Source organism: Urtica dioica, chromosome 6 (genome assembly GCF_054948205.1).
Source record: "Urtica dioica subsp. dioica isolate 48M chromosome 6, U.dioica_male_clone48M_v1_H2, whole genome shotgun sequence".
NCBI classification, from domain to species: Eukaryota; Viridiplantae; Streptophyta; class Magnoliopsida; order Rosales; family Urticaceae; genus Urtica; species Urtica dioica.
Window position 1 is genome coordinate 39,786,404 of NC_142761.1, and position 72,089 is coordinate 39,858,492.

Consider the following 72,089-nt stretch of genomic DNA (forward strand, 5'->3'; position numbering starts at 1 on the left):
CTATTTAATTTCTTATATGTTTTTCTTATTTGCTTCCTCATATTTTCTAATTTTATTTTATAATCTCATCACTAATACCTTATAATTAATTTCATACTTTAATTTATATTATCTTTCTTCATGTTGTTCAATAAGTACATAAGATATTGCAAGATTCTCATGCTATAAATTTAAGTATGATTATTTTTGGAATTGATTGAAATATGAGTTTCAATCATTCTAATATTAAATTTTATATTTTTTAAAAGTTCTAAACTCGTTTACTTTTTAAATATATTTCATATAAACTTAAATTCAAATCTTAATTAAAAACTGTTAATATCCGCATACACCTATATTTCACAAGAGCACTGCATGTGGGGTCCACCGTGTAGTAGACATCAGCGTTTATCATTTTTTTATGTCACAAAAGATAATTTTGTGCCCAATTCAGTTCATGGATCTGTCAGTAGTTAAAAAAAAAAACAAAAAAATCTTAAAACTCGACGACCTATCAAACAAGCCAAAACAACAAAATTGGAGAAACCGTGTGATATCAATAAAATATCGAAAACGAAATTTCCCTCTCTTTTCTTGTGCATAGAAAAAAGCTAATATTGCTTTGTGCTTCCTCTATATATTAAAAAACTAGTCACATACAAAGTCACAATCAAATTCTTTTTTTCTTCTTCTTTTTCTACTTTCCTTTTACGATCGCCGAGAAAGTCTAATCTGCGCTTAAGGAGGCGATCGAGATATCGCCGATCTTGATAATCGTCTTCTCACAGATCAGATTCTCGGAGGTGTCTGGATGAGCTCAACCATATAGCACGTTGCAAAAAGACCTACAAAGTGGACCCCACAAACATACGGAACCATCTGGGAAGCCACAAAGCTGCGTTTTCATGACATCAAAGGCGCTTCAGATCACTGTGAATTAATACGGCTGGGATTTAGGGTCGAGGTAAATTGTTTTACCTTTACATATTAATCGCTGCAAATTTGTTTTTGTTGATGCAGAAACCTGACGTCGAAATTTTTAAAGTAGAGGAGCAACTGCTTTTTATTACAAGAAAGTAAAACACTACTAAACGCACCTATTAATTTTAGGTTAATTTAGCAAAATAGTCAAATCAAACCTTTAAAACTGTTAAATAGCCAAGGTTTTGTAAATATTAAGTAAATAGCCAGATATCATTTAAGAGACTTATAAATTTACAAAAACGCCTGACAAAACCTTCAAATTTAATACGAATCAACTCACAACCGATATTCACTCTTCGATTAAGAAAAACCAAAAAAAAAAAAAAAATTCTCCCAAAAATATTTTTCAAAAACAGTTCCTCACTCCGACGAACTCCAACCATTTTGGCGCAACCGATTACGGCGAGGGTATCTGCAACAGGTATGCATGTGTGATTTTTTTTCAATTGGAACTCTTATTTACTAATGTTCATCCTCGATTTACATATTACAATATGGATAAAATGTTTATTTTGGTATCGTTTATGAAAATAGGTGGTATTACTTATTCCTCTCCCTATGTGTAATGAATCCGTGGATTATTGATCATTAATCCTAAAATTTTCACAAAACCCTATTCATCGCAATGAAATTTGGGGGATCCGAATATTTTGATTTAAATACAAAATGCATGTGTCATTCAGTGATTTAAATGTTTATTGTAAATCCTTTTGAATGTTTAAATGTTGTTGGTTCGAGTTTGATGTATAAATCTTGATGTGTTATATCTAGATCTTGATGGGTAGTGAAATGAAATAATGTAAATCAGTGTGTTAGTGTATGGGTAATATCATTGTGAATGCGTTTGGAGATTTGGGGTGTTTGGATATTAGAAGAAAATAGGAGTCGACATATTCATCTGCAGTAAATCCGAGTAAATATCGCTCACGTTCAGGTTTTTTGACCAAATCTATATTTACACATATTAACTGCATAATATGTCAATCTTTCAAAGTTTCCGAAATACATTTTTGTTGGACGATTTAATAGTAAACCATATATTAATGTCGATGGTATGAAGATTTTAACAAATATGTACCTATTATTTATGGTTTATTGTAAATCCCTGTTTACTGCTAATAAAAACCATATTTGTTGCAAAGAATGTTGGTGATTCAAGTACAATGTCTAAAACTTGATGTGTAATGTCTATATCATGTTGTGAAGCTATTGAAAACATGTTTGGATGAGTGGTAGTATATGACTAATTCCATGGTAAAAGAGTTTAAAATTGGTGTCTTTGATTTTACAAGAATGTAGGTTTGTAAATAACTGTAGTAAATATATGTAAATATTAAATACTATTGTGTTTGGTTATCTGGAAGTGCTTAGTTACGCATATTTACTGCATAAGTTATCAAACCCTAAACTTAGTTACATATATAATGTCTTAAATTCATTATTGTAAGAAGGTTTCATTACAAGAATATTAAATATTAATATATATGTAAATATGTATTAACAAATATGCACTGATTTCATGGAAACATTAATAGACTAAATCATGTTCACACTTATATCAGGAAATAAAATTCAAAAAATTTCATGAAGTTATATAATCCGAAAATTCAAATAAATTCAAAATTCAAACGCAACAAGGGCAAATTTCGGATATAAAAAACCTATTATTGGGCCACTACATCCGACTGGCTATTTACTTAATATTTACAAACCTTGGCTATATAGCAAATCATAACGTTTGATTTGGCTATTTTGCTAATTTTTTGTTAATTTTATTGTTATAGCAGTAAACTTTAAACTTATATATTCACATTATAAACTAATTACCTTCCATTTAGTTTATAAACAAACTTCACAAAAAGTCACGATCTAATAAGCTTTCCTTTACATTTCTGATAGAAAACTCTTGATATTTTTGAAGGTTGATCACTTATGGCTTCTTCTTCGAGTACCTCTGTCAAAAGATACGACGTATTCATCAACTTTCGAGGCACGGACACACGATGGGGCTTTATCAGCTTTCTTTACGATACTTTGTGTGACAAAGGAATAAAAGTGTTCATAGACTCGGAGGAGCTCAAGAAAGGAGACGAGATCTCGCCTGTGCTTCTAGAAGCAATCAAGGCATCGGCGATCTCGATAATCGTCTTCTCAGAGAACTATGCCCAATCTCGGTGGTGTCTGGATGAGCTCAACCACATCGTCCGTTGCATGAAAGAAGATAAACAGCGTGTTATACCCGTGTTCTACAAGGTGGAGCCCAGGAATATACGCCACCAAAAGAGAAGCTTCGAAGTTGCATTCTCAGAACTCGAAACACGCTTTGGACATGACTCGGAAAAGGTGAAGATGTGGCGGGAATCTCTAAGAACCATTGCGGATTTATCCGGATTTAATTCGGCAGACGCGAGGTAAATTGTTAGTTATCCGGATTTAACTATATTTGATAAATGGTTTTAGTTGACATAAACCTTAAGTCCCGCTTTTAAATGTTTCTCAATAGTTTTAACAACTTTCTATTCATTAATTATTGTTCATATATATATTTAACCTTTATATTTGTATCCGAATATGATAATATATATATATATAACCGAAACTGAAAAATATATTAAAAAAAGAGGGGAAAAGAAAGCTTCATCTAGAGCAAAGCAAAATACAAACTAGATAGCTAGCACTTGGTCAATCGCGGGATAGTATAGAGAGGCTAAAACTCGAAAAATCAGAATTTAGAGTATATATCCATAGACCAATACTCCTGAAAATACTATCCCAGAGATCTTCGAGGTGGAGATATGTAATATTCTATATGAATTTACAAAAATTTTGTGGTTCTCATATAAATACGAAGTCATATATATATTTTGTGATAATTAGGCTATAATATTAAATGAAGGACGCTATTTGACTAATTCATAGAGTTTTTTCATTTATATTATTTCATTAATTTTATAAAGTATGACTATTTTACAAATTAAAAAAATTTAATTGGCTATTTAGTCGCAAAACCCGGTTTTTAATGCATGTTCATTTTACAACGAGTAATAGATGTCTAGGTTTTTTTTTTAATTTAATATTAATAAATATCTTTAGTTACTCATAAGGGTTTTTCAATACACCCTATAGGTATATAATATTTATATAAAAAATAAGTATAAAATAATTTAAAGGTATGATGTAATACACTCATTAACTTTGTAAAAAAAAAATCGATGATATGATTATGGGAAAATATTAAGAGTTGTTGAAATCGAGCTCGTCAGCTCGCCCTTCCGCGTCGAGCTCGTCAGCTCGCCCTTCCGCGTCGAGCTCACCAGCTCGCCCTTCCGCTGACAAGCTTGCCTCGGAAGTCCTCTCCTTGGAACTCATTCCACATGGGAAATTGTCGCATTTATTTCTCATATTATTTCCTATGTCTTGCTCTCTGTGTATATTTATTATTCTCTTTTTCCTAGAAGTAGTTATTACACATGTATTTATTACACTCTCTCTTGTACCCACCATATGTATAAATAGGTGATACAAATTAATATCAAATATAAGAAATATTCAAAGTCTCGGAACACTCTCTCTCTTCTCCGATTCTCTCTTTCTTTATCTTCTCTCCAGATTCGACTCTCTCTCTCTCTAAACTTCAACATGGTATCAGAGCAGGGAAAATCAACCACCATGAACACCACTCTGACCACGCCCACTCAGTCGCAATCTGAATCCTTCTCCCAACATATCACGAGCCACAAACTCAATGGCCACAACTTCCTACAGTGGTCCCAATCTGTGCTCTTGTTCATATCGGGACGAGGTAAAGATGACTACCTCACAGGCGTGGCCACATCTCATGTGGTCGAAGATCCGGCGTTCAAGAGTTGGAAGGCCGAAAACAGCATGGTGATGTCCTGGCTCATAAACTCTATGCTCCCCGAAATCGGAGAAACCTTCCTCCTTTACCGAACGGCAGCAGAAATCTGGCAAGCAGCTAGAGAAATCTTCTCCAACTCAGAAGATATGTCCGAGCTGTTTGAAACTGAGAACACTCTCCACGACCTACGTCAAGGAGAGATGTCTGTTACTCAGTTCTTCAGCTCGCTCACACATCTATGGCAGAAGACCGACCTCTACGAATAGCACCAGTGGACCAGCTCCGAAGACTTAAAAATCTACCGCAGGATAGTGGAGACCAAACGTGTGTTTAAACTACTATCCGGCCTCAACCAAGACCTTGATGAGGTCAGAGGTCGGATACTTAGTACAAAACCACTACCATCTCTCCGTGAAGCCTTCTCCGCGGTCAGACACGAGGAAAGCAGGAGGAAACTCATGCTGGGAGTTATCAAATCGAGCTCACTTCCGGGCTCATCCTCAGACTCGTCCGCCCTCACCACACATGGAGACAAAGTTCTTGCAGCCCGCGTCTCAACAGAGAAACCTCGCAAACCTCGCCCCTACTGCGATCATTGCAGACGACCTGGACACCTCCGAGAAACCTGCTGGAAGCTGCATGGGAAACTACCGAGCTCGAAGTCAACTCAAGATACTAAGGATCCGAACTCAGTCGGAAACTTAGTATCCACCTCGTCCGCTGCCTCGACCTCGACCTCAGACTCCTCTCCCTTCAGCAACGACCAGCTCGCTATTCTCCAGAAGCTTCTTCAACAAGTCCAACTCAGTGGAGAACACTCGGGCATTGGTCCTCTAGGTAACTCTCCTCGAGCCCTCAATGTAAGCTCAGAGAATCCCACAGCATGGATTGTCGACTCCGGTGCCACTGATCACATGACTGGTAATCGAAGTCTATTCACAACTTACTCCGCTTGTAATAAAAGCATATCAGTCACCATCGCCAACGGAGCCAAAACTCAAGTCACTGGTATTGGCACCGTTGTCTTGACGAAGTCCATGAGGCTAGACTCGGTGTTCTTTGTGCCTCAACTGCAATGCAATCTCTTATCTGTGCATAAGATCAACCAAGACTCTAAGTGCCGAACTGTTTTTGATGGAAGTTCATGTGTGTTTCAGGAACAGGTCACGGGGAGACAGATTGGTAATGCCGAGCTGAGTACCGGACTCTATGTCATCAAGCCAGATCAGCCCTCCATGTGTCAGCTCGCCCAACATTCACCCCAGTACAAAGAGATCATGCTCAATCACCTTAGACTAGGGCATCCAAATTTCATGTATCTCAAAAGAATGTTTCCTTCTTTGTTTATCAATAAAAATATCAATTCCATTCAGTGTGACATGTGTGAGTTCGCCAAACATTCTCGAAGCTCGTATCACCCCACCTCGTACAAACCATCTCGTCCTTTTGCCACAATTCACAGTGATATATGGGGCCCCTCAAAAGTTCCCAATATCACCGGAGTTCGATGGTTCATTCTCTTTGTTGACGACCACACTAGACTCAGTTGGATATACATGATGAAACAAAAATCTGAAACATCCAATCTATTCAAAACCTTTCACAAAATGATCCAAACACAGTTCGACACATCCATTCAAATTGTCCACAATGACAACGCTCGAGATTACTTTAATTCCGAGCTCGGCGATTTCTTCAAAACACATGGCATAATTCACTCCAGCTCGTGCGTTCATACGCCACAACAAAATGGGGTAGCCGAGCGGAAAAATCGACACATTCTCGAAGTCGCCCGAGCCATCATGTTCTCCTCAAACGTCCCATCTCATTTTTGGGGAGAAGCTGTCCTCACAGCCACCTACCTCATAAACAGAATGCCATCTCGTGTCCTTGGCTATAAAATCCCATCTCAAGTCCTTCTAGAGACATACCCTCACTGTCGACTCATCTCAACTCTACCTGCGAAAGTGTTCGGCTGTTCAGTCTTCACCCATTCTTATGGCCAAGGTAAACTTGAACCAAAATCGCTCAAATGCATCTTCCTTGGCTATTCAACAACCCAGAAAGGCTACAAATGCTATGAACCCCGATCACGAAAATTCATAGTCTCAATGGATGCATCTTTTCATGAGTTCAGTCCTTACTTCGCCAATTCAGCTCGTCAGGGGGAGAATGACGAAAATGACTTCCCAAATAATGACGAAAATGACTTCCCAAATTGGCTCATCATAAACCCAGAATTCAGCTCGCCTCAAAATCCGACCTCACCTGTTCCAGAAATTCCCCGCTCGCCCAGCTCGCCCCAAAATCCGACCTCACCTATTCCAGAAATTCCCAGCTCGCCGACCTCACCTGGTCAAGAAATTCCCAGCTCGCAAGCCTCTGAACGCTCTCCATACGAACTGAATATCACCCAGAGTCCGGTACAAGCTCGCGACCAAGATGTCTCTCCGAACCTGAACCACGACACTATTGAACAAGGTAACATCGAATCTCCAGACTTACCCATTGCATTGAGAAAACCTCCTCGGTCGTGTGCTCAATACAGGATGGCGGATTACGTGTACTATGAGAATTTATCTACGAGCTACCAAGCCTATGTGGCGAAGTTAGATGAAGGAAAAGTGCCGAACTCCATCGAGGAAGCCCTTCAAAGTTCCGAGTGGCGAGACGCAAGTCATGCTGAGATCCAAGCCCTCGAAAAGAATGATACGTGGGATATCGTCGAGCTACCACCAGGCAAGCGAACTGTTAGATGTAGATGGCTCTTCACCATCAAACACAATCCAGATGGGACAGTGGAGAGATACAAAGCCCGACTTGTCGCAAAAGGGTACACGCAGGCGTATGGCATTGACTATCAAGAAACATTCGCCCAGTTGCAAAGTTCAATACCATCAGAATCCTCATTTCACTAGCAGCCAACTTAGATTGGCCTCTCATCCAGCTCGATGTAAAGAATGCTTTTCTAAACGGTGAACTGGAAGAGGAAGTCTACATGCAACTCCCACCAGGATTTGACAAAGATCAAGGAGCCAATAAAGTTTGCAAACTCAAGAAGTCACTATATGGACTAAAACAGTCCCCTCGAGCATGGTTCGGAAAATTCACCAACGTGCTCAAACGCTGTGACTACGAGCAGAGTCAAGAAGATCCAACACTCTTCTAAAAAATCTCCACACAAGGCAAGCACACCATTCTTAGTGTGTATGTGGACGATATAGTCATTACCGAAGATGACCTGGAAGAGATCAGGAGGCTGAAGCAAACTTTGTCATCTGAGTTCGAAGTCAAGGACCTCGGCAGCCTACGATACTTCCTCGGCATGGAGGTAGCTCGATCAGAAAATGGCATCTCTGTTTCCCAGCGCAAGTACACGTTGGATCTCCTCAAAGAAACTGGCATGCTTGGCTGCAAACCAGTTGACACTCCGATGGATGCCAATGTGAAACTTCTAGCTCGCACCAACGAGGCCGCCACCGACAAAGAAAGATTTCAGCAGCTCGTAGAAAAACTCATCTACCTAATTCACACGAGACCAGATATTGGATTCGCAGTAAGTATGGTAAGTCGATTCATGAGTAATCCCTCAGAAACTCACATGGACGCAGTCATGAGGATTCTCCAATACCTCAAATCTGCCCCAGGGACTGGTCTCTCCTTCAAGAAAAGACGAAGTCAAGGTGTCGAAGTATTCACAGATGCAGACTGGGCCGGATATGTTCCAGACAGACGATCAACATCAGGCATGTGCACATACGTCTGGGGAAATCTTGTTACCTGGAGAAGCAAGAAGCAGTCCGTGGTCTCAAGAAGTAGTGCTGAAGCCGAGCTCAGGTCCTTAGCAAGTGGAATATGTGAAGGCATCTGGCTGAAGAGAGTTCTCGACGACCTCAAGATCATCATCGAAGGTCCAATCAAGATCTTTTGCGATAATCAAGCTGCTCTCAGCATAGCCAAAAATCCAGTCCATCATGACAGAACAAAACATATCGAGATCGACCGATACTTCATTAGTGAAAAGATTGAAGAAAAAATAATCGATATGGAATACATTCCGTCAGGTCATCAGCTCGCCGACATTCTCACCAAAGCCCTTCCGCGAGCAACCTTTTCCGAGCTATGTAGCAAGCTTGACCTCCTCAACATATACAGTCAAGCTTGAGGGGGAGTGTTGAAATCGAGCTCGTCAGCTCGCCCTTCCGCGTCGAGCTCGTAAGCTCGCCCTTTCGCGTCGAGCTCGCCAGCTCGCCCTTCCGCTGACAAGCTTGCCTCGGAAGTCTTCTCCTTGGAACTCATTCCACATGAGAAATTGTCGCATTTATTTCTCATATTATTTCCTATGTCTTGCTCTCTGTGTATATTTATTATTCTCTTTTTCCTAGAAGTAGTTATTACACATGTATTTATTACACTCTCTCTTGTACCCACCATATGTATAAATAGGTGATACAAATTAATATCAAATATAAGAAATATTCAAAGTCTCGGAACACTCTCTCTCTTCTCCGATTCTCTCTTTCTTTATCTTCTCTCCAGATTCGACTCTCTCTCTCTCTCTAAACTTCAACAAGAGTATCCCTCGTATTTAATCGAAATGCAAGATTTATCCCCTCTATTTTTAGAAATATCAGACATATCCCTTCACTTTAATATAAATGACATATACATCCCCTAAAAAATGTTATATTACAAATATCACCCTTTTCGTTTATTTTTTACAAAAAAATAATTTGAACTCCCCAAAATACTCTTAATAGAATACATATTTATTTACTATTTTATTAAAAAAAATTAAAATATCTCTTCATAAAAAAAATCCTTAACTTTTTATAAAGAAATTTTTTAATTTAATTTTTTTGTATATAGAATAGAAAATAAAAAATTATTTTATTAAGGGTATTTTGGAAAGTTCAAATTATTTTTTGGTAAAAAATAAAAGAAAAATGGTGATATTTTTAATATAACATTTTTTTAGGGGATGTATATGTCATTTATATTAAACTGAATGGATATGTTTGATATTTCTAAAATTAGAGGGGATAAATCTCGCATTTCGATTAAACACGAGAGATACTCTTGATATTTTCCCTATGATTATTGACTACAGTTTATTTACATTTTTCAGGTCCGAGTCCGAGTTGATAAAAAAAAATTGTTGAATCTGTCATGGAAGAATTAAAAATGATACCTTCTACTTCTAGTTATGATACAAATGGTCTTGTTGGAATTGATAACGATTTGCATGTTATAGAGCCATCTTTATGTGTCAACTTAACGAACAAGGACACTCGTGTCATTGGAATTTGGGGAATGGGCGGCATCGGAAAGACGACAATCGCCCGTGTCTTGTTCAACAAATTCTACAATCGATTCTCCGGTTTCTTTTTCCTTGAAAACGTCAGAGAGGAAGTTACGAAGCACCAATCCTCAGACCAGCAAAAGAGAGTTTCCTCGGAACTGTTTTGACACATGTCACTCATCGCGAAAAGGATAGACTCCGCCAAAGGAATGCTATTTTAGTCCTTGATGATGTCGATAACGTAAAGCAATTGGACCTTCTGGCCATAGATCGTGAATGCTTCGGTCCAGGTAGCAGAATTGTTGTGACGAGCAGAGATTCACAAGTGCTCAAGTTTATCAAAGCCGACGAAATACACAAAATTGAGGACCTGAGTTTTGGGGATGCTCTTCGGCTCTTTCTCTCGAAAGCTTTTGGTAAAGAAGGAGATGAATCTCTGGACAAGAGATACTTGGAGTTGGCAGAGACAATTGTCGAGAAATATGGCAAAGGCAATCTGTTGGCTCTCACGGTTTTGGGTCGGCACTTGTGTTCAAGGAGCATCGAAGAATGGGAAAGCGAAATGGAGTTACTTGACTCAACTCCAAACCATGAAGTCCAAGACATATTGAGAGTGAGCTACGACGCTCATCAGCTCTTTTCCTTGAAAGCGTATTCCCAATACAGAATCTCCGGCCAAGGAATACTCTGAGTGAGTTAGTGACGACACTGGTTGAAAAATATGGCGAAGGCACACTACTACAAATATGGGCATCAGGTGCGACAAAAGTCGCACCTGATGCCCACAAAGTCGCACCCCATTTAGGTGCGACAAGTCGCAAATATACTCTTCCGCACCAGAAAGGCTTATTTGTAGTAGTGGCAATCCGTTAGCTCTCACGGTTTTGGGCCGGTACTTGTATTCAAGGGGCATCGAAGAATGGAAAAACAATATTGAAAGTGAGCTACAAGGGACTGAGTAGAGACCCATGGGCATATTTCTCGATATCGCGTGCTATTTTAAAGGTATAGATAGAAATTCTACGCAGACAATACTCGGGTATAAATATGAGGAAGTGGTTATGGGAACCAGCGTTCTCATTGGCAAGGCCTTCATAACTACAAATGACCATGGGAAGATTTGGATGCATGATATGATCCAAGAAATGGGCAAAGAAATTGTTCGTCGAGAATCAGTTGATCCTCGGTCCAAACTCGAGGAGCACCTGCCCTACCATCGAGCTCTTCGCCATCGTCTCCATCGCGCTCTACTTCTCTGTTACCGTCGTATGTCAATAAAATAAAAACAAATTTTTTGGTATGAAAAAAATGAATGAAGAGAAATAGTGTTTTTTTTTTAGGTTTCATTTTCAACAAAGAACAGATGAAGAAGGAAGACACCCAAAAAAAATTGCAAACCTTTAGACCATAACCCATGAACCCACTTAGACTCATAGACCCATTTAGACCACTAAACTCATTTGAACACGCGAATCGGTTTAGGCCCTTAGACATGTTTACTTCAAAATATTGAGATTCTCTAAATCAAATTAAATAACAAATTAGTCAGAATAAGTAATTAATAAAAATACTCCATATAATCAACTAAGCCACCAACATAATGTTTTTAATACAAAAGAGAAGTTCAAACACAATTCATTGGGTCATTATGGGTCTTGATCGTGTTTACCCATTAACAAACCATTTAATATTCGTGTCTAATTGGGTCCCAATGGGTTGTCGTGTTCGTGTCGTGTTCACCCGTTATTTAATCGTGTTCGACACAGATAGACTCAGATCCATTCAAGGTCGACCCAAACCTGTTTACACCGTGTCGTAACCATGCCGTGTCTCGTTTAATGTCGGTCACTTGGACTGCATGACTAGTCAAAGGAAATCACAATTCACTTTTCATGTAGGCTCCGTTTGGATCCCGGAAAATAAGAGAGAAAGTGAAAATAATAGAGAAAATGAAAATATAAGAGAAAATAATAGAAAAAGTCAAAATTCTAATTGTGTTTGAAAGTCATAGAAAATATGAGAGAAATTGACGGGAAAGTAACGATGAGACTAGGGACGGAGCTAACTCAAGTCCAGGGTGGGCTCTAGCCCCCTCCCCCTCAAAATTTTTTTATTTACATTTTTTGTCCATTTTTAAAAAATTTTACATTTTTTACCCTAAAATATTTACACTTTTGACCCATTTTTTAAAAAAATTTCATTTTTACCATGAATTTTTTTTAATTATAGTCCCCCTAAATTTTTTTATTTACATTTTTGGCCATTTTTAAAAAGTTTTACATTTTTACCCTAAAAAATTTACACTTTTGACCCATTTTTTTTTAAATTTCATTTTTACCATATTTTTTTTAATTAGCCCCCTAAATTTTTTTATTTACATTTTTTGCCCATTTTTAAAAATTTTTACATTTTTACCATGATTTTTTTTAATTAGCCCCCCTTAAATTTTTTTATTTACGTTTTTCGCCCATTTTGAAAAAGTTTTACATTTTTACCCTAGACAAATGTGATCCCCTCATAGACAAATGTGGAGAGATTCTCATTTTCCATTTGATTTTCGAAGGAAAATGAAATCCTCATTTTAGTTATACACTTTCCCTCGCATTTTCCATCATATTTTTTTTCTACTATATTTTCCTCCATCCAAACAACCTAAGTAAAATAGGAGGGATTTCCATTTTCCTTTCCCTCCTATTTTCCGGGTTCCAAACGGAGCCGTAGGATTTGCAAAACTTGAAAGTGTTGGATCTCTCTGCTTCAACTCCTAGATCTCTCTTGCAACTCAAAACTCGACTACTTGAACCTCTATCGCTGCTCGAGGATCGACAAGTTTTTATTGCTTGGATTTCCAAGCAACATTAAGTATGTTGACTGTCTTACACGTGTAGGTGGTGGTCTTGTCGACATAATGGCTGAATTTCAGAGCTGAGTTTTGGCTGGGTACGTTACACCGGTATCATCAGAACCAAGATCGAAGGTACTTACTTCTCTTTTTTTTAGGCATGTACTTTTATTTTCTACGAACAGCGTCTCCTATGAAGAGCTTGTGCTATTTTTATACAAAAAAATGCATTGAATTCTGAAATAATATATTTTAAACAATCAGCATCCGCAATGTGGTATCAAAATGTTGTTCTGAAAGTTCTAGATCATGAATTCAGTTTAAAATTTACTGAACAAAAATAACATTATGCTAAATCAAAGAAAAAGCGAGGCTGTTATTCCAAATGGGTACTTGATACGAGCCCCACTTTTAGAATGCACAATTACAACTCAAAATATATACTTTATACATTCCAGATATTATACGTAGAATAAGACAGATAATGTCAATTTCATTGTCTAATGATGAATTGTATTAATTGTGTCATTTGAAATTTAAATAGCAAATGACACTTTATATTGAAATTTAAATTGAAATTTAAATTGAAATTTGTATCTACCTATAATATTATGTGACCGCTTTTCCTCGCCCACATAAGAGCTACCATGTGACCGCGAAGAAAGTGCTTCATAAACTTGTATCTATCTATAAATTATTTTCCTGTTTCCAGTATACTACAACGTTTGATGATGTAAAAAGATAAATCCAGCTACTACTTTGTTTTGATTAGGTCTTTCATACTAAACAAAAAATAATTAATGACTTAATTTTGAATCAGTTTTTTGACTAATTCTACGAAGGGTTTGTTGTACAAGATCTGAATCAGTGAACACAGTTTAAAAACAGAACAATTCACAGAATAAATAACCAAGAATATATGAACACGTTCGATATGGTTATTTGATTAGTTAAATGCCCTTATATAAAAAAGAAATAAAGAAAAAAAATTAAAAAAATAAATTCATTGGTGCTACAATCACCACTTCTGAGCAAAAGCGAAAGGGTAAAAAAAAATGAACAACAGATCCTCTTCTTAAAAACAATTTGACTGAATAGATAATTTTGTAACAATATCGTGTGTATCTTTCTTATCGCATTGTTTGTTGTTTATCCATTATCTGTGTTCAAGCAAGTTGTCGGACACATTGTCAACACTTTGTGTGCGACATCTTGTTTTTGTGACTAATCAGAATTTCAATTGGTATCAGAGCATGCACCTAGATCTTTTGGTGGTTTCCTGGGTATTTATTTTCTGATTACCAGATATGGATAGTTCCAGAGAGGGAGGCTCGGTCAATCGTCCTCCAGTACTTGATGGAACCAACTATGGTTACTGGAAAGCCCGCATGAGCGCCTTTATGAAATCCCTTGACAGCAGAACTTGGAAGGCAGTGATACATGGTTGGGAAGCCCCAGTTACTGTTGATGATAAAGGAGCTCCTACAGGTTCCAAACCCGAGAAGGACTGGAGTCCTACTGAAGATGAGGCAGCTCTGGGTAATTCTCGCGCACTAAATGCCATATTTAACGGGGTTGATAAAAATGTTTTCAGGCTTATAAATACCTGCACGAGCACCAAAGAAGGTTGGGAAATTCTTGATGTTGCCTATGAGGGAACCAGTAAAGTTCATGAGCAGAAGCTGCAGTATCTCACTACAAATTTTGAAGCTCTCACTATGCTTGAAGATGAATCTGTTGCTGAGTTCAATGTACGTATCCAAGATCTTGCTAACGAATCCTACTCCCTTGGCAAACCCATGACCGATGAAGATCTCGTTCGGAAAACGCTGAGAGCTCTAAGCCCAAGGTTCAAAATGAAGATCACGGCAGTAGAAGAAGTCCATGACCTTAAAACTCTGAAGTTTGACGAACTCATGGGATCCCTCATGACCTTTGAGCTTTCACTTCCCAAGGTGGATAAGAAACACAAAGGAATGGCACTCAAAAGCTCTATTCATGATTAGAAGGAGCAGGTATATGTTGTCAATGGTGCCCACAAGAAGAGTTATAGTCTTTATTTTGTACATTTGATGTAATAAAGTTTCACGAAGACTCTTGCTTGTAATTACTTATCCATTAATAAAAAGTTGAAACGTTCATTCATTCTTCCTTGTGTGTTTGAAGCTTTATGATAAAACATTAGTCTTTAGTCCATAAACAAACTTAACAACTTACGAAGAGACAAATGTATATTTGCATGAACAAACTCTTCGTAGTTTGCTTAAAATGATATATTCGCAATCTAAGGGTCAAATGACTATTGACCTCAGTACGATTGTTAGGAGCATCTATGATGTCTGGTTATGGGGCATTGAGAGTTGGAGACTCTATAGTTCTTCTAGGTATCTTCCGAAGGTACTGAATTGACCAGTGCACTTCTAGAGACAAAATAAGAACAAATCATTTAACCTCTTATGTCTCGAAGTCACTACGTATGAATTGCATCGTGCTTACCTTAATCCTGAAATGAGACATGCCATTTCACAGCTTAGTATTCTCATTTGAGAAAGTCAGAGTTCGGACTCACTATGTGATTTCGAACAGGGCCTATTGGTGAAATACTAAGTTGTGAGAATGTCATGAGTAACTTTGTGAAGTTCTCATAGATATGGAATTCATGTACAAGATTGCTGAAATGCAATGTATGTCACCTCATGCTTTGTTCCTTGGAGTGTGAATAAATGAACTGACCAGTGTCCAAATTGAGTCCTGACTCTTTTGGATGAAACAATGTGACTTGTTAGCTCCTCGTCAATACATTGTTTCTAACTTATTCACAAGCGACAAAGGAGTTGAGGAAATAACAGCTAGAAGGGTAAAATGGTAATTTAGTAAATCCCGACTAGCTGATGACATTCATGAAGGGTAAACATAGATAATATTCAGTGGATCCGCTCATCATAATTAGGTTGAATTCTTGAGTAGAAAATAAATTCATTTGAACCAAGAGATTTTCAGTGTCAACTTTTTAATGGAGTCAGTTGACATTAAGCTAAACTTAGAAAAGGTTTGTGAACTTTTGAGTCCAAGTATTTAGCTCAAGCTTTCTTCATTTGGATCCATGAGGTCACTGTCACAAATCACATCGAGTAGGAATAGTTAAACTAGAAGCTAAGTCAAAACAAGAACGAGACAAATTTTACGAAAATTATCTAAAGGGTATTTTTGTCTTTTTGGACATATGATGAAATGAATGTCAATAAATTTTTTGACATTGTCATATGATGACATATAGTCACTCGGCCAAGTTGAATAATTTGGGCCTTGTCAATTAATTTCATTCCATGGAATTTATTTGAAAATTCTTAAAGGGCTTTTCTTATGCTGTCATGAACAAATGAAGAAAAATCTAGAAGCCTTCTAGAAAGTCTTACACGTCCAAACCCAAGAGTAGAGAGACCAATTTTGTGCATTAATGTATCAAGATACTTGCTAAAAGAAAAAGAGGAAACAAATTTTCTATATTGGGTAAGAGAGAATTCGGCCAAACAAGTCAAGGCAAGGCAAGGGAACAAAAGAGGAAACAAATCCAAGCCTTCTAGAAGGCTTCCTTGGCCGTGTGACTTATAAAGGAATAAGGCAATATTTGCTCATGAATATGTGATATTCTATAGAAGAGGAAACTACCTTATTGAAGGTAAAGCCTCTCCTATAAATAGGGGCCTTATTCTTCTCATTTCATTCATCCCAAAGTTTTAGAGATTGAGAGCTTCTCTCTCTAGAATATTGGCCGAACTCCTCTCTCTCTCTCTAGTTATTTTTCGTTTTTGTTTTGGCACCTAGGTCCTCATTTGACCTAGCGTTTTTTGCTCTTCGACATTGAGACTTGTTCTTGAGTCGTCGTGTTTAAAAAGTTCCCACACACTAATTCCTTTCTTTCTCGAGTGATTCTTGTGATAGAAGCCATCGTGGTTGCTCGTGTTGCCGAGGAAAGAAGAGAGACGTGCTGCGAGGGGAGACGAACGTTGCAACCTTCCAAAAGCTTCTCAACGTTCAAGCTTCTAAAAAGGTTAGTAAATTTATAACGCTCATAATAGTTTTTATTTACGTGTACTTGCTCTTTGTCTAGGTTAGTAAAATCGTTTTACTTGTCAAAAGAAAATTTTTAAAATTCCGCCGCTTACCCGAAGCATTAAACTTTTTCTTAAACCATAGATCAATTCCAACAGTATACTCAGACTCTGAAAATGAAATTGATGATACTATTGCTATGTTGGCCAAAAACTATAGCAGGGTCATGAAGAGATTTAACCAGATGACTGGGAAGAATGTCCCGCAAGATGTCAAAGACAACTTTCAGCAAAGATTCCAGAAAGGTGGAAACTCTAACAGAAACAGCAGAAGCGGTGAACGGTATGGGAAGGGAAAAAGAATTCAGTCATGAGTGTGAAGGATTTAGGCACATTCAGAAGGAATGTCCAAACTTCCTGAAAAAGCAGAAAAAAGGATACAACGCCACCCTCTCAGATGAGGAAGAAGAAGATAGTGACTCTGACCAGATAAGCAATTTTGTTGCCTTTTCAGCCTCTGTTCCTACTTATAATCTTGAACATTTTGGTGAATCTGCTGAATCCTCAAAGAAATTTGCTACTGACGATGAATTATCTGATGATGCTATGAATGATGCTTACAATGTCTTACACACTAAATGGGTTGAAGAGTCTCAGGTCCTTGACAAGCAGAGTGCTCTTATTTTATCTCTAACTGAAGACAAGACAAGGCTCTTAGAAACCATTGTTGAGTTAAAGCGCGAAGTTAGCTGCCTAAATGTGGAACTCGACCAGATGACAAAATCCGTCAGAATGATGAACTCTAGTACTGACAACCTTGATAAGATTCTGACGATTGGAAAACCAGCAAAGAACATGAAGGGACTTGGCTATACTCATGGTGCTTCTACGTCTCAAACCATCTTTGTTCCTCAAACATCTGGTAACCAGATGCCGCACAAAATGTCTCAGAAATCTGGCGATGACAAGTTTCAGAATCAACGTCAGAAGCATCTGCAAGGACCAACCAGGTCTCCTGTCAACATACCGCGTTGGATCTGCCATTATTGCAGACGAAGGGGTCATATCCGGCCTTTTTGCTATCGCCTTTATGGGAGGAATCTTCATCAGCATCAATCCACCCACATGCGCACTCTTCCCCACCATCAATCTTCTCCCCGGTTGGAATGGAGAGTGAAAGACACATCCTATCGTGCCAATATTGCTTACACGTCTCTGAATGCTTCCACCGATAGCGACTGGTATTTGGATAGTGGTTGCTCTCGCCACATGACAGGTGATCATGCTTTCCTGACCAATGTAAAACCTTATTCTAATTGTCATGTTACCTTCGGCGATGGAGTAAAAGCCAAGATTATTAGTAAAGGTCAGCTCAATTGTCCTGGTATGTCCTGTTTAACTGAGGCTTTACTAGTGGAAGGTCTTACTGCTAATCTTATCAGTATCAGTCAACTCTGTGATTTGAATTTTCGCGTCAATTTTACTCATGATAAGTGTGTTGTGATAAATGAGAAACAAGATGAACTTATGAAAGGAACCAGATCTCGTGACAACTGCTACATGTGGTCTCCTGTCACAAACGCTCAGGTCAATAAATGTCTTGTGACCAAGGTAGACGAAGCCAAGCTGTGGCATCAAAAGCTTGGTCATTTGAATCTTCGGAGCATGCAGAAAAATGTATCTGAGAAGGCCATTGTCGGTACCCCTGATCTAAAGATTGTTGAAGGAAGAATATATGGTGAGTGCCAGATTGGAAAACAAGTCAAGAAGTCACACAAGATGGTGCAACATTTGACCACATCGCGTGTTCTGGAACTTCTTCACATGGATCTGATGGGGCCAATGCAGGTTGAGAGTCTTGGAGGGAAGAGATACGTTTTTGTGTGTGTGGATGACTTCTCCAGGTATACTTGGGTTGATTTTATTCGTGAGAAATTTGACACTTTTGCTGTTTTTGAAGCTTTATGCAAGAAGGTTCAGAGAGAAAATGGTGAAAGCATTGGCAAAGTGATCAGAATACGGAGTGATCATGGAAGGGAATTTGAGAATATGAGTTTTACTAAGTTCTGTACTGCAGAAGGAATAGCCCATGAATTCTCTGCTCCCATCACACTACAACAAAATGGGATTGTGGAAAGGAAAAATCGAACCCTTCAAGAAATGGCTAGAGTAATGATGCTGGCCAAAGACATTCCACGTCACTTTTGGGCCGAAGCACTCAACACAGCTTGCCATATTCATAATAGAGTTACTATTCGCCCAGGTTTTACTATCACTCACTATGAAATATGGAGGGGGAGAAAGCCCAATGTGAACTACTTCCATGTCTTTGGCTCTGTATGTTATATTCTTGCTGAAATGGATCCCCGACGTAAGTTTGATCCTAAAAGTGATGAATGTATCTTTCTTGGGTACTCTAGAAACAGTCGGGCCTATCGCGTATTTAATAAACGCACTAAGTCTATGATGGAATCCATAAATGTGGTGGTTAATGATGATCATGCTGTTTTCAAAAGTACTAATGATGAAGATGAGATATTTCCTAGTAACACAGATGTCAGGACAGATGCTGAGAGCATTGTGGACGACATTTCCTCCGGGAGCCCTAATATCAGGACAGATGCTGGTGACAAAGTGGATGACATCGTTCCTGATGAAGAGACTTTTCTTGTTCCTGAACAAAGAGTTCCTTTCATAAGAATTCAGAAAAATCACCCTGCTCATGAGGTGATTGGTGAGATTGGTGAAGGAATGCGCACTCGCCCAAAAACTCCTGTAAATTATCGGGAGGTGATTGGTAATCTCTGCTTTGTCTCTAAGATTGAACCTAAGAATGTGAATGAAGCTATTGATGATGAATACTGGATTAGTGCTATGCAAGAGGAACTTGTTCAGTTTGAAATAAATGAAGTCTGGGAGTTAGTTCCTAAACTTGACAGTGTTAATGTTATTGGAACTAAGTGGATTTTTAAAAATAAATCTGATGAGCATGGCAATATAACTCGAAACAAAGCTAGACTTGTGGCACGGGGTTATACACAGGTGGAAGGTGTGGACTTTGATGAAACCTTTGCCCCTGTTGCAAGACTTGTGGCACAGGGTTATACACAGGTGGAAGGGCCATCAGACTCTTGTTTGGCATCTCCTGTCATCTCTATTTCAAACTCTTCCAGATGGATGTTAAAAGTGCTTTCCTCAACGGATACTTGAATGAGGAAGTCTATGTTTCCCAACCTAAAGGATTTGTAGATCTCAACTCACCCCAACATGTCTACATGCTTAGAAAGGCTCTCTAAGGCCTTAAGCATGCTCCTCAGGCATGGTATGAAAGACTAACTCAATTTCTTGTGCAGAATGGTTATACCAGAGGTGAGTTGATAAAACATTGTTCATAAAGAAGGAGGATGAGAACCTCATGATTGCTCAAATCTATGTTAACGATATTGTCTTTGGAGGAATGTCGAACAAGATGGTGGACCTTTTTGTACGACAAATGCAGTCTGAATTCGAAATGAGTATGGTTGGTGAGCTTAATTTTTTCCTGGGCTTTCAGATCAGGCAAATGAATGATGGTATTTTTATCTCCCAAAGTAAATATGCTAAAAACATTGTGAAAAAGTTTGTCTTGGAAAAATCTTCTCACAAGCGGACCCCCGCTGCTACTCATGTTAAACTCACTAAGGATGAGCTTGGTGAATCTGTTGATCAAAGCCTCTACAGGAGTATCATTGGTAATCTTCTCTACCTTACTATCAGCCGACCAGACATAGCCTACTTAGTTGGTGTGTGTGCACAGTATCAAGCTAATCCCAAAGCTAGCCATCTGGCTCAAGCCAAGCGAATTGTAAGGTACATCTCGGGAACTGCTGAATTTGGTCTTTTATATACATATGATACCTCCTCTGCGCTTGTGGGATACTGTGATCCTGACTGGGCAGGTAGCACGGTTGATAGAAGAAGCACTTCTGTCGGATGTTTCTACCTAGGAAACAATCTCATCTCCTGGTTCAGCAAGAAGCAAAACTGCATCTCCTGGTCCACAGCTGAGGCTGAATACATTACAGCCGGGAGCAGTTGTACTCAGCTTCTCTGGATGAAATAGATGCTTGCTGAATATGATGTTGGACAAGATGTCATGACTTTATTCTGTGACAATATCAGTGCCATCAACATCTCAAAGAATCCAGTTCAACATAGTAAGACTAAGCATATTGAGATCAGGCATCATTTCATTCGAGATCTTGTGGAAGATAAAAAGATCAAACTCGAATATATTCACACCGAAAAACAGCTCGCAGACATTTTTACTAAGGCCTTGGATGCTAACCGGTTTGAAAATCTCAGATCCTCCATAGGATTGTGTGTGATTGAACAATAACAATTACTGAGATTTGGAGAGAGGTTTGGTTTTCTCTTCTATTTTCTCAAGGCTGGAATTTCTCTAATCTTTGTTCTTGTGTGTTTCGTGAAAGTTTGCTCATGGGCCCATTTTTCTGGTTAGCCCATTCAACTGTGTTGCCGGGCTAAAATGCCACCTTTTCTGATTTTGGGCTTGAGATGGATCAAGTCCCATTCTATGTCACGACGTCGTGTTGTTTCTTGCCAGTTTCTCAAACATGCAGACGGTTTCTTTTTCGAGAAAGACTGGGAAGTTACTTCTTGTTCAAATTTCGCAATTTTCATGTTTCATCGCCCTTCCTTCCCAAATCTTATCTATTTTGTGTAATCACCATTCTTGACAGTTATTTTTGTGGTAGTTATCTTGGTACTCTCTTCAAAATGGTAGGAACAAGAAGCGGAATCAACACCACTGTCTCATCTAAGCAAGAGAAGACAAAAATGAGAGCGAAAGATGTCAAGACGAAGCGGCCAGGACAGGAGAGCAACAAACATGGTGTCCGAGTTCGAGGATTGCGACCCAGTAAGCGTGCCGATGGTCAGGCCGGAGGTGTAATTGCTGGGTCATCTGTTCCTCCTGAAAACCCTTCTCTCTCCGCTGTCAGAAAAGCCATGATCAAGAAATCCTCCCTTACCATCACCGACATTACCGGAGAAGTCCGTTCCAGTAGCGCTTCTGAAGAAAGATGAGAGGTTGATGTCACTGCCATGGAAGAAACCCTCACTAGCGGGTCTCCTCTTGAAAGCCCCCACAAAATGGTACAAGATAATCCTGAAACTTCCATTCCCTCTGAAGAAAACCCTAGGGACAGTGATGTTTTGGAATCTCTTCTTGATGAGCAAGAACCCCTTCCCGTTGATGCGATTGGCGGAATTTTGGGGTTGAGTAAAGATGTTTTGAAGGATGTTCCGACATCTTCTCCTCTGATGCATGAGGATGAGTCTGTTAGAGGTCAGGATGCTGGAAAAGATGTTCTTGCCTCTTTAAAGGAAAAGGTCCAGCAGGATGATGACATGTGCATTGCTACTCTACTGTCTGAGAAAAGAAAGAGGAAGAGGAAGATGATGGAAGAAAGTATGTCTACTGTTCCCGAACTTGAGAAAAAGAAGAAGAAAAAGAAACTGGTAAAGATGGGTTTAAACAAGAAGAAGTTGAAGGCAAAATCTGCTGAGAAGAATGTTCCTGATTTTTTGAAAGAGATGGTGGACGAAGAGGAAGAATCTGCTTATCCTGAGATCGTGTCCCTTGCCTCCAGGAAATCTGTTGGGGGTCAAAAACTTCCAAAAGATGTTCCCCCCGCTCCTCTGGATAATGTCTCCTTTCATGAGGAAGATCGTGTCAGAAAATGGAGGTATGTATACCACAGAACTGTGTTTCCAGAAAAGGAACTGTCTAAGGAAGCCTTGAACATTGACGTCATCATGGAACTTCTGTACGATGCCCAACTCATCAAAACTGTCTCTGGGATCGGGCCTTATTACCCAAGACTGGTGAAAGAGTGTATTGTGAATTTATCTTCTGAAATTGACCAGCCTCATCACCCTGAGTTTGGGAAAGTCTTCATTCGTGGCCACTGCTTTGATGTCTCCTCCTCTGCGATCAATGATTTCCTGGGACGAGGGAGAATTGTCAATGCCGATCGGCTTCCCTCCCTGGATGTGATTGCCAAAGAGCTCACCAACGACGAGAAGAAGACTTGGCCCACTAAAGGTTTGCTACCCTCCTCAGATCTCTCTGCAAAATATTCTGTTTTGTACAGAATTGGGGTTGCTAATTGGGCTCCTTCCTCTCATGGCTCGAGCATCAAGTCCGACTTGGCATGCCTCATTTATCGGATAGGTACTCGTGCGTCTTTCAACTTTGGAGATTTCGTGTTCAACCACCTGGCCAAGCATGCTAAGTCCTATGCTGTGAAGCTCCCTATTGGCTTTCCCTCTCTCCTCTCTGGTATGTTGATGGTTCAAAAGAGAGATTTACTAAGGGCTGATGACATTGCTGGTAAACCCCCTAGTGAACTTTCTTTCAGTCATAGGTTATTTGAGGGAAAACATGTCAGAGATCTTTCCATGCCTTCTGTCGCAACATCTGTCGCCCTTGGTCGTACCATCAAGGTTGCTCCTCTCTCTGAAAATGATAAGAGTGATATTCTTAAAGAACTTTTTGAAGAAGTTGCTGCCCTCAAGGAGATCATTGATATCTCTTCTCGAAGGAAGACTGCTTGTGAACGACTTATCAAAGTAATGACTTCTTCGTCTGCCACTGATGATGCTTCTTCGTCTTAGCCGAGCCACGCTGCTAGTCCTGCTGACAACAATGATGATGAAGATACCGAGGATGATGTCATCAGTGACTCCGAGGGCACTGAAGGTCAAGCCAATGATGTTTCTGCTGGGAATCCCTCTAGTTAATATGTGTTTTATATGGTCTAGTCTGTATCCTCTGACTTCTTTTCAGATTTCTTTCTGTCGGGCTTTATCTACATTTTAACTTCTTGTTTCATACTGGGTTTCTGGTTGGTGTGTTAAAAGACCTTTTTCAAGATGGTGCTTCTTATTGTTGTTGATGTATGTTTTATGTTGCCTTCAGTTCTAACCTCTTTTCAGGCTGTGTTTTTCCTCCCTCTGTCTTGGTCGATCCTTGCCTTTGGTATTATTTTGAGGCAATCAGGGGGAGAGGCGTCATGAGGTCATTTTTTTTTACTCTCTCCATCTGGTCATGACGCTTGTATGACAACTGTTCCTGGAAGTACTTGCCTAAAAAATAGCCAAAAGGGGAGATTGTTGTTACGTTATATGCTGACTTTATTTTTTAGTGCAAGTTGTTTGGAAAGATGTCGGTCTTCATGCTCCAGCTTCTGGTGAGACATCCTTCCTCCTGTGCGCAGACAATATTTCGGGCAAGTTTCCAGTATTGACAGATTGCCTCGCTGGTGACTTTATTGCGTGATATTCGTGTGAGGATGGGTAAGGAAACCCTAGATACACTTCCAGGCCTGTACAGCTGCTATAAAAGCCATACGCTTCCCCTTAGTAGCCTTGACAATTTTGATAAAATACTTAGAGCTCCTAGACGTGCAAGACCGCGGATTAGGAGGCTTTGTGTTTTGTTAAGAGCGGTGTATTCTCTCAAACACTATTCCAGAAAGATTAAGTGTCTGTGAGAGTTGGGTTCTGTGTACTCGTGATTGAAGGCTCATGATCGTTTGAAGACTGAAAGTCATCCGAGCATAGGCGGTTGCTCGAAGAGTGGAATTGGGGCGGATCTCAAATCCAGGGGGAGTCCCTGGTTTAGGTATTTACTGGTGGTAATAGTTTCTAGGTTTTTTGATTTGGTGATTGTAATCATTTTAAACCTTGTGTGTACTATTGACAACAAGATAGTGAAATCATTTCCATTGGCAGAGTGCCCCCAGACGTATGTGTATTGCACCGAACTGGGTAACCATATCGTGATTATCTTTCTTATCGCAATGTTTGTTGTTTATCCATTCTCTGTGTTCAAGCAAGTTGTCGGACACATTGTCAACACTTTGTGTGCGACATCTTGTCTTTGTGACTAATCAGATTTCACTATAAACTTATATGTTCATATGAATTACCTTCCATTTAGTTTTCATAAACTAACTTCACAAAAGTCGCAATCTAATAAGCTTTCCTTTACATTTATGATATAAAACCCTTGATATCAGTTGATATTTTTGGAGGTTGATCACTAATGGCTTCTTCTTCGAGTACCTCTGTCGAAAGATACGATGTATTCATCAGCTTTCGAGGCAAGGACACACGATGGGGCTTTATCAGCTTTCTTTACGATACTTTGCGCGATAAAGGAATAAAAGCGTTCATAGACTCGGAGGACCTCAAGAAAGGAGGCGAGATCTCGCCTGTGCTTCTAGAAGCAATCAAGGCATCGGCGATCTCGATAATCGTCTTCTCAGAGAACTATGCCCAATCTCGGTGGTGTCTGGATGAGCTCAACCACATCGTCCGTTGCATGAAAGAAGATAAACAACGTGTTATACTCGTGTTATACAAGGTGGAGCCCACAGATATAAGACACCAAAAGAGAAGCTTCGAAGTTGCATTCTCAGATCTCGAAACACGATTCGGACACGACTCGGAAAAGTTGAAGATGTGGCGGGAATCTCTGAGAACCACTGCGGATTTATCCGGATTTAATTCGGCAGACGTGAGGTAAATTGTTAGTTATCCGGATTTAACCGTATTTGAGAAATGGTTTTAGTTGACATAAACCTTAAGTCCAACTTTTAAATGATTTTTTTTTAATTGATTTATTTATAGTTTAACAACTTTCTATTCATTAATTATTGTTCATATATATATTTAACCTTTATATTTGTATCCGAATATGATAATATATATATATATATTTATTTAACATAAACTGAAAAATATAAAAAGAGGGAAAAAAGCTTCATCTAGAGCAAAGCAAAATACAAACTAGATAGCACTTGGCCAATCGCGGGATAGTATAGAGAGGCTAAAACTCGAAAAATCAAAATTTAGAGTAGATATCCATAATCCATAGGCCAATATTCCAAAAAATACTGTCCCAGAGATCCTCGAGGTGGAGATATATAATATTCTATATAAATTTACAAAATTTTTGTGGTTCTCATATAAATACGAAGTCAAATATATATATATATATATATATATATATATTTTGTGATAATTAGGCTATTATATTAAAGGATTATTTACAGTAATGCCCCTTGAACTCCTGCACGTGTAACACTATGCCCCCTCAATTTGAAAACCGTACACAGCCAACCCTGAAATCTTGCATCGTAACAAAGATAGTCCTTCCGTCACATATTCTTGACGGACGTTGGGTGTGTGGTCACGTTTTTAGCACGTGACAAAGGAAAGTATCAAAATGCCCCTATTGTTAAAGAGAAGTTAAAAAAAACTTACTTCATCTTCTTCTTCAATCTTCTTCTTGGAACTCGTCTGCAACTAGAGTCTTCGAGAGAGCCAAATACTTCCGGCAAGAGTTGTTTTGTTAGAGAGAGCATGCGGTGAAGAGTCCCCAGCAGGCAGGGAAACGAATCGGGTTATTTTTTCCGTTGACTATTTTGACGAAGCAAGTCAACTCTCCGGTGAGCTCCGAAATGGCACAGAGAGAGGATTTGGAAGCGGCGAGCGAAGAGTGATGAGATTTCGGTCGGGATTTTCAGATCGCCGGAGTTCGGTCCAAAGAAGAGTAGACCGTCGTCTCTTGTATCGCCGCAGGTGAATCCGTATCCGGCGACGATGTTCTTGAAGATCGTGGTTTGGTTCAGTGTCAGGGTTTCGACGGTGATTTGGTTAAGGGTTTCGACTAATTTCCAACAGTCAATGGTGCCGAAATTGTTCTCGGACTAGTACGGCCCTTTGATCACGCACAAGTGGGACTTCCCGGAAGCGATGGCGGAGTACGTAGTGGCTCTGAACTCCTGAGGGACAATGAGATCGTCGGAGGCTTCGGTACGGGGTCCAGCAGAATGCTTGAGAGGTGTTCGACGAAATGCCGCAGAGAAAACCTTCATCGCCGGAGAGCGTGAACATGGCGGGGATGTCGTCGAGGTTTTGATTGGGGTCCAGCAAAACGCTTGAGACATTTTCGACGATATAAAATAAAGAAAAAAGGATAAATACGTTTTTACCCTTGTTTGTTTAACACCGTCATATAAATTTTGACGGAAGGACTATGTGTGTTACGATGCAAGATTTTAGGGTTGGCTGTGTACGGTTTTTAAATTGAGGGGGCATAGTGTTACACGTGCAGGAGTTCAAGGGGCATTGCTATAAATACAAACTAGATAGCACTTGGCCAATCGCGGGATAGTATAGAGAGGCTAAAACTCGAAAAATCAGAATTTAGAGTAGATATCCATAATCCATAGGCGAATATTCCCGAAAATACTGTCCCAGAGATCCTTGAGGTGGAGATATCTAATATTCTATATAAATTTACAAAAATTTTGTGGTTCTCATATAAATACGAAGTCATATATATATTTTGTGATAATTGGGCTAGTATATTAAATGAAGGACGCTATTTGACTAATTCATATAGTTTTTTCATTTTTATTATTTCATTAATTTTATAAGGTTTGACTATTTTACAAATCCGAAAATTTTAATTGGCTATTTTGTCGGAAAACCCGGTTTTAATGCATATTCATTTTACAACGAGTAATAGATGTTTAGTTTTTTTTTTGTAATTTAAAGGTTTGATATAATACACTCATTAGCTTTGGAAAAAAAAATCGATGATATGTTTATTGACTACAGTTTATTTACATTTTTCAGGTCCGAGTCCGAGTTGATAAAAGAAATTGTTGAATATGTCACGGAAGAATTAAAAATGATACCTTCTACTTCTAGTTATGATACAAATGGTCTTGTTGGAATTGATTACAATTTGCGTGTTATAGAGCCATCTTTATGTGTCAACTTAACGAACAAGGACACTCGAGTCATTGGAATTTCGGGAATGGGTGGCATCGGAAAGACGACAATCGCCCGTGTCTCTTACAAGAAATTCTACAATCGATTCTCCGGTTTCTTTTTCCTTGAAAACGTCAGAGAGGAAGTTACGAAGCACCAATCCTCGGACCTACAGAAGAGAGTTTTCTCGGAACTGTTGAAAGAGAAGAACTTGACACGTCACTCATTGCGAAAAGGATAGACTCCGCCAAAGGAATATTCTTTTAGTCCTTGATGATGTCGATAACGTAAAGCAATTGGACCTTCTGGCCATAGATCGTGAATGCTTCGGTCCAGGTAGCAGAATCTTTGTGACGAGCAGAAATTCACAAGTGCTCAAGGTTATCAAAGCCGACAAAATACACATAATCGAGGACCTCAGTTTTTGGTATGCTCGTCGACTCTTTCTCTCGAAAGCTTTTGGTAAAGAAGGAGATGAATCTCCGGCCAAGGGATTCTCGAAGTTGGCGGAGACAATTGTCAAGAAATATGGCAAAGGCAATCCGCTGGCTCTCACGGTTTTGGGTCGGTACTTGTATTCAAGGAGCATCGAAGAATGGGAAAGCGAAATGGACTTACTTGACTCAACTCCAAATCATGAAGTCCAAGACATACTGAAAATGAGTTACGACGGACTAAGCCAGAACAACAAGGACATGTTTCTCGATATTGCCTGCTTCCTTAAAGGCAAAGACAAGAATGAGATCGAGACACTACTACAAAATACCCCTTTAGAGTCGCTCAAAAAGCGACGCATTATATTTTGGGCGTCGCTTTTTGAGCGACGCGTATGTTAGTGACGCCCAAAGGTTTGGGCGTCGCTTATGACCGAGCGACGCTCCACGTAAGCGCCACATCAGATTGGCGGGTTGTTTTAATGGGGCGTCGCTCTTTTTGTAGGCGTCGCTTTATAACTTGGAGTCGCTCAAATAAAAAGCGACTCCAGTCTGGAGTCGCTCAGAAAAAAAGTTTGGAGTCGCTCAGAAATTAAGTGACTCCAAAAGACTGGTGTCGCTTAATTTCTGAGCGACTCCAGTCTGCGCAGACTGGCGTCGCTTGTTTAGTGAGCGACGCCAGTCATTTTTTTTAATATTTAAAAAATACGTTTTCCACTATAATTTTCCTGCAACAAAACAGATGAAACCTCTACATAAAGCCGACGGCGACCGGATGGAGAAGGGGCGGCGGCGACTAGGGGCGCCTGAGACGGTGGCAAATAACAACAAATCTATGTCCTTCACACCGGCTACGAACAAAACCAATACAAAAATCTAAGATTCTTACTCATAACATTTTGAAATCAAAACCCAAAAAAAAACCTAAAGAAACCCTAGAAATAATCTTTTACCCGTAAGCCACAATTGAAAACGTTCACCATGGAAGAACACGACGCCGGCTGGAGTAAAGTTGGTGGAGATGTGTGGAAGCCGGTCCCTCGGTCGGTGGAGATGTGTGGTGGTGGTGGAGGTGGGTTTCAATGGAGTTTTTCGGTTTTTTGGAGAGAATATCGAAGAAGATGAAGATGTAAACTGCTGTGAGATTTCGGGACTTAAGGGATTTAAAAGAATAAAAACGCCTAGCGTCGCTGGTTTTTTGAGTGACGCCAATATATATATATATATATATATATATATATATTATATTTTTTAATATTTAAAACGGGGAGTCGCTTGTTTAATGAGCAACTCCAATATATATATATATATATATATATATATATATAATTTTTTTTAATATTTAAAGTGGAGAGTCGCTTGTTTAATGAGCGACTCCAATGTGTGTGTGTATATATATATATATATATATATATATATATATATATATATATATATTCTTAATTTTGAAATGGGGAGTCGCTTGTTTTATGAGCGACTCCAATATTATTTTTTTTTAAATTTTAAAAATACGTATTCCACTATATTTTTCATGTAGAAAAACAGATAAAATAATATTCAAATCCAACCGAAAACAGGTAAAAATGCCTAGCGTCGCTCGCTTTTTGAGCGACGCCAGGCCACGTGTCTTGCGCGTCACTTAGACACCTGGCGTCACTCAGAAAGCGAGTGACACCACACAACACAAGGCCTGGCGTCGCTCAAAAAGCGAGCGACGCCCCATGACACGTGGCGTCATTCGCTTTTTAAGCGACGCGAGCCCACGTGGCGAGTTCTGGTTGAATGGTCTTTATTTTACTCTTCTCCACGTCAACCAATCTCCAAAATATTATTTTGTGCGTCGCTTTAAAATGTATCCGACGCAAATATAGCGACTTCTAATAGGTATTTTGTAGTAGTGAGAGAATACTCGGGTACAGATATTCCGGAGTTGTTGCGGGAATCAATGTTCTCATTGACAAGGCTCTCATAACTGCGGGAATCAATGCGAGGGATCAGATCCGGATGCATGATTAGATCCAAGAAATGGGCCAAGAAATTGTTCGTCGAGAATTAAAGGATCCGGGAGAGCGCAGTAGGTTGTGGTCTACATTAGATACTTGCCGTGTCTTGGAAGAGAATCGAGTAAGTCATGCTTATGAATATCAAGATCCTTTAAAACTTAATTGCAGTCACACTTCATTATCATAAAATAATCAATATGTGGTCATTTTTTTTTGCATGAACTGTGATTAGGGGACACAAAAAATTGAAGGAATTTTCTTGAAGGATATGCCACAATCTGACATAAGCCCTATAGTCTTTAAAGAAATGCGCAATCTATGGTTTCTCTATATTGATTGGTCTTCGTACAATGACAAAATTTTATTCCCTGAATATCTTGATTTCCTTCCTGCTACACTGAGATATTTCCGATGGACGGGTTGCCCCTTGAAATGCTTGCCAGAGAGTTTTAATCCGAAGAATCTTCGTGAGGTGTGCATTGAAAGTGCTAAACTTGAACGGGTTTGGAGCCCAAAACACAAGGTATTGTTTGCAAGTATTTTTTAACACCACAATTCATATATTCTAGCGTTCAAATTATTGCAATTTGACCCTTAAACCCATTTTTTTTCTAGCGTTCACCTCCTTGAACGTCCATTCATATTTTAAATACAAAGGGCACATTCCGAATACATAATAAATTTTTAATCCAATTTTTAGAAAGTATCTATTTATTCAACATAAAACGCTAAATAGCTGTTAAATAATCAACTTATTTTACTTTTTTGTATGAAATAGTTACTTATATCACTAAAGTACGCTAGAGAAGTTTGGTATTGGTTCGAATCACAATTTGTTTAAAACTTCAAAGTTTAAAACTACCTCAAGGTACTAAGAAGCGTATTTGTTATTTTCAATCACTTATGCTGCCTGACTTATCACATAAATCACGGTTTACTTTTTCATATAGGATTTGCAAAATTTGGAAGTCTTGATTCTCATTGGTTGCAACAATCTAAGTCAACTCCAGGACCTCTCTCACTCCTCAAACCTCAAGCACTTGAACATCAAAGCTTGTAGGAACTTGAGTAAACTCCCAAATCTCTCTTACAACTCAAACTTCAAGCAATTGCAAATCACTGATTGCACCAACCTGAGTCAACTCTCGGACCTCTCTCGCAACTCAAATCTCGAGTACTTGAATATTACTAATTGCAGCAGCCTGAGTCAACTTCCCGACCTCTCTTGCAACTCAAATCGCTGGGCATTGATTCTCACTAATTGCAGCAACCTGAGTCAGCTACCGAACCTCTCTTACAACTTAAATCTTGTGGGCTTGGTTCTTAGTGGTTGCAGCAACCTGAGTCAACTTCCAGATCTCTCTTGCAACTCAAATCTCAAGGACTTGAATCTTACTAATTGCAGCAGCCTGAGTCAATTTCCCGTCCACCCTCGCAACTCAAATCTCCAGTTCTTGAATCTTTCTAATTGCAGCAGCATGAAATTCTCTCGCGCCTTAGATCTCACTAATTGCTACAAACCGAGTCATTTCCCTGACCTCTCACGCGCCTCAAAACTCGGGTCTTTCACTAATTGCTACAGACCGAGTCATTTCCCTGACCTCTCACGCGCCTTAAAACTCGGGTTTTTGGATCTCACTGATTACATCAGCCCGAGTCAACTTCCTGACATTTCTTACAACTCAGAGCAGATTAAAATAATGCCAAGATACAGTATAATTTCAAAGAGAATGTCAAAAAGAGGAGTTTTCCCATTTGGCCATTGCTAAAGATATTTCCTGAACAACAATTCGTATACTATGAACATGAAGATACATTCTGGTGTCGTGCCAGTCGGAAACCCGAAGTTAAAAGGTATCTTCTGAAGGTACTGAATTGACCAATGCACTTCTAAAGACCAGATAAGAACAAATCATTTAACCTCTTATGTCTCAAAGTCACTACGTATGAATTGCATCATGCTTACCTCAATCCTGAAATGAGACATGTCATTTCAAAGCTTACGTATTCTCATTTGAGAAATTCAGAGTTCGGATTCACTATGTGATTCTGAACATGACCTATTGGTGAAGTACTAAGTTATGAAGATGTCATGAGTAACTTTGCGATGATCTCATAGATATGGAATTCATGTACAAGATTGCTGAAATGCAATGTATATCACCTCATGCTTTGTTCCTTGGAATGTGAATAAATGAACTGGCCAGTGTCCAAATTGAGTCATGACTCTTTTGGATGAATCAATGTGACTTTTTAGCTCATCGTCAATACATTGTTTCTAACTTATTCACAAGCGAAAAAGGAGTTGAGGAAATAACAGCTAGAAGGGTAAAATGGTAATTGTGTAAATCCTGACTAGCTGATGATATTCATGAAGGGTAAACATAGATAATATTCAGTGGATCCACTCATCACAATTTAGTTGAATTCTTGAGTAGAAACTAAATTCATTTGAACTGAGAGATTCTCAGTGTCAACTCTTTAATGAAGTCAGTTGACATTAAGCTAAACTTAGAAAAGGTTTGTGAACTTTTGAGTCCAAGTATTTAGCTCAAGCTTTCTTCATTTGGATCCATGAGATCACTATCACAAATCATATCGAGTAGGATTAGTTAAACTAGAAGCTAAGTCAAAACAAGAACGAGACAAGTTTTACGGAAATTGTCTAAAGGGTATTTTTGTCTTTTTGGACATAGGATGAAATAAATGTCAATAAATTTTTTGACATTGTCATATGATGACATATAAACACTCGGTCAAGTCTAAGGAATTTGGGCCTTGAGGATTAATTTCATTTCATGGAATTTTACTTGAAAATTCTTAATGGGCTTTTCTTATGTTGTCATGAACAAGTGAAGAAAAATCTAGAAACACCTTCTAGAAGCCCTATATGGCCGTCCAACATAGCAAAGAAAGGGAGATTATTTTGTGCATTAATGTATCAAGATACTTGCAAAAAGAAAAAGAGGAAACAAATTCCCTACATGAGGAACGAGGGAATTTCGACCAACCAAGCAAGAGGGAAGCAAGATAAAAGAGGAAACAAATCCAAGAACTTGCTTCATGAGGTTGCACGTCCAAATGGAAGAGAAGGAGGGAAATATTTTGCTCATGAATATGTGATATTCTATTGAAGAGCAAACTATCTTGTTGAAGGAAATTCCTCTCCTATAAATAGAGCCCTCATTCCTCTCATTTTATTCATTCCAAAGTTTTAGAGATTGAGAGCTTCTCTCTCTAGCTTGGTCGCCCCTCTCCCTTTCTCTCTCTAAGTTCTTTTCGTTTTTGTTTCGGCACCTAGGTCCACATTTGACCTAGTATTTAAGCTCTTCGACTCTTAGACTTGTTCTTGAGTCGTCGTGTTTAAAGGTGCCCACACACTAATTCCTTTTAATCTCGAGTGATTCTTGTGATAGAAACTATCGTGGTAACTCAAGATCCCGAGGAACGAAGAAAGATGAGCTGCGTGGGGAGACGAACGTTTCAACCTTCCTAAGGCTTCTCAACGTTCAAGCTTCACAAAGGTTAGTAAATGAGTAATGCTTTTAATAGTTTTAAATGAACATGTACTTGCACTTTGTCTAGGTTAGTAAAATCGTTTTACTTGTTTAAAAGAAAATTTTTAAATTCCGTCGCTTGCACGAAGCGTTAAATGTTTTCTTATTTCTAGATCAATTCCAACAATAATGTCGCCGTGGCGAGGTCATCTTTTAAAAAATGCATGCTCTCGGTATGTTTCTCGCCGCGGCGAAGTTTATTTTGCGCCGCGACGAGGCCTTTCTACAACGCTTGAGTAAGCGTTGTAGAATCCCTCGCCGCAGCGAAGTATGAATCGCGCCGCGACACGCATTCCATGCGGCGACGAGAACTGTAGATCGCCGTGGCGAGATCAGACTATAACGATCACATCATTCAGATTTCACTTTTTTTCCCATATTAAACCTGTTTTTCAACTAAAAAATTACCATTCAAATAAAAAAAATCTACACACAATCAATGAACATTAACATCTTGAAATTAAGATGAGTCTCAAACATAGAATCAAGTCTCAAACACACATTAAATAAAACACAATAATCTAGTCATAAACTTAAACAAACCAAGCGAGTCTTAAACTGGAACTTAAATTTAAAAAGAGTTTGAAATTTATATAGAGGAGTTGGTGTTGTTGGTTCTTGAAATTTACTCGTCATTCGGTAGTGGTGGTGGTGGGTGCACCGGATATTGAAGAGGTGTCATATGCGGTGGCCACTGTGGTGATGGGTATGGATAATCGGAGTATTGAGGATATGGAGGAACTAACACCAAGTTCTCTTGGTTGATATCCCACCGAGAGTAGAGATCGTTCAATTGATTGATGTGAGAAGCGTCATACTCCGCTTGTTGGTGCATGTACTGTTGCGTGTGCTTTAAACCCGCCGACGAAATAGTTAGAGCAATGAGCAGTGTAGTCGATGGTGGCGGGGTCGACTACCGGAGGTGCTTGTAAGCGCAATAGGGGCTCATTGAGTGGTGGTTCATCGTCCTCATCTTCCTCTGCTTCCTCCTCTTGTGGTTCCTACCTAATCTTGTACTGATCGATGATATTATTCGTAATAGGCCCCATAGGACTCTTGATCGTATCCCTTTTTCAAGCGTCCTACCCCCGCATTTGTACAAAGGTTGGTAATGATTGACGGATATGGCAAACCGTGTCGTTCATTAGTATAGTCGAGACTTTTCATCCAATTATAGATGAATCGACCGACGTTGATTGAATAACCTTTTATGATGCAGAACAACACCTGGATACAACCCTCGTCGAAAGTGGTGAAGTGCTTGATCGGAAAGAGGCGAGCGCAAACAATGTAAATCCAAGCTTTAGCAATCCTGGTGAGTTGTTAATGCTTGAGTACCCTTTTTCCTTTTTCAAGGACCCAACCCTCTCCTGGAATGCACAGCACCCTCGCCATCTCCTAGTGGCTGCAAGTTCTTAACCATTCCCGATAGCCCTTATTCTCGAAAGACACATCTGGGGTCCCAAGCAAATCGTTGATAGCTTCGACACTCACATCGACCGGTCTACCCTGGACCGTCACAACATCTCGATTGTTATCTGGTAAGTTTGCGTAGAATTCGTACACGAAGTTTAAGTTCGCATCGAACTCGGGTACGGCACAATACTTCACCCAGTCATGACCTTGAATACTGTTGCGGATCAGCACTCCTATATCGGTGTTAGTGCTCACATTGAATCTCCGCTCAAGGATCACACTACGCGACGAGATTTTGTCGTAGCGATCCTCTGCGGCCTTGCTAGTGAAGATACTTGTATTATAATCCGCTTCAGGAGACGCTTGACGAGCTCGCTTACTTTTACTTTTACTAGGACCTTTGGAAGAGCTCGGAGCCGTGGCGCCCGCCGGAGTTTTTGTTCGAACCATTTTTCACCTTCACAAAGCATAATCATAAAAAATTCAATCTCAACATCTACAATCAACATAACCATTTTAAATACTAACTATGTCACAACAATCACAAATTCTATATCAATTACAACTTAATTTAAACATAACAATCTCAAATTCATAAACAATTCCAACAATCACAAATTCATAAAAAATTCCAACAATCACAAATTCATAAACAATTCCAACAATCACAAATTCATAAACAATTCCAACAATCACAAATTCATAAACAATTCAATATCAACATTAATCAACACTAACCTATGTCACAATATGTCAAACACAATCCGGATATTTCAATCTAACTCAAATTCATTCTAACACAAATTCTAACTCAAATTCATTCATAATATGTCAAACAAAATCCTAATTTCGTGTTCTAAACAAAGAAAATCAAACAAAACCCTAAATTTGTGAATTAAGAAAATCAAACAACATGCAACCCGGGAAAACAACATGAAATCCATATCAACAACACGAAATCCATATCAACAACACGAAATTAAATCAATAACCACCTTCAAAAACTTAGAAAATCATACCTTACAATGTTTAAAAGAGAGAAAGGCGGCAAGAGAGAGAGAGAGAGAGAGATAGGCGCGAGATAGAGGGACGGCGAGGATGTGGCGAGAGAGAGATGGCGGCGAGGACAAGGCGACGGCGAGATTTTGGGGCGGCAAGGACGTGGCGAGGGATTTTGGAAGAAAAAATCTGGACAGAATCGGCCGAAAATGATTGTCTCGCGTTTGCGTTTTAAAAAAATGAGAAAAAAACTGAAAATTGCCTTTTATAGTGAAAACCTAAAACTTCTCGCCGCGGCGAGAATCTGTCTTCGCCGCAGCGAGGTGCTCCTACAACGGATATTACAACCGTTGTAGGAGAATCTCGCCGCAGCGAGATTCCTTCATCGCCGCGGCGAGGCAGTTCCTTAAAAAACTGCTTGGCTACGGTATCCACCTCGCCGCGGTAGAGAATATTTCTAGCTACGGCGAGATTTTATCGCCGCGGCTAAAAGTGAACGTCGCCGCGGCGAAAGGCTTCTACAACGCTCATATTAAACGTTGTAGAAGGTCTCGCGGCGGCGAGGTAGAAATCTCGCCGCGGCGAATTCCATCATTCTACAACGCTTGGACAATGCGTTGTAGAAAATTCTCGCCGCGGCATAAAACACGTGGCGCTGCGGCGAGGATTCTACAACAGATAGTCTAAGCGTTGTGGGAAATCTGAAATATATTTAATTCTACAACGCTTAACCACAAGCGTTGTAGAAACACTAAGTTTCTACAACGCTTAACCACAAGCGTTGTAGAAACACTAAGTTTCTACAACGCTTAGCCATAAGCGTTGTAGAAACACCCAGATTCTATAACGCTTAACCATAAGCGTTGTAGAAACACCATGTTTCTACAATGCTTATGTTAAGCGTCCTAGAATCTCTAGTTTCTACAACACTTATTTTAAGCGTTGTAGAAAATGGATTGTATAATCCAACATTTATAGTAGTGTAAGTACTCAACCTATGTATCATTATTCTGCATAACCACTGCAATACCTAATGTATAACGAATCGTGTCGTTAATTACATTAACTATTACAGTTACGGAAATGAGAGAAAAATTACTCTGTAACGTGTTTGGATATCATAGGACATGCGGATCTGTGACTTTCTGAATGTTTTTTTATGTTCGAATAATGTGTATGTTTTAGTTTTAGGTACGTGTATTAATTCGGATATACTAATATGTTGTGATTTAAAATTAGCTATTTTCTTAATAAATGTAGTTGAGTTAATATAATACTTAATTAATTACATTTGTAAATTTGAATTTTATAATATAAAAAAAAAATGAAACTTCAATAAGATGCGTGTGAACTTTAAGCTACTACGTACATCTCATATCAATTGTGGCCACAAAATTAAAGTAAAATAATATTGAAACTACAAGTAGAAGTTTTTGAATTTTTATACTATGTTTTGGTCGAATACATTATTTAAGTTGACATAATTTATATTTGATGGTAGAACTGAATTCATAATGCGGACCGATTCATAAAGTCAAACGTCTTACCCTGAAAATATACATAGATATGCATAGATACATATCCCTTGTGCATTAGATGGAGGACGAAATCCAACATCAATAGTCAATCCTCCAGTTTATTCAATATATAATAATGGATAAATTAAATACGAAAAGCATATACGAGCTGATTAATTGCACTTCTAGTTCGGAATAGATAACTAGTTATGCCATGCGTGCTGCATTACCTTTGGAACGGGTGGATATTTTATTCGTTATTCAAACCGTAATGATTTTTATCTCAAGAAGATCAAGCAGTTATTATAAAATATTTGATTTGGTCAGATACGATTTGACATGATATGACAGCGCATTAACAGTGAGTCTGTTGGGCTTCCGTGTCTATAAATTTAAGGGGCATCTCCATCGGTCTCTCTTATTTATTTGCGTTGAGTCGCTTTGAAGAACGGTACGTTCTAAATCTTTTTATTTTCTCATTCTTGTTTTCTTCTCTGCCAGGGTTTTGGGTATTCTGGCTTAGGGTTCTGTTTGGAAAAAAAAAACATTTCGGGTTCTGTTTGGAAAAAAGAAAACCTTTCCTGAAAAATTTAGCTTAAGATAGTTCTAAGTACGGTCATATGTGCCTTTGAGTCAGTTTTTCCTTTGTAAAAAGGAAGTTTGAGCTTTCCCGTATCCTTGATCTGACTGTTGATTATTCGTTTGGCAAACGGGGTGCGGTGCGTTTCTTCGATCAAGCGATCTATTTTGGGAGCTATGCTCGTGGCGTTATGAACTCGCGTTTTCACAGCCCGCAGCCATGCGTTAGTTTCAGCCACCGTTCGCCGCAATAATACTATTCCATCATGGTTGTACCGGGCCTCAAGTGGGGTTGGTTTGCGAGCTCTTGAGGGCTCGACATCTGACTGGTTACGCCAGAATGGGTTCCGAACTCCCCAAATCGACGAGGCGGGACTTGACGCCCTATTTGGAGGTGAGTTGGGTTGACTCATAGAGCATTCCATACTATGAGGTGCGGGTTCGACTGAACTCCCAAGTTCTCGATGAGGCCTGGGATTGGGCCCGTGTAGGCTCGTGCAGGCCCGTTTTCGGGGGTTCTCATGTGCTGCGGAATTTTGCAAGGCGGAGGTGGAAGTTTAGTATAGGCTTCACATTGGTTAGGGTTAGGAGTCATTTCGATTCCCGGGAAGTCCAACTGAATTTCAAGTATAAGATTCATTCCCGGTCTGCTAGATCACGCAGCATTCGGATTGGATCCCGCCAACATGAGACCTACTGCATCGTAGCGGATTCCAATGCTTTATGCCTGCACGAAAGTGCTGATAATTATCTCTCGATGAGGGCCTCCAGCATTGATTTCAGCTTGAGGATCAATTCCAAGCCAAATACGGGGGTTGTCGGAGACGATGATGACATGGGGTTGGTGTGGTAGGAAAGAAGGTTTTTTGGTACGGATTTAGACTTGGAGCGTAAGGAAAATTCGTGGGATTCCCACAGACATCGCAAACTGTTAAAGCGATAGTTTACACCAAAACAATCACGAAAAATTTGTGGTTAAAATGGATTGATTAAGATAGATGAGCCTTAATTCTGTGTAATAAGAATAAATTTGATCTCTTGAAGAACTGGAAAATAAATACGTATTTAAAATGACGACGAAACTATACAAAGATTAGATTTCGATAATAATGATAATAGCTAGATCTAGTAATGTGCCCAAAATATGCCTAATTATCGTATATTTATAGTCTAAGAAGATGAGATAGCGAGCTCCGGGTCGTTCAAGACACGTCACATGTCAATTGTAACTCACTGCATATCGAGACATCTGGCGTGAGAGACCTATTCGTACTGGCGTGAGAGACCTATTCGTACGAGGGGGCGGTTGCGGATTGATCTAGCTGGCGAGCTCTCGATGTCCGAGTCTTCAAGAGGCGGTTATCTTATGTTGAATATCGAGCTGAGAATCGATCCTGTTCACGAGCTGGTGCATTTATTAAAACATGTCAAAGACAAAAGGCATGGGCTTTGGGCCCAATTAACTTGTACTGGGCCAAATTCCTTGTGCATTAGATGGAGGACGAAGTCCAACATCAACATTTACCTTGTGTTTTAGTAAATGTCGAGTTTAACCTTTGGTTTTTAAAAATTTCAAGTTCATACCCTCTGTTTAACTAAAATGACGAAATTATACTCTGAAATTGACAACAGTGTCACAAATATTCTTTTTATTGAATTTTTATTGACTTTTCATTGACGTTGGTTATAATATTTATAGGTAAACACTGATTATCTTTATTCATTCATGCCATATGTGTAATTTATTTAAAAACTAAAAATAAACAATAATCTATTTATCGTGAAGAACACAGAAAAAAGGTAAATGGGTAGAAATCGATAGTTGATAGCTATCAAAATCACATATTCAAACAGAGAATCCAGAATTCAGAGTTGCAATTCGAACATGGAATGTAGTCATCTCTTATTGGAATATATGAATTTTATTATTTAGTTTCAATTTAATGCTATTTTTATTTCAAAATTGGGAATTTGAAAGTTAGGGTACTGGTTTGGATTTGATTCGGTTTTTCTTATATAAGAGTTAATATCAATTAAAGGGAGATTTGTGGTATGGTTACCTATTTCAGGGTATAATTTCGTCATTTTAGTTAAACAGATGATATTACGTCGGCATTTTTAAAAATCAAATATTAAACTCAACATTTAACTAAAACACATAATATATATATGTGTTATTTTCCCTTTTTATCATCCATCGCAATTACAACTAACCAGTATGTACTACCTATGTATCATTATTCTGCATACCAGTACAATACCTAATGTATAACGAATCGTTTCGTTAATTACATTAACTAATACAGTGAATCATATTAATAGTTACGGAAATGAGAAAATAAAAAAAAAAAAAAAAAAATTTACTCTGTAACGTCTTTGGATATTATAGGACATGCGGATCTGTGACTTTCTGAATGTTTTTATGTTTGAATAATGTGTAGGTTTTAGTTTTAAGCTACGTGTATCAATTCGGATATATTAATATGTTGTGATTTAAAATTAGCTATTTTATATGATAGTTGAGTTAATATAATACTTAATTAATTACATTTGTAAACTTGATTTTTATAATATAAAAAAAATGAAACTTCAATAAGATGCGTGTGAACTTTAAGTTACTACGTACATCTCATATTAATTGTGGCCACAAAATTAAAGTAAAATAATATTAAAGCTACAAAGTAGAAGTTGACATAATTTATATTTGATGGTAGAACTGAATTCATAATGCTGACCGATTCATGTAGTCAAACGTCTTACCCTGAAAATATACATAGATATGCATAGATACCTATTGAAACAAAGTAGTGTTATATAAATTAGAGGAAGGGTGGACGCTCATAAAACAACTGTTCAATATACAGTATTTTGTGATTTTTTTTAAAAAAAACTTTTACTTTTTTTTAAAAGAAAAAATAAGAGATTGGACCCTAAACATAAATAGTGTTCATTCGTATCGATATTTTTATCAGAAAAATTAAAATATCTTAAAAAAAAACTTTGTTACTCTCATAATTCGGATTTGCCGCGGAGGTTACTCGGAGTCCCGGGAATAAGATGCGTCCAACACTGAGTTCGAGTCAAATAGGTCCAAGAATTCACGAAAGATAAGGAACGATTCGTTCATAAGTCAAAAGCGATCCATACCTAGCAGAACTTCGAAGAGAAGAGAAGCCGATAAATTAAAGACTTGTCAAAACAAAATAAATACGTGTACATAATCGAAACAAAGATAAACACTCACCTCAACAATTATACCGAGAAAGCACGAAAAACAACCACCCACTACACACATGAACTCGGAGTGGTTATTTGGTAACCGTCGGAGACGTGGGACCGATCACCCCACGTACTCGACTCAAGACGTCTATAAATAGAAGATGGACATAAAGGAAAAGACACTTCACTTTGATTTCGAGCACACAAGCCATAATTTTCATCTTTCAACATCCTCATTTACTTTCTTATTCTACGAGATTAGTCTGTCATTTGGAAAAATCTTGCCTAAACACTTGGAATTCTCATAACTACGTTCTCGGTACCTAGTGTCTTTTGTGAGATATTGTTGTACTAATTTTTCAGGTCAACAAACATTAAATAAATTTTATTCAAACCAAAATATTTCTAGACATTTTTTTATATATTTTTTTTCCATACTAGTGGGATCTAACATTTTGTTTTTATATATATATATTTCTCAACTTGTTCCACACTTTATGGTGGTGGGTCGCATCAGAAAAAAATTAATTAGTGCTGGCAGGTATAATTAAGTTCAGAATGCTGATCAATTCCTATCGTCAAACGTATTACCTGGAAATATATTTTAGTACATGATTTATGCGTATACGTTCGTATTACATTCAGTACCTAAATGGTTCCCTTCTTATTTTATATACGAGTAGTTGAAATCATCAAACAGCTTCTGAGTTGAAATAATCAAAAGAACTCTTCTTGCGAAGTTGTGTCAAATAAAACAAGACAGTAGTAAGATGCTTGCATGAACTTTATGCTACTTGGTATTGGGAAACATATGTCTTATTGAATAATGTAAGAGCGCAATAAATATACGCAACTAGTAAAATACTAAAAGACCGAGAATTGCTAACCTAATTTGGTGATAAAACACCTAATTTTGAGGACGATGTATGTCACATGGTGGAAAAAAATTCACAATATTAAAATTAGACTCATAGAAGAACCAGAAATGCTAAGAAGAAAGAGAATTGTGTTTGAATCAAGAACAATTCGTTCTTTGATTGTTGATTTAATTTAGCTATACGTATTACAAGTAGCTTATATATTAAGCTATCGATGTTGAGTTAGTTACAGAGTCTGCAATGCACATGATCGTTAGTTAGAGCGTGTGCTCTACACGTGGCTGCGTGTGTATCGCTCTGTCTTGCTGAGTTGTAGTTGAGCTGGGATGCTGGCTGTACTGCTTACAATCACACACCCTCGTGAGCTGGATAGGCGTCTTCATCGGCAAGGCATAATCTTGTGCAGAGATCGTGTAAGCGAGCTTCAGAGACGACTTCGGTGAACATATCCGCCAAGGATCCTCCATGGGAATGTAGCAAACCTCAAGTTCTTTTCTAGAAACAAGATCGTGTATGAAATGGACATCCACTCCAATATACTTCGTGCGAGCATGAAAGACGGAATTCAGGGCAAGCGAACCAGCACCCAAGTTCTCACACCAGATAATCACCATCGTATATGTAGGACGAACTTGTAGCTCATCAAGTAGCGACTGGAGCCAGACCAACTTAGTTAAGGTCTGAGAAATCGCTCGATTGTTGCAAAAAACCTATACATGCAAGCGTACGTGTCACCCATGTAGTAAAGTGTACTAGAAGTACGGGTATCGATCCCACGAGGAAAAAAATTGATTAATGAGTAAGTCAACTAGAATGAATTGAATTTAAAAGATGGAGGAAAAGTTGTCACAAATTTTTGACAAGAAAATTAAATAGACAAGCAATTAAAAGATGGATTTACGGTTATGCGAATGTAAAGACTATTGTTTCACGAGTCTAATTAACGGTTTGAATTACACGGAGTTCATGCACGATTTATAATATCCATACTCTGCTAGTCACGTTCATATAATAATAGCACTAAATCTCTCTCGGGTAGCAACCTATACCTATGCCGAAATTTTATCTCTCGATCTCAAATCCTAAAAATAAGGTAACCATTAAATATAAGAACGTATGTATGAATCGGTAACAGCCTAGCTATCTCTAGCCAAGGAATGTATTACAATAATTCAATTTAGGCGCATTAACAACCTAACTTTCTTAAGCATTAAGTTGAAATTAAAATTCATGCACAAGGTCACTGAAAGTCCAGATTCACGGTTTTATCAAACTGAAAGATGTTGTAGAGAGATTAAGAACACCTATAAACACAACACAGCAAGAAATAAAAGACACCACGAATGATAACCCAGTTCGACCTCAACTGTCTACTCTGGGGGGATGTGAATCCCGGTGAAAAGAGTAATTTCACTAAACGAAAGTATGAGTACAAACCGGAATACAATGGATGATAACCTTCCACTATTCCTACCTCCAATACTAACTTAGCTTATTACTAATCTAGGCTCCCCCTAGATTTGAGATCCCCTCACTTTTCACTTTAGCAATCACTAGGTGTGTCAAGGAACCTCACTTAATACATACAAGCAGGAGGTCAGATTTTCTTGCCGGAGACGACCCTCCTAAAACCTAAGACACAAAATCCTCTTATACAAATGTGTTTTTCGGCGTGAAAGTCAGTAACCCTACAAAGGGTTTTTTTTGCAGTTTCTTTTATATGAGACAGACCAAGAGAATGTCCTTTGATGTAAAACAAAGCCAGATGGCACGCATCCATTGAAAACAGTAAAAAGCTGTCAGCGACGCCACAACACGAGCTGACACAGCTTGAGCAGAAATATGTTCTTCGAGATGCTTGAAACAACATGAGTGACAAGACCAAGGCCTGAACCAAAAACCCAACTTCCTTGGAACAACATTCTCCCCATTTGGCTTTGAGAAGGCAAAACCCTTCACAGAGAATCTGAGCAGCAAAACAACCAATCATCTTGCAAAGTCACTTATGTCATCTTGACTGACAGAGGAGAGCAACACACAAGAAAATTCGACTGCTATATCACTCATGTCACAGTGACTGACAGAGGAAAGAAGACAACTAAGCAATGAACGACATTCAAAATGCATACAGCAGGAGTATCAGTTTAAGATTCATCAAAGTATTACTCCCCCTTTTTGCCAAGCAAAGACAAAAAGGAGAACAATATTACATACCAGGGGAGGTTCAAGAGGAAAGGAAATAGACAAAAGAAAAACAAAAAGAACGCTGAAAGACAGATTATGCGTTAGAGCGAGAGGAAGTAGCAGGATCAGCAGACAGCATCCTACCGAGAGTAGCTTCAAGAGAAATTTTCTTTTCTGACGAAGAGGCGATAACAGACTCAAGGTGCTTGATTTCATCCATGATAGCGAGAGCCATTAACTTCCTGACATCGGCTGACAAGGGAGGCACAGAGGGGGCATCAGGATCATTGAAGCGAGCATGGGGCAAGCTGGATTGAGGGGGCTTCCTGATGTCGCCCACATGATGCTTCTGAAAAAGTTTGTAGTTGAAGGAGATCTTTGCAGGGGCAAGGCTATAGCCTTTTAACTCGTCAGGGATTGCCTATGAAATTTTTTAAAAGAATATTATTGTGTTAGACTAATTCTTTACTGCGTTATAATCACTTTGATATATCGTCGTTTTGGTTTAGTCAACAAGATTTTATTCACAGTTTTAATTGAAAGAGTTTGTTCTTAAATTAATACATGAGTTTTTTTGGTTGATCTTGTTGATTTTCCGATTACTTGTTTGGGATGTGAAACTTGTAATTGAGTTATAAGTGTGGAACCGTATTGGTAATTGGTAAACGGAGCAATTGAGTAACCCGACGCCTTGTATTTTCCTCTCATTGATTTTATTAGACCTTTTAATCTCTAAAACAATATTTTTCATTTTTATACTTCATTTACCACTTCACGTTTGTTTTTAGTTTTCATTTTCAGTTTTAGCCTCCTCGTGGATACGACTTCGCTTTCTTTGTGCTACCAACGACCGCTTAGCGATTGAACAATTTGAGCGTGATCAACCATATGTATAAATAGGTGATACAATTTCATATCAAATAAGAAAGAATAACATTCAAAGTCTCGGAACACTCTCTCTCACTTCCGACTCTTTTCTCTTTATTTCTTCAGATGTAACTCCGTACTTGTACTATATATATGATTTGCTGCTGAGGAAATATGTTTAACATTCTATATGAACCCAACTTGTAATAACATAAAAGAACTGTAATAACATACTATACGAGCCTCAATCATACAGCACAGCCCACATTTTCCCATCTGGCTTTCGTGTCTTTGAAAGACTTCAAACTGTTGAGATAGAGGATCCAATCCGAGTCGCTGGCCCATTCACATGGTCCTCAATAGAGCCAGTGTTGATTGACATGGCATACGTCGTAAAGCCTGTGAAACTCGGGTTACCGTTGATACCAGGGTCACCGAAGATCCCTCACTTTGATAGCAACACTTCGAGATTTCGTCCCTCAAAAGCAAAAAGTCAACTTCATGAACATGGCACAACTGAGATAAATCGATGTTAAAGCATCTGTAATGGAGTTAAAACCTCAATATATGTTTTAGTACATTATAGAGCATTAGTTGTTATTGGAGATTATCTTTGTAAGAAACTAAAATTGTTTTAGCATGTCTAAAAACAAAGAGAAGTAAGTACCTTTTCGGTTATTATGATATCATTATATGATTCCCAACTAAAACTCTACTCTGAAATTCTGCAATTATGTTGATGCAATCGACCTTTTGCATCAAGATTTGAGTTGCGAGAGAGATCGAGGAGTTATCTTAGGTTACTGCAACCATCGAGATCCAAGTGCTTAAGCTTTAAGTTGAGAGAGAATTTTGGGAGTTGTCTCAAGTTCCTGCAATTTGTGAGATCCAAGTGCTCGAGATTTGAGTTGCGAGAGAGATCCGGGAGTTTACTCAGCTTGCTGCAATTAGCGAGAACTAGGTACTTGAGATTTGAGCAGAGCGAGAGATCTGGGAGTTGACTCAGCTTGCTGCAACCATCGAGATCTAAGTGCTTGAGATTTGAGTTGAAAGAGAGGTCCGGGAGACGACTGAGGTTGCTACAATTAGTGAAATCCAAGTGCTCAAGATTTGAGTTGCGAGAGAGATCCGGGAGTTGGCTCAGGTTACTACAACCACTTAAACCCAACTTCTCAAGATTTGAGTTGCGAGAAAGATCCGGGAGTTTTCTCAGGTTGCTGCAACCATCGAGATCCAAGTGCTTGAGATTTGAGTTGAGAGAGAGGTCCGGGAGATGACTCAACTTGCTGCAATTTGTTAGATCCAAGTGCTCGAGATTTGAGATGCGAGAGAGATCCGGGAGTTGTCTCAGGCTGCTGCAATTAGTAAGAATCAAGTGTTTGAGATTTGAGTTGCAAGCGAGGTCCGGGAGTTGTCTCAGGTTGCTGCAACCATCGAGATCCAAGTGCTTGAGATTTGAGTTGCGAGAGAGGTCTGGAAGTTGTCTCAAGTTGTTGCAATCAGTTAGATTCAAGTGCTCGAGATTTGAGTTGCAAGAGAGATCCGGAAGTTGTCTCAAGTTGTTGCAATTAGTGAGAATCAAGTGCTTGAGATTTGAGTTGTGAAACAGATCCGGGAGTTGATTTAGGTTGCTGCAACCATCAAGATCCAAGTGCTTGAGATTTGAGTTGAGAGAAATGTCTGGGAGTCGACTAAGATTGCTACAATTAGTGAGATCCAAGAACTCAAGATTTGGGTTGCGAGAGAGATCCGGGAGTTGACTCAAGCTACTGCAGCCACTAAGACTCAACCTCTCGAGATTTGAGTTGCGAGACAGATCCGGGAGTTGACTAAGGTTGTCGTAACCATTAAGATCCAAGTGCTTGAGATTTGAGTTGCGAGAAAAATCAAGGAGTTCACCCAGGTTGTTGCAATAACTGAGATCTAAATGCGTGAGGTTTGAGCTGCGAGAGAGATCTGGGAGTTCATTCAAGCTCTTGCAACCACTGAGATTCAAGACTTCCAACTTTTGCAAATCCTATATGAAAAAGTAAATCGTGATTAATGTGAAAAGCCAACGCAGTTCAAGTGATTAGAAAGAACAATGTCTTTTTAGCACCTAGAGATAATTTAACTTTGGTCTTTAATTATTATTATTTTTCGCATTCACCTCCTTGAGCTCTTGATGGTTGCATTTGTGGCCCCTTCATTAGCTTATATTCATAACACTTTTAAAAAAATGCGTTTCGAACCAATAACATGTCTCTATAGCATACTTTAGTGATACTATTTTATACACCAAATGAAAATACGTTAATTATTTAACAGCTATTTAGAGTTTAATATTGAATAAATAGATACTTTATAAATGGATTATTACAAAATTCACTATGTGTTCGAATTGTGCACTTTTAATAAACTCAAGCAGTATGACCCGCACGTTGCAGCGGAATAATTAATATATTTTAGTTTCGAGGAGGAAATATATGGAGACTTGTTTAGAAATAATTAGTTTATAAAAAATGAATTTTATATTTTTAGAAGACATTTTTATCTTACTGATTAAAAAAAATCGGTACGAATGAGTAGTACTTGTGTCTAGGGTTCATACCTTGTATTTGGGGTTCCAAACCCGTTTAAGTTTTCTCCCATGGATTGCCACCTCGCAAAGATTCTTTGGATTAAAATTATGTGGCAACAATTTCATCGGGCAATTATTCCACCGGAAATATCTCAGCGTAGCGGGAGGGAAATGAAGATCTTTAGGGAACAAAAGTTTTCTTCCATCCAAAGGATCAATATCCAGAAACCATAGATCACGCATTTCTTTAAAGACCAGAGGGCTTATGGTCAATGAATCTGTAATTTCAGATGGTGACGTACACTTCAAGAGAATTCCTTGAATTTTTTGTGTCCCCTGATCAGATCACAGTTCAAAGAAAAAATTACCACATAATTATTATATGATAAAAAGTGCAATGTACTTGCTTCAAATAAGTTTAACGGATCATAAGCACGACTTACTTGATTCTCTTCCAAGACACGACAAATATCTGATGTAGACCACAATCTACTTCTCTCCCCCGGATCATTTGATTGTTGAGCAACAATTTCTTGGCCCATTTCTTGGATCAAATCATGCATCCAGATCTCACCGCGGTCATTCACAGTTACGAGAGCCTTGCCAATGAGAACACTGATTCCCGCAAGTACTCCTTTATATCTGTACCCGAGCATTCTTTGTGTCTCATTCCTATATTTACCTTTAAGGAAGCAGGCAATATCGAGAAACATGTCCTTATTGTTCTTGCTCAGCCCGTCGTAGCTCACTTTCAGTATGTCTTGGACTTCATGGTTTGGAGTTGAGTCAAGTAACTCCATTTCGCTTTCCCATTCTTCGACGCTCCTTGAACACAAGTGCCGACCCAAAACCGTGAGAGCCAACGGATTGCCTTTTCCATATTTCTCGACAATTGTCTCTGCCAACTCCAAGTATCTCTTGGCCGAAGATTCATCTCCTTCTTTACCAAAAGCTTTCGAGAGAAAGAGCTGAAGAGCATCCCCAAAACTCAGGTCCTTTATTTCGTGTATTTTGTCGGCTTTGATAACCTTGAGCACTTGTGAATCTCTGCTCGTCACAAGAATTCTACTACCTGGACCGAAGCATTCACGATCTATGGCCAGAAGGTCGAATTGCTTTACGTTATCGACATTGTCAAGGACCAAAAGAACATTCCTTTGGCGGAGTCTATCCTTTTCGCGATGAGTGACGTGTATCAAGTTCTTCTCTTTCAACAGTTCCGAGAAAACTCTCTTTTGCAGGTCCGAGGATTGGTGCTTCGTAACTTCCTCTCTGACGTTTTCAAGGAAATAGAAACCGGAGAATCGATTGTAGAATTTGTCGTACAAGACACGGGCGATTGTTGTCTTTCCGATGCCGCCCATTCCCCAAATTCCAATGACACGAGTGTCCTTGTTCGTTAAGTTGACACATAAAGATGGCTCTATAACATGCAAATTGTTATCGATTCCAACAAGACCATTTGTATCATAACTAGAAGTAGAAGGTATCATTTTTAATTCTTCCATGACATATTCAACAATTTCTTTTATCAACTCGTCCTCGGACCTGAAAAATGTAAATAAACAGTAATCAATAAACATATCATCGAAATTTGTTTTTACAAAGTTAATGAGTGATTATCAAACCTTTAAATTATTTTATACTTATTTTCTATATAAATGTTTTATACTTTTAGGGTCATTATTGAAAAACCCTTATGAGTAACTAAAGATATTAATTAATATTAAATTACCAAAAAAAAAAAAAAAACTAGACATCTATTACTCGTTGTAAAATGAATATGCATTAAAAACCGGGTTTTGCGACTAAATAGCCAATTAAAATTTTTGGATTTGTAAAATAGTCAAACCTTGTAAAATTAATTAAATCATAAAAATAAAAATAAAAACTATATGAATTAGTCAAATAGCGTCCTTCATTTAATATTATAGCCTAATTATCACAATATATATGACTTCATATTTATATGAGAACCACAAAATTTTTGTAAATTCATATAGAATATTATATATCTCCACCTCGAATATCTCTGGGACAGTATTTTCAGGAGTATTGGTCTTTGGATATCTACTCTAAATTCTGATTTTTCGAGTTTTAGCTGTCTTATCCCACGATTGGCCAAGTGCTATCTAGTTTGTATTTTGCTTCGTTCTAGATGACGCTTTCTTTTTCCCCTCTTTTTTAATATATTTTTCAGTTTCTCTTAAATATATATATATATATATATATATATATATATCATATTTGGATACAAATATAAAGGTTAAATATATGTGAACAATAATTAATGAATAGAAAGTTGTTAAAATTAAATATATATATATATATATATATATAGAGAGAGAGAGAGAGAGAGAGAGATAAATGAAGAATTTAGATTAAAAAAATGGAGTATTGTGTTGCATTTCAAAATATTTGGATCGAATATACTCTAAATAATCACTAATTTGACCTCCTCTAATAATGTGTTTTTTTTCTTTTTGGGTAATAAAACTTTTGTAATTTTGTGTTTTAATAATCACAATGATAATAGAAAAAATCATTTAAAAGCTGTACTTAAGGTTTATGACAACTGAATTCATTTATCAACGATATCAAATACGCGCAATTCACCTCGCGTCAGCTGAATTGAATCCGGATAAATTAACAGTGGCTCTCAGAGATTCCCGCCACATCTTCAACTTTTCTGAGTCGGGTCCGAAGCGTGTTTCGAGTTCTGAGAATGCAACTTCGAAGCTTCTCTTTTGGTGGCGTATATTCCTGGGCTCCACCTTGTAGAACACGGGTAAAACACGCTGTTTATCTTCTTTCATGCAACGGACGATGTGGTTGAGCTCATCCAGACACCATCGAGATTGGGCATAGTTCTCTGAGAAGACGATTATCGAGATCGCCGATGCCTCGATCGCTTCTAGAAGCACAGGCGAGATCTCGTCTCCTTTCTTGAGATCATCCTCGTCTATGAACACTTTTATTCCTTTATCGCCTAAGGCTTTGTGAAGAGTGTTGGTAAAGCCCCAGCGTGTGTCCGGGCCTCGAAAACTAATGAAGACATCGTATGTTTTTACAGAGGTACTCGAAGAAGAAGCCATAAGTGATCAACCTCCAAAAATATCAACTGATATAAAGAAAAGCTTATTAGATCGTGACTTTTTGTGAAGTTAGTTTATGCAAAGTAAATGGAAGGTAATTAGTTTAAAAATTTCGACTTCAGGTTTCTGCATCAACAAAAACAAATTCGCAGCGATTAATATGTAAAGGTAAAACAATTTACCACGACCCTAAATCCCAGCTGTATTAATTCGCAGTGATTTCCAGAGATTCTCTGATGGCTCCGTATGTTTGTGGGGTCCACTTTGTAGGTCTTCTTGCAACGTGCTATATGGTTGAGCTCATCCAGACGCCTCCGAGAATCTGTGAGAAGACGATTATCAAGATCGGCGATATCTCGATCGCTCCCTGAAGCGCAGATAAGATTTTGTGTGAGGATAGTAAAAGGAAAGTAGTAGAAGAAGAAGAAAGACAAAAGAACAAGATTGTGACTTTGCATGTCTAATACATGGTGACTTTGCATGTCTAATACATGGTGACTTTGCACAAAGCAATATTGGCTTTTTTTCTATGCACAAGAAAAGATGGTGTGAGGATAGTAAAAGGAAAGTAGTAGAAGAAGAAGAAAGACAAAAGAACAAGATTGTGACTTTGCATGTCTAATACATGGTGACTTTGCACAAAGCAATATTGGCTTTTTTTCTATGAAGAAAAGATGATGTCTAATACATGGTGGGTCCCACGTGCAAGTCAGTGTAGTTCCTGTGAAATATAAGTGTATGCCGAGAACAATTATTAACAGTTTTTAATTAAGAGATAAGAATAAAATTTAAAAATACGACTCATGTTAAAATAAAAAAGATTAACATTTTCTATTTTAATATACATAAAATATCCATGATTAATCATATTAAATTTATTAAAATACATATTTTGAAATGTTTATTAAGATGTGAATTTAATTATATATGAAATATATTTAAAAGGTAAATGAGTTTAGAACTTTTAAAAAATATAAAATTTAATATTATAAAGATTGAAACTCATATTTCAATCAATTCCAGAAATAATCATACTTAAATTTATAGCATGAGAATCTTGCAATTTTCTTATGTACTTATTGAACAACATGAAGAAAGAAAATATAAATTAAAAGACGAAATTAATTATAATAAGAATATAAAATAAAATTAGAAAATATGAGGATGCAAATAAGAAAAACAAGATATTAAAAATAGAATAAAAATTTTGTGAGGCATGCAATAAAAATTCAAATAATTAGCAAAATAGCCAATTTAAACGTTAGAAATTGCTAAATAGCCAACATTTCGTAAATTTTAGGTAAATAGCCACTACATTTTATTTACAAGCGTAATTTTACAAGAATATTCATATACCACCCCCGCCCAAAACCGATTTTGTTTTCATTTTAGATTAAAAAAAAACCAATTTAAATCGGTAAAGATTGCGCAAATCAGGACATTAATTGATCAAATCAATTACCACACGTTAAACTTTATTCAACTTCATTAGATTTCAAAGAAAATAAATAAAAAACAAAAGACGATCGGAGAAAAAAAATCTCACCGCCGAGAAGAATCTTAGGAACGACGAACTTCTAAAGAAAAAAAAAAGAAGAGAAAGAACAAGGAGACGAAGATTACTCACCGCCGACTAGAATCTTAGAGACGGCGAAAAGCACAAGTGATCAATAATCTTGGTTTTTCCTCTGTTTTTCGCGACAAAATAGTCTTGTACCACTTGGCGATGGCGGCCATGAATGCGGGATCCGACAAGGCCAAGGGCTGAGGTGGAGGGCGCGGATTGCGGGATCCGACGAGACCGGTTGCGGTCTTCCTAGCATATGATTGAGATGAAGACTGCGAGATCTGACGAGGCCGAGGTCGAGGGTTGAGGCGAAGGATTACGTGATCCGACGAGGACAGATAGAGGGCGAGGACTGCGGGATCCGACGAGGTTGATGGCGGTTACAGTATTCCCGACATAGGCTCATTGAGGAGAGGCACGCCTCTATCGAGCGAATGACAGAGATCAGTTACGATCTTCCCGGAATAAGCATATTGAGTCTCTATAGAGAGTTTTGTGTCGTCTGTAAAAATTTGTAAATTTATGTAATTTATAATAGTTGTAATCAGTTTTAAATAGGTGTACATAATAGTATAAACACTTACTGCATATGTTTTGGGCACTAATATGATTTCAACAATTCACGTAATTATGTAGAAAATAATTATTTGCTATAATTTTGGGAATAATGACTCTTAACACGATTAAGTCAACTAAATAATTACTTTCTAAATCTAAACACATAACACAATTCAAATTTAAATGAATAACTGCCAAATATTCAAATAAAAACATATAATAAATGTGTTAATATCAGTTAATATATGTTAATAACTGTAAATATTTTGTAAATATCTATTAATACGTATAAATGTGAACTACGATTTTAAAGAACACAAAATCATAAAAATAATTGATGTGTATATTTTGGGCATTGATATGCTATTAAGAATCCACGAAATAATGTAAAAATAACTGCTTGCTATATTTTTTAAAATATAAGAGAGAATTTAAAATTCAAATTTTAAAAAATTGCCTTACATAAACTACCGAATTAATAATCAAAATTTAAATAAAACTTCATAAATAAAAAGGAGGGACAAACCAGGAAAGAATAAAATTTTCTGATAGGGTCAAATCATGTTTGTGGCTTTTTACCTAAGATTTACAAAACGTTGCTATTTAGCAATGTCAAATGTTTAAATTGGCTATTTTCCTAAAAAGACCCATAAAATTATAAAAAAATTAGGTAAATAGCTAACTAAAATGTTTGAAATTATTATATAGCCAACGTTTCATAAATCTTAGGTACATAGCCATGAAGATGACGTGACCTAATAAATGAAAGTGACTATTTACCTAAGATTTAGGTCTGTAAATATATGAAATTGGTTATTTATCTAAGATTTACGAAACCTTGACTATTTAGCAATGTCAAACTATAAATTTGGCTATTAACCTAATGAACCCTAAAAAATTACGTATTGTGTGAAACATCAATTGATTTTATAAAAATTGATGTTTCACACAATACGTAATTTTTTAGGGTTCATTAGGTTAATAGCCAAATTTATAGTTTGACATTGCTAAATAATTGAAACATCAATTTTTATAAAATCAATTGATGTTCTTGTTGTAAATAATTGGTATGCTCATAAGTCAAAAATATGGGTAAATAATTAATTACCTTACACCTAACTTATTGACTAATGTACACAAATTTTCACTATAAATACATGAGTATGATGAAGGGAAAATTATCCCAATTTCTACGATTCACTCTTTCATTTTCTCTCCACAATTTACTCTCCATACTTCTGTAATCTCTCTTCTAAAATTCCTACCTTATAAGTGTTTAAAGAGTTTTCGATTTAAGTTATTCTTTTTGTTTTCATAACACGTTATCAGCACGATCTCTCTCGTCAAGATCAACTCAGAGGTATAATACTCTAAACACTAGAACTCGTATAACTATTATTTATTGTATAACAGCAGATTACTATACACATGAGGCTCTGTCACCTTATGGTAATATGATGTGATTTACAATATTTTAACTTCGTTAATGTATAACATCATAGTACTATACACATGGAAGGCTCTGCCTCCTTATAGTAAAGTGATGTGAACTACATCTTACTTGTAATTAATATCAATTTTCTATATACAGGAGGCTCTCCACCTTATAGAAAAATGCTATTAATTGCAAATTTATTTTAACTGCTCTACTTAATATTTTACTTTGATTAGCTATGTCAATTCAATACTCGTACATCCACATATTGTTTATTACACATTGTTATACTTAAATACAATTATTTTTGTCACAAAATTAATAAATACCTAACGATAATATAACGGCTATATTTTACCTTATAAATACATATCTATTCAACTCATTTTTAACCACACAAAACTCTCAAATTTTCTTCTACCTCATACATATTTTTCGCATCTCATACTATTTTTTCGGTTCAAACTCAAAATGTATGGCTTACTACTAGTCTTTATTGCCATATTTATTGTTATGTTTAATGCTTATACTTTTACCATAGAAGTTCCACCGAATGAATTTTATTTCGTTGTAGTAATGTTTGGATTCATGTATTTATTTTTATTCCTTACAATTCTTGTAGACTTATATGTCTTTAATTATTAATCTAAGAAATTTTATATTTCATAATAGTTATCATCATGGCAAATCTCGTCAAGCTCAATTTCAGTCCTCTAGACATCACATGCCAAAACTACATGCCGTGGAAGGTAGATGTAGAGATGCATCTAGAATCTTTGGGTTTACTGGAAACACTTTCTGAGGAAAACACCTCGTCAAATATAGACAAGGCAAAATCTTTAATCTTCCTTCGTCGACATCTTGACGAGGGACTTAAAAGTGAATACCTCACCACCAGAGATCCAAGTTTACTCTGGAAGGAGTTGAGGGATAGATATTTTCACCAAAATGAGATCATGCTTCCAGTATATCGTGATCAATGGAACGCTTTACGATTCCAAGATTTCAAAAAAGTCAGCGAATATAACTCTGCGATATTCCGAATAATATCTCATCGGAGATTTTGTGGAGACCAAGTGACAGATTATGACATGCTGGAAAAGACATTCATCATTTTTCATGCATCGAACGTAACCTTGCAACAACAATATCGTGTTCTAGGATTTACGAAATATTCTGAACTAATCACTTGTCTTCTAATCGCAGAGAAGAATAATGAATTGCTGATAAAGAATCACCAATCCCGTCCGATTGGTTCAAAAGCGATACCTGAAGTAAACGTTGTCAACTCCGAAGAACTTAAACAGCGAAACTATATTCCGGGACGAGGACGAGGTCGAGGTCATGGTCGCGGTCGTGGTCATGGTCGCGGACGTGGTCGAAGTGGTTATAATCATAACCATTCTTACAATACCACGAAAGATTATCATAAGAAGCAGCAAGATGAAAAGAATCACGATTATCCCCACAAAAAGGGAAAATACCCAAGTACTTCCAAGGGTAGTGAAGATGTCTGTCGTAGATGTGGCACAAAAGGGCACTGGTCTAGACTTTGCCGTGTTCCTCAACATTTGTGCAATCTATATAAAGCATCCTTGAAGGGGAAAGAAATGGAGGTCAACTTTATTGACCAAGAACCTTTAGATGACTCCACTCATCTTAATGCTTCCGACTTCGATGGTGATCTTGCGCACACTGTTGCTGATTCTGCTGCTTTCATAAAAGACTGCTAGATTAATGATGCATGTATGTTTTTCCCATGCTTGGGAATGAAGCAAAGTCTAATATTTTACCTAGCTACTTAAATATAAATATGTATAATATGTGTAATATTTTTCAAGACTATGTAACACATAAGTATTATATAATATAAGTACGTCTTTCTCATTAACGTTATTTTTGTTTTAATCTGAAGTTATCATATGGAAAAAGCAAATTGTGAGGCGAACCAAATGGTTGGTACTGGAGAAATTTGCATACCGGATAGTGGAACAACGCAAACTATTTTGAATGATAAAAAGTTTTTCTCAATGATAAAGCCAACGAAAAATTTTGTGAATAGAATATCAGGTCCTGTAGATCTGATTGAAGGTATTTGTAAGGCAAATTTCACACTGCCAAATGGAACATAATTCAATATAAATAATGCTTTATTTTCACCGAGATCCAAACGAAACTTGTTGAGTTTTAATGACATATATTCTCATGGATTTAATACTCAGTCTATAACTGAAGGCACCATAAAATATATGTGTCTTACGACATCCAAATTCGGAAAGAAACAAATTTTAGAAAAACTACCTATGCTCCCTACTGGATTGCACTACACATATATAAATACGATAGAATCAAATTTGGAAGTCATTGAGTCTTCAATTTTAACGACATGGCATAATCGTTTGGGTCATCCTGGTTCTATTATGATGCGAAGAATTATTGAAAATACACATGGGCATCCATTGAAGGGCCAGAAGATCCCTCAAGGTAATATTTTCCCATGTAAAGCTTGTTCTCTTGGAAAGCTTATCATAAGGCCTTCACCGGGAAAGGTTGAAACAGAATCACCTACGTTCCTTGAACGTATTCAAGGTGACATATGTGGACCTATTCACCCACCATCTGGTCCATTTCGATACTTCATGGTATTGATAGATGCCTCTAGCAAATTGTCACATGTTTGTCTGTTATCAACTCACAATATGGCATTTGCAAAATTACTTGCTCAAATAATCAAATTACGAGCTCAATTTCCTGATCATACAATTAAGAAAATCAGGCTCGATAATGCCGGTGAATTTACATCCCAAACATTCGATGATTATTGTATGTCAGTTGGGATTAACGTTGAGCATCATATTGCTCATGTACATACACAAAATGGTCTAGCTGAATCGCTAATCAAGCGCCTCCAGCTTATTGCTAGACCATTGATAATGAGAACAAAGCTCCCTGCTTCAATATGGGGTCATGCAATATTGCATGCTGCTACATTAATTCGCATCCGACCAAGTGCATATCATAAATACTCCCCTCTGCAACTTGCATTTGGTCAAGTACCAAATATATCTCATCTGAGAATTTTTGGATGTGCTATTTATGTGCCTATAGCACCACCTCAAAGAACAAAGATGGGACCTCAAAGAAGGCTTGGAATTTATGTGAGATATGAAAGTCCATCTGTTGTTAGGTATCTAGAACCTCAAACTGGTGATGTTTTTACAGCACGTTTTGCTGATTGTCATTTTGATGAAGAAAATTTCCCAGTATTAGGGGGAGAAAGAAACCAACTGGAAAGGGAAATTACTTGGTATGTACCAACATTATTGCATCTTGACCCTTACACAAAAGACTGTGAAGGAGAAGTGGAAAGGATTGTACATTTGCAAGGTATTGCAAATCAGCTTCCTGATGCGTTTACAGACACTAAGAGAGTGACTAAATCATACATTCTAGCTGCAAATGCTCCCGCGCAAATTGATGTCCCAAAAGGACATTTTGAAAATAAAGTCACTCATGAATTCACAACACGCCTGAAGCATGGAAGACCATTCGGTTCCAAAGATAAAAATCCTCGGAAAAGAAAAGGAGCAGAGAAAAAAAAATGACCCCAAAATGGAGGAATGTATTCCAGAAATACAAAATGAGGAAAAACAAGAAATTTCGATTAATTATGCCAATACAGGTATACAATGGAACCGGAATGATGAAATCAATGATGCATTCTCATATAGTCTGGCATGTGATGTCATGGATGAAAATGATGGAGATCCCGAACCAAGGTCTGTTATTGAATGTAAAAATAGACACGATTGGGGTAAATGGAAAAATACAATTCAAATGGGTATTTGGACCTATAGTACTCACACCTATAGATGTGAGACCTGTTCAAATGGGTATTTGTACGAAAGAGTAATGAGAAAAACGAGATTGTGAGATACAAAGCTCGAATTGTTGCCCAAGGTTTTTCTCAAAGGCCCGGAATTGATTTTGAAGAAACATATTCCCCAGTAATGGATGTGTTAAATTACGTAGATCAGATAGTATTTTCATGTATTTAGGAGCAGTTATAATCCAGTATTTATTTTATTCTGGTTTAGGTATTATAGGGTAGTCAGGAGGTAAAAACGTGTGTAGTTATTTTTTTTCTGCTATTAGTTAGGAAAGCTGTTAATATTGTACCCCTATTTATAATGAGTTATTAATGAAGAAGAGTAACGCTCTATTATTTTTGCTCTCATGGTATCAGAGCCATAAAACACCTATAAACAGCTATATAGGATCCTGCCAATCATAATGGCCGATCCAAGTATTAATTCCGGTTCTACCGGTAAGTCTACTCAGTCCGGTGGATCGACTTCCATCTCCACCACCGAGTCATTGCAAAGCGCTATTCAATCACCTCTCATAAACTAAATGGAGGTAATTTTATGGAATGGTCTCAATCTGTGAAACTATTTGTCCAGGGAAAAGGCAAGTTTGGTTATCTTTCAGGAACGGTGAAACCAGACGGAACCAGGGACGCAACCGGGTCTGAAAAATGGGAGGCCGAGAACTCAATGATCATGTCTTGGTTGGTAAACTCTATGGAGGCAAATCTAGGAAGAACTTACTTGTTCCTTCCATCAGCACATGCGATCTAGCCAGCGGTGAAGGAGACCTATTCAGATCTCGGAAACGCGGACCAACTCTTCGACATCAAAACCCGGTTGAGGAAGGCAAAGCAGGGCGAAAAGTCAGTCACCGAGTACTACACCGACCTCAAAATATTGTGGCAGGAGCTCGATCTCTACTGCAACTATGAATGGAGCTGCACAACCGACAGCGTCTTCTACCAGAAAACCATCGAGAAGGAGCGTGTGTTTGATTTCCTGGCGGGGCTGAACAAGGAACTTAATGAAGTCAGAGGAAGAGTCCTTGGCCGAGAACCACTTCCGAGCACCTGAAAAGTCTTTGCAGAGGTCCGGCAAGAAGAGAGTCGTCGCCATGTCATGCTCGGACCCGGTGCTAATGAAGCCGCTGCAACTCAGATTGAAACCACCGCCATGCTTACTTCCAGATCTGATTCGAGTCAGCGCTTCATCGACTACAACCGCTCCTCGAAAAAATCTGATCGCCCAATATGCGACTACTGCCACAAACATGGTCATGTCAAAGCCAAGTGTTGGAAGCTCCACGGAAAACCACCAGATTCCCAGCCATCTCAGCGATCCTCTCGTGACAGCAAAGGTGCCTACCAAGCTGCACAAATGACTTCCAGCGAGCATGGGGCCCAATCACCACCACCTGAGCATCCTTTCTTCAATAAAGAAGACTTAGAGCAATTGTATAAACTGTGGACCTCACATAAGTTATCAAACCCATCATCATCAATTTCCCAGAAAGGTAAATTCAAAATAGCTCTAATTGTTTCCTCAGAAATTCCTACCCTTTGGATCATAGATTCAGGAGCCACAGATCACATGACAAATTCTTCACACCTATTCAAATCTTACTTTCCATGTTCTGGTTCTGAAAAAATAAAGATTGCAGATGGGTCTCTCTCAGTTATTGTAGGGAAAGGTTCCATCATCATCTCACCATCCATTACTCTAAAAAATGTTCTACATGTCCCTAACCTAGCATGTAGTTTGATATCTATTAAGAAATTAGTCCCTGATTCACAATGTCAACTCATATTTTCACCTACTGATTGTGTCTTGGGGAAGATGATTGGCAATGCTAAAGAACAAGGGGGGCTATATTATCTGAACTCCGAAGCTACCTAGAGTAAACAAATCCAGCAACCTCAATATTCTAATTTCTTGTCATTATCTGATGAAATAATGTTATGGCACTTTCGTTTAGGCCAACCTAGTTTCGGTTATTTAAAACATTTGTTTCCCATTCTGTTTAGAAATAAAAATGTTGATTCTTTGCAGTGTGAATTTTGTGAGCTAGCTAAGCATAAAAGATCGTCTTTTCCATGAATTAGATACACTCCATCAAAACTTTTTTCCCTAATACACAGCGATATATGGGGACCATCCCGGGTTAAAAATATTTCCGACACGAGATGGTTCATCACTTTCATTGATGATCATACTAGGAACACATGGATTTATTTATTAAAAGAAAAATCTGAGGTTGCTAATACTTTTAAAAATTTCTTTACTATGATTGAAACTCAATTTCAAACTCGGATTCAAATTCTACGAACTGATAATGGTAGGGAATATTTTAATAGTATTTTAGGTAAGTTTTTAATTGAAAAAGGCATCACCCACCACACTTCTTGTGTTGATACACCTCAACAAAATGGTATTGCCAAAAGAAAAAATAGACACCTACTTGAAGTTACCCGAGCTTAATGTTTTCTATGAACGTTCCTAAAAGATTTTGGGGAGATGCTATACTCACTGCTTCATATCTAATTAATAGAATGCCAAGCAAAGTTCTTAGCTATAAAACTCCGACACAAACACTTAGAAATTTTTTTTCCGGAAAATAAATGTTTCTCTGATTTACCCCCAAAAATTTTTGGTTGCACAGTTTTTGTTCATATTCATGATCATAAGAGAGGAAAACTAGATCCTAGAGCTACTAAATGTGTTTTCTTGGGATTCTCTCCAACTCAAAAGGTTTTAAATGTTTTGACCCTTGCTCGGGTAAATTCCACATTAGTATGGATGTCACATTTTTTGAAAATCAGCCTTTTTTTTAGAAAACTTCTCTTCAGGGGGAGAACATTCATCATATTGAAGATCAGTTTTGGAAATTACATGTCACACCTAAACTTGCAAATCTTGAAAAACCACAACCAATCGATGAGCCCCGAACTGAAAATACCACTAATAATATTTTACCTTCTAATGACACCGAAACTAGTTTTATTGAGGGACAAACTCCTGAGTTCATGTTCATTCAAGGCAGCAAATACGGACTATATGTGAAACCCATGCATTGCCAACATCCGAACCAAGCTCAAGTCAAGGTATGAATTCTCCACTTCCTGATTTATCTCAAAACATAGAATCTATAGAAAAGTCGGTCCACACTGAATCAGCAGAGTCAATGTCATTCCATGATAGGCTAGATGAACCTATAGCCCTTCGAAAAGGTACCCGAACATGCACCAAGTTTCCCTTATACCCATTGCCCAACTATGTCTCTTATCAAAATCTATCCCCTAGCTTTAGGGCGTTCACCACCGTTATAACAAATGAAGAGGTCCCTAGTTCAATACAAGAAGCTCTAAGTGTTCCGAAGTGGAGAGAGGCGGTCTTAGAGGAAATGAGGGCTCTAAAGAGAAAAGAAACTTGGGAAATGAGTGAACTACCTAAGGGAAAGCGCACAGTTGATTGCAAGTGGATATTCACCGTTAAATATAATGCTGGTGGTCAAGTTGAAAGATACAAAGCCCGACTTGTTGCTCGAGGGTTTACTCAAACATACGGTCTAGATTACGAGGAAACATTTGCACCGGTTGCGAAACTTAACGCTGTTAGAGTTTTACTTTCTTTAGCAGTGAATCTAGACTGGCCATTATTACAATTTGACGTGAAAAATGCTTTCCTAAACGGTGAGTTGGAAGAGGAAGTGTTCATGCAAGTTCCACCAGGTTTTGACAACGCCGCCGGTGGAAAGGTGTGCAGATTGAAGAAAGCTCTCTACAGACTGAAACAGTCTCCTCGCGCTTGGTTTGAGAGATTTTCGAAGGCTATGAAGGATCAAAACTATGAACAAGCTCAATCCGACCACACCATGTTCTACAAGCACACTTCGAGAGGTAAAATGGCTATACTAATTGTTTATGTAGACGATATGGTCATGACAGGAGACGATGAGGCTGAACTTGCGAAGTTGAAGCGTTTCCTAACTCAACAATTCGAGATAAAAGACTTGGGAAACTTCAAGTACTTCTTGGGAATGGAAGTAGCAAGATCACCAAGTGGAATTGCAATCTCGCAACGCAAGTATGTGTTGGATCTCCTATCCGAAACTGGTCTCCCTGGCTGCAAACCATTGTCTACAGCGATCGACCCCAACCACAAGCTCAGCGAGGCCGAGGGAGATGTTCCGGCTAACAAAACCAGGTACCAAAAACTGGTTGGAAAGTTGATTTACTTGGCTCACACCCGTCCCGACATCGCTTATGCTGTGAGTCTTGTAAGTCAATATATGCATAGCCCTTCTGAAACTTATCTCGAGGCAGTGTATCGAATATTACACTATCTCAAAGGAAGTCCGGGCAAAGGAATACTCTTCACGAAAAACAAGAGCAGACAAGTCGTAGGCTTCACTGATGCTGATTGGGCCGGCTGTCCGGACAACCGAAGATCTACTTCAGCATATTGCACATTTGTTTGGGGAAACTTGGTGACATGGAGAAGCAAGAAGCAGCATGTAGTGTACCGGAGTAGTGCTGAATCTGAATTCCGGGCAATGGCGCAGGGAATCTGTGAAGTTATATGGATAAGAAGCATTTTGAAAGAGCTACAAATCGAGTCAAACTCACCAATGAAGCTATATTGCGACAATAAGTCAGCAATCAGCATTGCTAACAACCCGGTTCAACATGACCGGACCAAGCACGTGGAAATCGATCGACACTTTATAAAGGAAAAACTGGAGAGGGGAGAAATATGCATGCCATTCGTTCCAACGACCGAACAACTCGCGGATGTTCTCACAAAATGCCTTTATAGACAAAAGTTTGAAGAGTGTCTAAGCAAGTTGGGCATGAAAGATATCTTCGCACCAACTTGAGGGGGAGTGTTAAATTACGTAGATCAGTTAGTATTTTCATGTATTAGGAGCAGTTATAATCCAGTATTTATTTTATTCTATTTTAGGTATTATAGGGTAGTCAGGAGGTAAAAACGTGTGTAGTTATTTTTTTTCTGCTATTAGTTAGGAAAGCTGTTAATATTGTACCCCTATTTATAATGAGTTATTAATGAAGAAGAGTAACGCTCTATTATTTTTTCTCTCATGATGGAATTACATTCAGATACTTGATCAGCCTAGCAGTGCATGAGAAACTAAATATGCATCTCATGGATGTTGTCACAGCTTATTTATACGGATCGCTAGATACTAAAATATATATGAAGATCCCTGAAGGATTCAAGATGCCTGAAGCATCTAGTTCAAAGCCTAGAGAAAAATATTCCATCAAATTACAAAGATCTTTATATGGGTTAAAGCAATTCGGACGAATGTGGTTTAATCGCTTAAGTGAATATTTAATACAGAAAGGTTATGTCAATAACTCTCTTTGTCCATGCGTATTCATTAAGAAAACAACATCCGGATGTATGATCATCGCTGTTTATGTTGATGATTTAAACATCATTGGGACTGATGAAGAGATCAAAGAAGTAATCTCTTACTTAAAGCAAGAATTTGAAATGAAAGATCTTGGGAAGACAAAATATTGTCTTGGCTTACAGATTGAGCACGTGAAAAATGGAATATTTGTGTATCAGTCAAATTACACGAAAAAGGTGATAAAACGCTTCCATATGAATAAGTCAAATCCTTTACGTACTCCAATGGTTGTCAGATCCCTAGATGTGGTAAAAGACCCATTTCGTCCATGTGAGGAATCTGAACAGATTCTTGATCCTGAAGTACCATATTTCAGTGCGATTGGAGCCCTAATGTACCTTGCTAATTGCACCCGACCAGATATAGCTTTTGCAGTTAATCTATTAGCAAGATTCAGCCAAGCTCCTACAAAGAGACACTGGAATGGGGTCAAACATGTGCTTCGTTATCTTCAAGGAACGATTGATTTTGGATTATTTTATTGTAACAAGACAAAACCAGTTTTGATTGGTTATGCAGATGCAGGTTACTTATCAGATCCACACAAAGGGAGATCTCAGACTGGATATGTGTTTACGTATGGAGGGACTGAGATTTCTTGGCGTTCTCAAAAGCAAACGCTCGTTGCCACATCATCAAATCATGCGGAGATTATAGCACTACATGAAGCAAGTGGTGAATGTGTATGGCTGAGATCAGTGACGCAACATATCAGAGCCACCAGTGGTCTTCCAACAATCGAGGACCCCATCACACTTCATGAAGATAATGCCGCATCTGTTGCTCAAATGAAGGAAGGATTCATCAAGAGTGATAGAACAAAACACATCCCTCCGAAGTTCTTTTCGTTCACTCAAGAGCTAGAGACGAACAATGTTATCAGCATCCAGTATATTCGTTCTTGTGATAACTCATCTAATCTCCTTACAAAGGCGCTCCCCACTTCAACTTTCAGAAAACATGTTCATGACATTGGAATGCGTAAATTGCAAGATTTATAGAAAGGATGCACCTATGTCTGCGTCAGGGGGAGATTTGCATAGCTGAACTCTTTTTTTCCTTACTGAGGTTTTTATCCCACTGGGTTTTTCGTAGTAAGGTTTTTAACGAGGCAGCATGAACACGTAAATGTATCAATGAGCATCGCAAAGGGGAGTGTTGTAAATAATTGCTATGCTCTTAAGTAAAAAATATGGGTAAATAATTAATTACCTTACACCTAACTTATTGACTAATATATACAAATTTTCACTATAAATACATAAGTATGATGAAGGGAAAATTATCCCAATTTCTACAATTCACCCTTTCATTTTCTCTCAACAATTTACTCTCCATACTTCTCTAATCTCTCTTCTAAAATTCCTACCTTATAAGTGTTTAAAGAGTTTTCGATTTAAGTTATTACTTTAATTTTCATAACAGTTCTCAAAATATTAGTTTTCTTCAACTCTGATTTTATAATAAAAAAAAACGGTTTTTATCAAAGTTGAAGCCAAACACGCCGTATTATGAAAATAGTTATATATATAAAAGAGAGATGTTGATAAGATTGTAGTACCAGACTCGGCCCCAATTATCCTGAAATTCGACATCACCGATGTCATGGAACGACGAGGGCATCGCTTTGGAGCCCTTCTCTTCATCATACGAAGGATCAAACTCCACCGATACGTTTGCCAGCTGTCAAACACTTGCCTATTAGCCTCTTTTCATAATTTCACCGTACAGGTGTTTTGCCAAAACTTACTAACTTTCTACACCGATACGTTCGCCAGCTGTCAACACTTTCCCGGTATGTTTATCATGCTAAGTATTCCGACTAACTTTCTTATTATAATTGAAAGACTTGGCATTGCTGTGTGTTAGTGGCTACATAACTTAGTCTAGAAATTTCAGTCTATGATTTTGAATACGACTCTTTTAGTTTGTCAAAATGTTCATAACTTCATACGTCACCTGATTTTATGCATATGATCTGTGTGGGTATTAATGACAGTTACGTGAATATCCAAACAGGCTAAGTTGGTTTTGTGTTACTAGAGATATTTTAAGATCCAAACCTGAAGATTGGAAGAGTTGAACGAACCCAAGCGACCCATAACATACCACGACCGGAAAACCTGCGCATCCATCGTCATAACATGATTTCATACTCTGTAACAAATAATGGCAAACATCTAAAAATTAAATATAGAGTGATACTTGTAGAAAGCTCACAGGATAAAGCACTTGCAATTGAGTTTATTCATCAGAAATATTTAATGTTTCATTCTACTAACATCCTAACAGTATGCTCTGAAATAACAACTATCCTAAGATACAGGATACTAAATATTTCAGAAGCTATAAACATAATCTAACAATTTATTTTCATCTTTTTTTTTTTGGATCTAGAGAATAATGATGAACATGGTTCGATGATGAACTTACACTCCCGATAAGCTCAACAACTCGATCTGACGGTGCACCGTAGAGTTCAAACCATATATACGAATCAATAGGATTGAAGCTGCAAGATCAACCACACCAAACAATAATACAAATCAAAATTAGAAAGCATTCAAAATAATAAGAACGAAACTTGAGTTGCACCAGAAATATCACAGCAGTCCTATGTCATGGCCACCTTTGTTCCTCATCCACTTTGTGTCAAAATTCCGGTGTGACTTTGTGATAATCTCTCCCTGTTCTGTTGTGAAACGCGATTCCCACACGAGGCTAGGCCGATCATTGAAATAGTTTCTGTGGAATGATATGGCACACGAAGCAGCAAAGCCTATGAAATTGGAGAACCTGGAGCAACTGAGATAAATCAGTGTTAGAGAAACTCTATTGGAATTAAAAATAAATTTTAGCTCACATTGTTAAAAACCAGACTCCAATATAGTGTAATTTTCTATGTATAAAATCAAATAAAAAACCAGATATAATATTTAAACTAAATTTAGAACAACATCTCTCGTGTATGATTTAGCATAATTATTTGTCGTTTTAAATTTTAAACCGAACATGTGATTTCGAACTCCTAGAACAACACTGCAATGGATATTCTTTGTATAATAAACTAATAGATTTATCATGTCTAGAAACAAACAGAAGTACCTTCGGTTCTGATGATTCAAGTATTCCGTCCCCATCCAAAACTCTGCTCAGAAATTCAGCTACAACATCGATTTGATCGAGGGAAAGCTCTTCTGCAAATGCAATCCATGGCTTCAAAGCCCTCTCCACCGACTTACAAGATTTTGCATTGAGATGCCTTGGTAAATGTTGTTCGACATGGATTTGGAGTTTTTCCTCGTCCAAAAACAATGGATTAGAAGGCCTCTCCAGTAATTACAACCTCTTGCATCGAGACGCTTTATTGAGAAGGGAAGTTTCGGAAGGAGTTTGAGTTTGGAACAACCATTTATATTCACTGGTATGAGAGACTACATATTGAAGATCGTGTTCGGAAGTTTCTCAAGATTTTGACAGTTCTGTAGGCTCAGACTTTTAAGCCCTATCAGATTCTCGATCGATGGGTGTAATATTTTTATCCTAGTCCCATCAAGCAAGAGTTCTTCTAAACATTCCATAGGCTCCTAAATTTCAGGGAAGTGTTCCAACTTTGAGCTCTTTTCAATTGAAAGAATTTTTAGAGACTTGAGCTTGCATATGGTACTTGTGTCGGGATGCAAACCAAAAAGTCCCACATCGGAAGTGAATGCAAAGAATGCATTGGATATAAGAGACCCACCTAACTACACTAGTATGAGGCCTTTTGGGAAGGAAACCAAAAAACAAATCCGTGCGGGCTTGGGCCCAAAGCGGACAATATCATACTAAGGTGGGTGGCAGCCCAACACGGTGGATGAACTCGGCCCTAACAAATGGTATCAGAGCCGATGGTTCAGGAGACTGGGAGTTTGGGTTGGGCTTGCGATGTGGAAGGAGAATCCCTCTGTGTGGTGACCTCGCGATGGTGTGCCTTGTGTCGAAAGTCTTCCTGACAATGATGCCGGTCAGGCGGCGGGTCCCGTTAGCATCCAAACGGCGGTACAAGATGATTTCGCTTGAGGGAAGGACATGTGTATGTGGTCCTTGGTTTGAGGGAAGGATTGTTGGGATGCAAACCAAAGTCCCACATCGGAAGTGAATGCAAAGAATGCATTGGATATAAGAGACCCACCTAACTACACTAGTATGAGGCCTTTTGGGAAGGAAACCCAAAAACAAATCCGTGCGGGCTTGGGCCCAAAGCGGACAATATCATACTAAGGTGGGTGGCAGCCCAACACGGCCGAGGAACTCGGCCCTAACAACTTGGAAGGGTTTTAAGCCATCAGCAATCAAAACGCAATCACTCCAATCCATATTTATTTGCGATTATCGAGGGAAAGTAAAACGAAGTAATGTATATATAATTTGATATAGATGGACATAGTTTTGGAGTTAACACAAACTTCCAAAACTAGAAGACGTAATGGTATATGATCAAAGTGTTACTCTTCCAGGTAGTGGTGACACATTGAATAAGTAAGTTACACAGCTTCAAGGCTCTTTCCAATGTAAAAGGAACAAAATGATGGGATCGGAAAAGGGGAAATTGAATTTACCTGATCGGCACCGAGAAAGTAAACCTAATTTCTGCAATATCAAACAACAGACACACATTATCATCATCATATCATATCATATCAAAGACTCGTCCTTTTTCAATTGATGATTGAAGAACATGAACTCGAAATCGTCTGATTTGACGATATCGTAATGCACGTGAGGGACCAAATGAACGCTGAGTTTTCCGGCGATCTAAATCCCTCTTTCACTTGTCTTCTCTGAGCTTGAGAAGCCTCCGATCTCTCTCGCGGTGGTTCCAGAAGCTTTGGCCTCCGCTTCGCCGCCGTCAGGCTCGAAACAGACGCTCCCAGAGGCCGAACGACAGTCGTTTAATTTGGCCGATACGGACTCTCCGAAACGACAGTCGTGATACCCATATATATATATATATATATGTCCGTCTCTTCTGACCTGGAGCCCAACACAGTTGTCGACTGATCAGATTTTATTGAACTTCAAATGTTTTACCAACAATAATAAATTGTTAACGGAATTGCTAGCAAAAAAAAAATGTAAATTCTAAAGAACAAAAACTAATATATTGTTAACTAGCCTAATTACGTGGTACCTAGGATAGCCTAGTGGTAATTCCACACCACCTCCTGTGTGGAGGTCGTGGGTTCAATCCCCATTGCAGCAAAGCTGCCTTCAAAAAAAAAAAAAACTAGCCTAATTACGACATAAATATAGCAGATGAATAATTACATAATTTTTCACTAAATTCCAACACCTTTAACAAAACTGCCTTTATAATTTTCAAACTCTACAAACGTTTACTTTAAAATTGAAATTGTTACAAAATTATCTATTCAGTCAAATTGTTTTTAAAAAGAGGATCTGTTGTTCATTTTTTTTTACCCTTTCGCTTTTGCTCAGAAGTGGTGATCGTAGCACCAATGAATTTATTTTTTTAATTTTTTTTCTTTATTTCTTTTTTATATAAGGGCATTTAACTAATCAAATAACCATATCGAACGTGTTCATATATTCTTGGTTATTTATTCTGTGAATTGTTCTGTTTTTAAACTGTGTTCACTGATTCAGATCTTGTACAACAAACCATTCGTAAAAGTAAAAAAACTGATTCAAAATTAAGTCATTAATTATTTTTTGTGTAGTATGAAAGAACCTAATCAAAACAAAGTAGTAGCTGGATTTATCTTTTTACATCATCAAACGTTGTAGTATACTGGAAACAGGAAAATAATTTATAGGTAGATACAAGTTTATGAAGTACTTTCTTCGCGGTCACATGGTAGCTCTTATGTGGGCGAGGAAAAGCGGTCACATAATATTATAGGAAAATGTTATAGGCAGATACAAATTTCTATTTAAATTTCAATATAAAGTGTCATTTGCTATTTAAATTTCAAATGACACAATTAATACAATTTATCATTAGACAATGAAATTGACATTATCTGTCTTATTCTACGTATAATATCTGGAATGTATAAAGTATATATTTTGAGTTGTAATCGTGCATTCTAGTTCTTATGTTATCTTTACTAAAAGTGGGGCTCGTATCAAGTACACATTCGGAATAACAGCCTCGCTTTTTCTTTGATTTAGTATAATGTTATTTCTGTTCAGTAAATTTTAAACTGAATTCATGATTTAGAACTTTCAGAACAACATTTTGATACCACATTGCGGATGCTAATTGTTTAAAATATATTATTTCAGAATTCAATGCATTGTATAAAAATAGCACAAGTTCTTCAATGGAGACGCTCTTCGTAGAAAATAGAAGTACATGTCTAAAAAAAAAAGAGAAGTAAGTACCTTCGATCTTGGTTCTGATGATACCGGTATAACGTACCCAGCCAAAACTCAGCTCTAAAATTCAGCCATTATGTCGACGTGACCACCACCTAGACGTGTAAGACAGTCAACATACTTAATGTTGCTTGGAAATCCAAGCAATAAAAACTTGTCGATCCTCGAGCAGCGATAGAGGTTCAAGTAGTCGAGTTTTGAGTTGCAAGAGAGATTTGGGAGTTGAAGCTGAGAGATCCGGCAGTTGATTGAAGCTCTTGCAAGCAGAGAGATCCAACACTTTCAAGTTTTGCAAATCCTACATGAAAAGTGAATTGTGATTTCCTTTGACTAGTCATGCAGTCCAAGTGAACGACAATTAAAATATAGGCTTTATAAAACAATTCCAATGCATAAGTTGACAAATTTTTACACATCATAAAAATATGGGTTATATTATATAGCCACCCCAGCAAAAGCGATTTTGGATTTGGCCATCATTTGGTTAATTTCCGGTTAATAGCCACACCCATTTATTTACAGTATAACAAAATACCAAAATGACCTCAACTGTTCCCGCCCATTTACATACCGAAAATAAAAACATTTAAAACAAATATACGGATAATAACTAGTTATTAATGTCAGTAACTGCTGCCGCTATTCAAGGTAAGAAAATTAAAAGCCTTAATTTAATGAGAAACGCTGCCACAAACCAAAAAAAAAAAAAAAAAAACCCCTCCTCTCTCTCATCGTCATGGCAGGCTTCTTCTCACTAGGCGGCGGCGGCGGCGGAGGAGCGGGATCGTCCTCCTCCACGGGGCGACCACCGCAGACGTCACCGGAGCATCAAGAGCAAGGCGGCGGAGGAGTGTTCTGGACGCAGCAGCCGTACAAGGCGCTATCGTAGGCGTCGAACTTCGATCTGTGGCAAGCGCAGCCTCAGGTGGTGACGGCGGTGGTGCGGTGGTGGTGGTCGTGATTAGTCCATGGGTAGTGAAGGTTACATTTTATTTAATGAAAAAAATTCATTCAGCAACATATCTGACAATGTTTTCCTGTGAAGAATGGGTACATTGATGAAGCATATACCGTTATCTAGTACAGAGGGAATACAAGAACTCAAGAAAATCGCTGAAAAGGTTTGAGGAAAGGATCTACACTGCAGCCACATGCCAGGTATTTTTTCTTTCTTTCTTTTTTTCGATACAGACACATGTTGGTGCAAACATTGACATGCTTTGCTTCATATATGTAAATGAACATATTCATCGGATTTTGATTGTTCCAGACGGATTATTTACAGAATATTGCACTTAAGATGCTCGCGACGGAGACCAAATCACAAAATACAAAGTCCGGCCAAGTTGGCAACATCGAACTTAGGGAAGAGGTGGACTCAACATCAGAGTTGAGGGCGAGGTTCACGATGATGACCTTTGATTCTGATTTATGATGATGGTAGCTTGTTTCCCATGGCTCCTTTTGTTGTGCGTGTTTTATTTTCCGTGTATTCTTGGATGTGTCGCGTTTCGTTCGATTTTTGCTTTTGTTGATGTGGCTATGCTCCTTTTGTTATTGCTTTCGTCTTTTCGTGGGCGTTAGTAGGTGTGTCTCTTGTGATAAACTAATCACGACCACCACCGCGCCACCACCGCCGTCAAGCGTCACTTCGTC

General features: G+C 38.1%; 5 protein-coding genes and 1 pseudogene across 5 annotated transcripts; 5 read left to right on the top strand and 1 right to left on the bottom strand.

Annotated features, from left to right (window-relative positions):
- Positions 1–651: 651 nt before the first annotated feature.
- On the top strand, positions 652–10,082 carry LOC149394081 (toll/interleukin-1 receptor-like protein). The gene is made up of 3 exons (XM_089616506.1): positions 652–943; positions 2,863–3,374; positions 9,951–10,082. The coding sequence occupies exons 2-3, from the start codon at positions 2,896–2,898 to the stop codon at positions 9,982–9,984; spliced, it is 513 nt and encodes a 170-aa protein (XP_089472632.1). The 5' UTR covers positions 652–943; positions 2,863–2,895; the 3' UTR covers positions 9,985–10,082.
- LOC149394082 (disease resistance protein RPV1-like) lies at positions 10,007–10,815 on the top strand. Its single transcript, XM_089618255.1, has 2 exons — positions 10,007–10,168; positions 10,228–10,815. Exons 1-2 carry the CDS (start codon positions 10,007–10,009, stop codon positions 10,813–10,815), a joined length of 750 nt encoding a protein of 249 aa, XP_089474381.1.
- Positions 10,816–14,366: 3,551 nt separating this feature from the next.
- LOC149394083 (uncharacterized) lies at positions 14,367–21,120 on the top strand. Its single transcript, XM_089618256.1, has 6 exons — positions 14,367–14,815; positions 17,242–17,361; positions 17,408–18,713; positions 18,993–19,281; positions 19,573–19,815; positions 20,957–21,120. The coding sequence occupies exons 1-6, from the start codon at positions 14,367–14,369 to the stop codon at positions 21,118–21,120; spliced, it is 2,571 nt and encodes an 856-aa protein (XP_089474382.1).
- Positions 21,121–25,129: 4,009 nt separating this feature from the next.
- On the top strand, positions 25,130–39,230 carry LOC149394084 (TMV resistance protein N-like; annotated as a pseudogene).
- A 6,338-nt stretch (positions 39,231–45,568) lies between these two features.
- Positions 45,569–51,626, bottom strand: LOC149394085 (disease resistance protein RPV1-like). The gene is made up of 6 exons (XM_089616395.1): positions 51,363–51,626; positions 50,702–51,206; positions 48,529–49,633; positions 48,116–48,421; positions 46,193–47,542; positions 45,569–46,041 (listed from the first exon to the last, which is right to left on the bottom strand). The coding sequence occupies exons 2-5, from the start codon at positions 51,178–51,180 to the stop codon at positions 46,316–46,318; spliced, it is 3,117 nt and encodes a 1,038-aa protein (XP_089472521.1). The 5' UTR covers positions 51,181–51,206; positions 51,363–51,626; the 3' UTR covers positions 45,569–46,041; positions 46,193–46,315.
- Positions 51,627–55,420: 3,794 nt separating this feature from the next.
- Positions 55,421–56,473, top strand: LOC149394086 (uncharacterized). The gene has a single exon (XM_089618257.1). The coding sequence runs from the start codon at positions 55,421–55,423 to the stop codon at positions 56,471–56,473; it is 1,053 nt and encodes a 350-aa protein (XP_089474383.1).
- The last annotated feature ends 15,616 nt before the right edge of the window (positions 56,474–72,089 follow it).

What these genes read in the sequence shown, in the direction of transcription:
- LOC149394081 (XM_089616506.1), top strand. Translation starts at nt 2,896, where the DNA reads ATGGCTTCTTCTTCGAGTACCTCTGTCAAAAGATACGACGTATTCATC. An exon ending in TTTAATTCGGCAGACGCGAG is followed by an intron (nt 3,375 to 9,950) that starts GTAAATTGTTAG and finishes TACATTTTTCAG; the next exon opens with GTCCGAGTCCGAGTTGATAA.
- LOC149394082 (XM_089618255.1), top strand. Translation starts at nt 10,007, where the DNA reads ATGATACCTTCTACTTCTAGTTATGATACAAATGGTCTTGTTGGAATT. An exon ending in GAAAGACGACAATCGCCCGT is followed by an intron (nt 10,169 to 10,227) that starts GTCTTGTTCAAC and finishes TGAAAACGTCAG; the next exon opens with AGAGGAAGTTACGAAGCACC.
- LOC149394083 (XM_089618256.1), top strand. Translation starts at nt 14,367, where the DNA reads ATGAAATCCCTTGACAGCAGAACTTGGAAGGCAGTGATACATGGTTGG. An exon ending in AACAGCAGAAGCGGTGAACG is followed by an intron (nt 17,362 to 17,407) that starts GTATGGGAAGGG and finishes TGAAGGATTTAG; the next exon opens with GCACATTCAGAAGGAATGTC. An exon ending in TAGAGTTACTATTCGCCCAG is followed by an intron (nt 19,282 to 19,572) that starts GTTTTACTATCA and finishes CTAGTAACACAG; the next exon opens with ATGTCAGGACAGATGCTGAG.
- LOC149394085 (XM_089616395.1), bottom strand. Translation starts at nt 51,180, where the DNA reads ATGGCTTCTTCTTCGAGTACCTCTGTAAAAACATACGATGTCTTCATT. An exon ending in TTCAATTCAGCTGACGCGAG is followed by an intron (nt 49,634 to 50,701) that starts GTGAATTGCGCG and finishes TACATTTTTCAG; the next exon opens with GTCCGAGGACGAGTTGATAA. An exon ending in TTTGGAACCCCAAATACAAG is followed by an intron (nt 47,543 to 48,115) that starts GTATGAACCCTA and finishes TTTTTCATATAG; the next exon opens with GATTTGCAAAAGTTGGAAGT.
- LOC149394086 (XM_089618257.1), top strand. Translation starts at nt 55,421, where the DNA reads ATGGCAAATCTCGTCAAGCTCAATTTCAGTCCTCTAGACATCACATGC.